Here is a 72,089-nt window from a genome sequence, read left to right as displayed (position 1 = left end):
TCAAAAACAGTCATCTCTGTTTTTTGATCAGGGCGCAGCGTGCGCCGAAATGTTTATAAGCATGGTGCCCATAGTGCAGGAAGCACTTCACATCATGGTTCTGCCTCTGGGCTACTTGTGGAATTGGACTACATGTCCCATTTTTCATTCTAACATGCTGAGCACGTCATAGACGCAGGAAGCACACCACTGCCTGTTGGTGCAGCACTTTGGTGGCAGGACAAATCTCATCATCCTCAGGACTCCAACTCCCATTATCTGCCTTTAGCTCACTGCATGTCACACCTGGATGATTGAGCACACGGGAATCCACAGTTGGGCTTCGATCACAGCAATAAAAGCACTCCCAGGAGGACATTTCCTCGTATAGAGATTCAGAAAGTGCTGTACCAAGTAGGTACATGGTGGTTTTGGAACCCTTGCAATCGTGAGTATGTGGACTCCGGTCCTAACGGGGGCATGCTGTCATGTTGCAGGGTTTCTTTTCCCTATACGCTGAGAACATATAGCTTCTCAGCCGGTTCTAATCTACATTACAGCTAGATATTGGTTTTAGCTAGACCTTGGCTACCTCTTCCAAACCGCAGTGCTCTTGATCCGCTGCACATAGCGGGTTCCCTAACAGGACATGCATGTTGTTTTTGTCTTTGTTTATTTTATGTATGACATGTTAAATCCTGTGACCTTAGTGCCTGACTACAGGTCCACACTAGCATCCGCACCCCGTGGGGTTGAGTAATATACCAACGTGGGTAAGTCATATATTACTACCGGAGATGTGTGCATGCCCATTTTGTTTTTATGATGCCAGTCACCGTATCACTGAACACAATTTGTGACCACTTATTGTACAGTAACACAATTGTGTGTTTTCACTTAGATCTTTTGTTGGTCTCACAGTCCACATAAGACCAGACATTTGCCTGTTTATTTTAAGCAGACGAGATGTGAACAGTATGTTGGAAATCCTGCATATGGCATACGTCATATACGTCTATCATGTTGTGACTACACTCTAAAGTGTTTGTTTTTGTTCAACGGTGCACTGTTTCGGGTGTACCGGTTCCTGAACAGGCAAGTAGCCTTTCCTGTTGCATGCAATTTTTTGTGCATGCCATTTATGTGTCAGGAACCATGGAATCTCACCAGTGCACTTTTGTACTGACGAATGCCAGGGACCAATTTTGGCTATAAGAATAGGGCAGAAACATGTTGACAAGCTGAGGATCATAGGACCATTGCACTCTTTTTTTGCCCCTCTCCATAATTACAATAACTATATTTTTATACTGACTATCCACCCTATGAATAAAGGGATACTGAGCATGGATGGATGAGTCATTTTTAGTAGTAATACCAATCCCCGGTTTAAAAAAAGGAATATATATACAAAGAGCTCCTGGAATACGGTCGAGCCCATCCTGGCGCTCAGCAGCCAGGGTGAACCCGATGATGAATCATTACACTACTAGAGTGAATGAGGGTTGTATATAAAAAAAGTTGTATATAAAAAAAAGCCGTTCTTGCCTGTATTTCAAGACGCAGCACTATGTTACTTCGGCTCTGTGGGTTTACTTGTGCAAGGGCATTGTTTTAAGTTTCATGTTCCAGGAAAACATACCAGAATCTTCCCTAACTGCTTCTTGGTGGTTTATTTCCTTCGAAAGAAAATCCACCTTATTGTGTCAGTGATAATCTTGGAAGACGCCAAATCCCAGGAGGTATGCATTCCAGATGGCTATGTGAATTCGTACAAATTCAGACTCCTCATGTAGCAATCCATTCCTCAATTCCTGCAAATACCACCTGCTGCCACTAGCTGAGAAATAATTGTTTTTGAACTAGCTACTTATAGATTTAGGAGTATTGGTGGTACATTAAGCTGCAGACATATCACACAGATGTCTTATTAAGCACTGTTCCCCATGGAGAACTCATGATTTTCTACAGTTAACCTAAAAGTGTCAGTCATGGTGCTTTGTTACTGTTTGGTGCAGCTGTCTGGCCTATCAAACATGGCAGTCCAGTCCCATGCTAAAGGAGCTAATCTGAAAGATATATTGTCATTTTCAAATAGACCACACTTGTTTGAGGTGTGTTCAGAAGGTCTCACAGATTTCAATATTTAGCACATAGAAAACAAATTGCAGGAGTCCAGGTAGAAAAATATTGGGGGGGAGATGAAAAAGTGGACATTCCTCAATGTGGAATAATTTGTTTATACACATATTTAGGTCTATTCACAAAGGTAAGTGCACATGCAGATATCGCCTTCCAAGGACTTCCACACCTAGAGCATGGTGCAGGTCAATTCACCATTACTTTGCTTATTATGTTTTCAACGTCTTTTTTTGTCCTCCCATCCACCTCCTTCCATCACATCCACATCTGCTCTATGCACATGGTCTGGCCGCAGACATCAGATGGATGGTAGAGATTGGTAAGTCTACTGCCTGCTCGTTTGTGCTTGCTTTAGCCATAGCCATATCGATGTATGTGAAAATATATTTATTTCTCATAGTAATGGAGCAAAATGTGGACATCGAGGTCCTCATGTTTTAATAAAATGTCTAGTGGACAGGTTTATTGGGCTATTCTTTACTCACTGTCACAGGGGATAACAAATGGTGAAGCACTGCTGAGTTGGTTCACTACTGCTGGTCCCCGAGGAAACCCCTGGGCGGCTTACCCCCTGATGTGCCCAGATCGGAGTATGGTAGAGGAGCAGCATCGCTGGCAAGTAGAGAGAAGGCTGACAGTGAGATTATTTATTAAAGGATACATATAGGATGGCGGCATTCTTGCTCACTCAGCTGTGTCAGGGAGTGGTGATGCGGTAGATCTCGTGAGAGGTGCTGCTGGCTGTTTTGCGTGCTTCAATGCACTGACCATTGATTGCTGGTGTCTGGCGGTGCTGTGTTGGTGTGATGGTGGATCGACGCACTTCAGAATGTGAAGCGGCCCGGTCATGCCGTGCACCGGGTAGGTCAGCGGGGGGGCAGCATGCTAGTGGAGGCCTGCATTGGTCTTGCTAGGCCAGGACTGCCTGTGTGTGCCTGTTGGTGGGCCGTCGGGGCAGGTTGAAGGGAACAAGGTTACTGGGCAGCAAGCAGCATTGGAGAAAGAGGCTGCAGGTTTGCGATGACGGGAGAACCAAAAAAACCCAAAGTCAAGCACAGACAGTGCAAGGAGCTCAAAGCATTGGGGGTAAGCTCTCTGACAGCAGTTATGGTACCAGTGGATGTGACAATGCAGGAAGAAGCAAGCATGGATATGAGGAGAGAAGACACTAATCCATTCGTTTTTGACGCCTTACTGCCAGTGCTGGTACTGACCCTTACGGTTTCATCTCTATCTGTTGCATTGTCCCAGCAGCATTTGCAAGGAGCTTTGAAAGGGGACTCATTTGGGGGGTACTTCCAGCCATGGGCATGACGCCTGGCCTGGGTCTCTGTCCTGGCCATGTGCAAAGAACTTTGACTAACTTTTTTGGCAAACGTTTAGAGGATTCACATAAGGGCATTTAAATCTGCCAGCCTATTGGAAGGCCCACAGGACCACTCACAGGATTATTACTCTACTATGGTGGGAATCTCTGTGCCTGCTTCAAAGCAGAAGCAGGACTTGGCAGACAGAAAAGCAGGCTCTGTCACCGAATTGGCATCTGAGTTGGCACCTCCCGCAATACATTATGATGGACGGGCAACAGATCAGATGATAGAGTTGGTGGCACTGGAGTACAAGTGCTGATTTCTCTGATGCTTCAATGTTGGGGGATGTGGACTACCAGAAAAGGATACCTACACACCTGCTTGTGCCTTTTTTTTCCTATCAAATATGTCGAAGGGGAAAGCCACATGTCTGTAATGGGCACTGATTCAGAATCACAGGAGTCTAAACAAAATGTGTCTAGAGGACATGGCATTATGTGAAGAGCCCACTAAAGTTATATTTGGCAAGGAGGGCATTTGTAAGAAAGGTGAAGAAAAAAGTGCAAGGAGAAGCACCCTTCTGCATCAGCAGCGTGCCCTTGCTTGAACTTAGAGGTAGTTCGGATGATGATGCGTATTTTATCTGGGACTCAGAGGGTACACAATTGATGCCCATGAACACTCTGGTCAAGGAAGATAAGATGGATGAAGTGCACTTTGGTGAGGGCCTAATAGAATTTCCTGGAGCGAGTAAGTGCACTTTGGTGAGGGCCTAATAGAATTTCCTAGAGCCATTGCGTCTTTGGCTATCTCCCCTTCTTTTGGTGTCTGGAGCCTGTCTGATCAGGGATGGATTAGAGGCCTGCCAGAACAGGCTTCAGCTCATATTGTTATTGCTTCACCCTCCCTGTCATCAGTATATAACTTGCTACAAGTGCATAGAGAAGAGTACTGGAAGGATTCACTATCCTTGGAGACAGCACACCTTTAAAAGCAGGTGGTGCTGTGTAAAATGTCTCAAAACACGTATATAATTTATGGTAAATTGAATGAAATTTAGAATCACTCCATGCAGGTACAGGCATCAGTGGAGAAAACCCAGGTCCAGGTGGAGGACCTCAAAACAAGGCTCAAGAATTTCTCCCATAAGATGGACGACATGAAAAATCAAATTTGCTGTACAGTCTGCGGGGCATACCTGAGGCACAGGAGGGTGAAGAGGCTAGAGGATATATTGTACATTTATTAAGACAGGCATTCCCTCAACTTGAAGACTGGGACATTGACTGCCAGGTGAAGCTCGCTCAGCAATTTCCCATTCAGAAGCCATCCAAGGGCAATGCCTTGAAATATCCACGGGTGATTCTGATCTATGTTGGTAATGATATCTTGTGCCAATTAGTGTACCAGTCGGAGCACTCAAAAAGCCCTGTCAAATCTTGCGGGTAGAGTTCTTCGTTAGATTGGATTTCTGCCATGACACAGTTGAGCAGAGATGGCAGATTAGAGAATTTATTCCAGCCTTTTCTAAACTTAGGGCTACTATTTCTGTTCTCAAGCTGGCAAATTTGAGAATACTCCATCTGGGACAGACTTTTTTATCAGTAGCCGGTTAAACTTCAAGAGCTCTTGAAAACCTGAGGACAGGACCAAACAAGCTGACATAGCCTCTTAGACTCTGTTTCTGTGTTCTTTCCTTTTTATTCTTGATTCAATTGCTCTTGTCTCTTTAGGTCTCTTTAGGGGGTTCGGTTCAAGACTACAAGGTTGCCAAACAAAAAAAGTGACCTTGTCTCCTAGGAGAGTCATCAGTAATTTTCCTGGTTTCATGGCTTCACCTATCTTCCCATCTCTTCTCTGTGTAACCTTTTCAGTTTTTCTTGTATGATTGTGTGTTGGGGGGTGGTAGTGGACTAACTGGGGGCTTAGCGCTGGCTCTGATGAGCATTTATCCAAAATCTGAGAATTTCTTTGGTTTTGAGGGGTGGTAGGGTGTTGGGTGGAGAAGATCCTTGTTTCACTTGGGAAACCAGAATAGGTACCGGTGGTAGGGCGAGTGGTGGAGTGGGGTAGGGTGAGGCACTGAGTAAGGCTAAGGTGGTGTTTCAGGAAGGTTTTCACAAGGTTTCTTTTGAGAGGGTGTTGCAGGTAGTAGAAAAAGGGGAAAGTATCAATGAGCTTGTTTAAATACGTTGACATACAGAAGGTAGTGATTTAGATGAGCACTTATGGTGGATAATGCATGGAATGGTGCTCAGCTTACGCAATTACTTAACTCATTGCCTATATTGGGAAGGACAATTTTCATTTGAGTATCTGTGTTCTTTATACATCAAATGAGGATGGCCCTCCAATCTTTAATTTTCTCCTATAAGAACTGAATCAATGGCACCCCCCTATTTTAATCTGTGGGGATTTCAATCTGCTGCTCGTCCAGGGATCTGATTCTACTTCCGGTTCATTGATAGCTGAAAAGCATATTAAAAAGTCCATCTCTGCATAGAGACAGGTTATTAATTCTCATCCCTTATGGATATATGACAGGCATGTTGGGGGTCTGAGCTGGACTATATATGTTATTCTGCATCACATAATATGTTTCCAAGATAGATACGTTGTTAGAGAGTAGTTTTGTTGTTCAAACTCTTTCAATTAAATTGAATCCACAGATCATTCCTGATTTTAATGTACTTTCGGTTTCATTAAATTAACTCATTGTTCTACCATGGTTTCTCCTCTAAGATGGCCATTTGACCACAAATTACTATTGGACTGTACATAAGTTATATGTCTGATTGTCCGAAAGAGTACATTTGTTTTATAAAGATTTGGCTACTCCTATAGTAGTGAGGGATGCACTGAAAGCCATGGTTGGTGGCCAGACTATATACTATACAGTGGGACAAAAGGGAAAAAAATAGAGGGAAAATCTTGGGATGAGCTTCTCCCATCTAGGGATGAAATATTCTAAATGGGTTGGCAACAGCCAGTTCAATCGAGCGGAGGTAGCATTCGAGCAATCAGCTGTTGTCTGCATGATATTACAGAAGAGAATATAGGACAGGGTCGATCAGTGCTGGTGTACTGATCAGTCCTTATGTTTTGTGATCAGAGAAGAGATGGGCAGTTGTTGCCCTTTCAGAATAGAAATAGACATTCTATAAATGCCATAACTAGCCTTCAGACCTCAACCGGTGAAATAATACTAGATCTGGCAGATATTGTAGCTGCATTTCATGAATGTTACGTAGCCCCCTTCACAAGAGGCTATTAATGACTACTTGTAGGATTTAAGCCTACCCTGCATAATCACCACTCAGTGGTCAATAATAACGCACCAATCACCCCAATGGAGATTAGAGAAGCATTGTTTCAGTTAGCTTCTGGCAAAGCATCAGACCTGGATTTAATTCCAAATGAGTTTTATAAAGGTTTTTCAGATATTATTGTATCTAGGTTTTAAGAGCTGGTCAATTCTGTCCCTTTTGTCCTTGATTCCAGCACCATGGTGTGAAGCTTACATTTCAGTTTATTAAAAAACAGATAAAGACCCTCTAAATTGCAACTCAAATCACCCAACTTCTTTGATGAACTCAGACACTGTAGTGAGGTAAGTGGATTGATTTTAGACATGGCTAAAGTTAGCACAATCTTGGCTGCCATGCTGCTGCTGTTGCACACGTTACTACATGGCTTTATTTTCACTAATCTCTGCTTATGCCTGTTCACATGAGAATCATCTACATTTCGCGTTCCTTGCTGTTCTCTGCGGTTTTTGTTTGCACATGATGTGCAAGGTCAAAAAAAAATGTCAGATTTTAAACTGTACCGTGTCTCACTTTGTGGACAAGTATGAATGAGTGAGTGAAAGAGTGTTCTTGCTCCCGTGATTCCTGAGTGAGTCAGATTTACATGTTCTGGGTTGTCTAATCATTGGTAGCTTCACTGTAGTACGGAGAATAAATGAGACACTATAGCTAGTAGGAACGGGATTTTGGGCACTAAGATGGGTAGTTGGTACACCACTATACACCGAGGTCCTGATTTCCTGTGCATAGTTCTGACTATGTGCAGAATCCCTGCAACATGGCACCACCAACGTTTGGTCTGGGTCTCATCTGCGAGACGATTGAATAGTGCTTGTGCTTGTCCACACAGCCCTCACTTCTGTTTCCGGAAACAGCTGTGATGGTGTAACCTACTATGTTGATGTTTTCATAGGTTCTTTCAAGCCTGATATTAATAAAAGGTGTTTTCTCTTACTTTTAACCCTTTATTGCACTGCCACGCATTAGGTTGTTAAACTTTTTTGTCGTCATGGCTGCGGTGGATAATGCAGCACGTAGCCGCGGAGCACTCCATCGACATTTGACCGTATATGGAGAGCCAGACGCGGGTGTAGGTCTTATCTTTGTGGTGGAAGCTGATCCAGCTCAACACTTTGAAGTATTTTTCTCTTGGGTCACTTTTCCAGCAGTGGATGGAGACGATGGTTTGTTCCATCAATACACTGCCTTGGCCCTTCCTAATGTTTATCGACCCTATAGAACTCTTGAAGTTCCGCTAACAGCCTGGCAACACCAAATTTTCTTTAATGGCACCCTCCCGCACCCAGTGACTCCGATCCGTTTAGGTCCTTTATCTATTGATGGGGCCACTTGCTCCGTTTTGGCTAGGTACACCCCACACCCACGTTATCAGAAAGTTAAGAACTCCGTGTGATGCACACCTCTTTGATATGGGTGCACAGAGTTGTTGCACGATACATCATGCACAACGTTCAGGTGGGACCACCTGGAGTTGCTGTGCAACAAGCTGGACCTGGCAGTGTGACTATCAGCCCCGTCATGGTTAATTCGGTAATGGACAAGCATCCTCAGAATAAGGATGCTTTACCTTATTGGCTTGCTGAGAAATTTGAACAGCTTGAGGCGGTGTTTCCGAATACTTCTCCTATGGAGAAACACAGGAATTTGACTATTAGTTTGCAGAAAGACTTAATTCCAGAGTTGACCGATTGTACTGATGGGGGTAAGGTGTTCGGTGCGGTATATGCAAAGTGTTTCGGCACACCCTCAATGTCTTTGCTCACCTCCCTGATTAAGCGTGTTCAAGATGAGCACGGCCCTGAAGCGGCTGTTGAGTTGGGGATGAGGTTAGTGGGAGTGTTCGACGTAGTTGCTGATCTCATCCTTGCAAACGTGAAGGGAGATGCAGTGAACTTTCAAGTTGCTAATGATTTGGCTCTTGTCCCAGATGGTGAGAAGCCAATCGAATTGCCAAAAATTATTGCACAGGCTTGTAAAATGATTGGCCGCAATAGTTTGGGAGTTAAGCCTTTTGCTAAAATACCACCTCAATCACAGACACAACAGAAGTCTCAGTCTGATAAAGACAAGCGTCCAATCTTTTCTAAAAATAATTGGAAAACTAAGAAACAGGGAAAGCAACAACAGAAACAAGGGTCGCGTGCTGCGTCACCGGCACCCGAGTCTTCTGAGCGCACTTATGATTTGCGCGACCGCGAGAGAATTAGGTCTCCTGACAGGTTTCAGGTTCCTGATCAGCGTTTTCCTCGTTCTTTACAGGAAATATCAGGCTCACAAGCCGGTGGAGGGGAACGCCAGGATCGCGGTAGAGGTCGAGATGCACCACAAGGACGTGAGCAGCCTCGTCACACTGAAGGCAAGGGAAAACAAGACGATTTTCCCCGCCAACGCCCTCAGTTTCAGAAAAAGAAAGTTGCAGCTTTAACAGCGGGATATGCCACAGACGGTGAGAACCCGGCTCCTGAATTTCACATGGGCGATGACTCTGCTCGACAGCGTCACTGAAGTTACCAAAGTGCGGCAGTCACTACGTTCATTTCTGGAGGCGACAGCGACTGAGACTTTTATTACAGTTGAAACAGCTGACACTCGAGTGGCTCCCCCTGACAGACTATATGATGTAGTATTTCTAATTGAAGGTGACATACTACGTGTTATTAAAGGGATTTTTGGGAGAATTTAACTTCTTCTTATGACATTTTGTTGGCGGAGACAGATTGGCCCCCACCTTTTGTTCTGGTCGCTCTGAAAGGGGAGGAGGTGATACTTCTGAGTTTTTCACGTAACGTCCCGAAGGAACATGCAGAGTCTTTTGCAGAAGAATGGTCTTTGTACCATACTCATGTGGGCTGGGATAAAGAATCTCCACCCCATGAGATACCATTGCGGTCCATGTCGCAGCCTCAACCCCAATATCCCCTCCAGCAGGAAGCAAAAGCTCCTGTTTCTGAGATTCTAACACAGTTAAAGTATCAAGGAGGGATTGAGACATGTGTGTCACCGATGAATAACCCTCTTTTTACGGTTACCAAACCCGATGGGTCGTACTGCATTTTTTTGGAATACCAGCATTTGAATTCTCATTGTTGCACTTTTGCGGTACAAAATACCCATAGTTCTGCTCTTGTAGAGAGTCATGTTCATAAAAAGTATAAGACAACACTAGACATTTCCCATGGCTTCTTCAACCACAATCTGTCCCCTGCATGCAGTCAATGGACAGCATTCCCTGCCGGCGAAAAATAAAAACAATTCCGCCGATTGGGCTACAAAAACAGCCCTGGGGTTTTCGCCGCCCGTGTTGTCTCTTTGCTAGACAACATTGATCCAGATGCGTACTCGTACGTTGATGATATTTATCTCACGGACAACAAGTTATGGCCGCATCTTTGCTGAGTTGACCGCATCATTATTTTGCTTGCGGACTACGGCTACAAATTTAACTTTGCTAAATCACACATTGCAGAGTATGCAGTGTTGTTTTTGGGCTATGAGTTCAATAAGGAAGGTAGAGGCTTGGCGCCCTACTTCCCTGAGAAATGTGCACATTTGCGGCCTCCTGCAACTCTGAAAAAACGTCAATCATAGCTGGGATTCTTGAACTTAGGGCATTCTTACATTCCCGAATACACCCAGCGTATCAAGCCGCTTTATGCCTTGATACAACATACATTTTCGAAAGCCAGTTGGTTACCGCAACATTCTGCGATTTTACTATCTTTACAATTTGATTTTCTAATACTTGTTAACACGTGATAACCACACAAACATGGTGATATGAATCATGCCAGGCGCAGTGGGTTTTACTTACTTAACGTTTAATGAAGGTGACACAGTACCTATTGCTTACAAATCACATTTGTACACTTCTGCCGAGTTGTGGTTTTCCACTGTTGAAAAGTCTTAGCAGCTGTACAGATGGCGATCCTGAAGGAATGCGCAATGGCACAGGGGAAACGCATTTTGGTGGTAACACCATACCCTGCGCTTGAGGCAGTGACATATGCAAGTGTGTCAAACTCTAAGGGTTTGCATCCCAGTTAGATACAATGGTCTACTTATTTGATGTCTCCGGATGTCACGTTTATCTTTGACTCCTCTCTTCAGACTCAGGAGTTCTTGCAGCATGAATTTGTTCATCCTCCTCCTCTGTCTATGCACCCACTTGGGGAGTACGATTGTATTATTTACACCGATGGTTTGGCGCAATCAGCCACCGGGTCTAAGCATGCTTATTCAGTGGCCTGTGCCTTTGTGGCATGTACGATGGTGAACGGTGAGTTCAAGTCCAGAGTTGTTCATTCGCAGGCGCTAGGTGACTGTACCACCCAATTGGCCGAGTTGCGTGCTTTGGTGCTTGCTCTCGAGTTTGTGATCTTAATGTGACCACTCTCATTGTCAGTGATTGTTATTACTGTGTTCAGTCTTTCAATGACAACTTATTCTTTTGGTCTCAGAATGACTATCGCTGTTTCAAAGGCAGCGCAATTAAGCATAAAATGCTTTGGGTTAGAATGGCAGATCTTAAACAACGTCTGCCCCTCACACATGTTATACATACTCTTGGCCTCTAGCGTGTGGGAGCACACGCTGTCGGTAACGCAAATCAGCAGTAGCCACGTGCTCAGTTGCAGCCGTTACAAGATCCATGACTAAGATAGATAATGAAATGTTGGCAGCTATTGCTGCCACTGAGAAGGGCGGTAATTACACGCAAGGGTTCCCTTCAAAGTACTCTTATCATTTAAGTACCGACAAAGCTCCCTATGTACGAATTAATGACGTTGGAGATCGGCTGAATCCCAACACAGACCTCAGACTTTTTTTGATAACAGCGGCAAAAAAAGGCTTCGCCTCGGCCCATGCTGGCGTGTCTGCGACTGCTTCTATCTTGCAGCAATGTTACTGGTGGCGTGGTTTCTATAAACAGACTCGTAATTATGTACTGTCTTGTGACATTTGTCAGCATATTAAACCATCCACGGTTACACGTTCACCTCAAACACAGCTATGCATTTCCAATAAGCCTTTTGGCTGTGTATATCGTGATCACTGTGGTCCTATTCTTCAGATACTGCTTATAAATAAATTTTAGTTGCAGATGGTTCATGCACACGTTTTATTTGGGTTTGGCCACAACGCAGTGCTGGCGCTCGAAATGTCATCAGGGATTTGCCTGTCTTTGTGGGAATTTTTGCCTGTGGTACCTTCCATTCTGACCAAGGTCCGGCGCTCCCCTCTAACGCGTACAAGGATGCAATGAAGTCTTTGGGGGTGCTTGTGCAGTTTTCGTCTCCATACAGGCCTGAGGGCAACTCAATTGTGGAGGGAATAAACTGTGACTTAAAGCAATCCTTGACAGCTTGAGTCTTAGGTGCTGGCAGGAACTGGTTGGCCCACTTGTATGGCGTGCAACGTGCACTTAATAATCTCCCTAGAAGATCTCTGGGTGGGCGGACCCCATACGAAATGGTCTTTGGCATAAAAATGTTTGTATCAAACAATAGGAGAGCGAGGAAAGGAGGGGGAACCATCCCTATCCCCTGTATGAATCAAGTAAACAATGTGGACGTCCCCAGACCTGTGTAGGGATTGGACTCACTGTAGTTGATTTACAGTGCCAAGGAATCCTTAGATTCTTTTAAAAGACCCCTCACACACCAACCTAGTTCGTGTCATGCTTCATCATCGGGGTCCCAACCGGGTGGCCGAATGCCGCCCGATTGTGCTATGACACCTGATTACAGCAGAGCAGGTGTGGTGCAGTGGTGTGATGAAGTGAAGTGTGAGTTTAAAATATCTCTGGGAATCCTGACCATGGGAATTTTATTTGTGGTGGCCCAGGGTATGTTAAATATGACAAAAGACAACTAGTGGAGTGATTAGTCTCTTCGTTATCAACTTGGGTCAACATGTTTCAGCCCACTATTAAAGGTATGAGGGGTTTTCATCAGGACCAGGTGAAAAGTGTGAAAAAGTGGATGGCAAAATTACACCATGTGTGTAGAATGGCCACAACACACTTGCTAAGGTGTGTTGGGAGAAATAGGAGTGTTTGGACGGCGCCAAACAACCGAAATTGAGGTACACTAAATTGTAGTGTTAGGTAGCCGATGGGAGGCCCGGGAGAGGATCTGCCTCTGGTCCCACTTTGGGTCTGTTGGAGGTTCCCACTTTAAACCTACTGCGGCTCCCTGGGTCCCGGCCCAACGGTTTGCTGGCTGGCATACCGTACATTGTGACAGTTTCACAGCAAATAGTTTGCTGTAAAGATGTGCTTTTCCTGCTCCCACATAGGAAACTCGATAACTCGATTTGGCCCGCCTACCAACCTTGAAAACAGACTTCAATAAGTGGAGCAGAATAAGAGCGCTATTATTCCAACAGGAAGTCCCCCTTACTTCTGCACGTGAGACATTCGTGCTGCAGGTGGCTAGCACCCATACTGACATTCAGGCCCTTCTGAATACCAACCTCCCACTACATTTTGGTGAATTGATTCATCGCATTTTCAATGCGCCTGATACACACGGCCTGGCACATTGTTTTAAGGTTGTTGGCTCTGGCCTTGTGACATTGTTTCAGACTATATTTTGTGTAATACCAGCCTTTATTCTTTCTATTTTTTTCCAATGTCGTCGGTGGTTTGCCCTTAATAGCTGCTGGAATCCTGCTATTGATTTGCCTGCTACGCAATGGCTGCACTTCTTATGGTCCTGCACAGCCCGGAGTGGCTGCAAATTCTCCGTAACCATGTGCTTGAATGCTTTGGCACACTGCCCCTGGCTACACTCAGTGTGGCTTATGGATTATCTTTCCGCTTTGCGTACTACACTTGCGTGCAACCCGTCTTCACATGTCTACAATGCTCCTTCTCATGTGAGTTGGATATCTCCCTCTCCAATACATCATGTTCGGACCCGGATTACGACCTGTTGATGGGTCAATTAGTGGCCCATGAGGCAGAATGTTCCGGAGTTGCCCTGATAGCGCGTACGGCTGCACTTCAAGTGTTGGCACGCGGAGCTTGCGAAGTTTAGGTAACTTCGCGATTCGCGTAGAGCGCGAAGTTGCAGATTGCTACGCAATCTAGCGCGTAGCGTAGTAGTTTTGCTTCCTCACGCGCTCAATATTCATTCTCTTGCTTTTCTGTCCGTTCGCGTGCGCCACGAGATTTGTAATATGGCTGCCCAAGCCCGCGAGAGTGTGCGAACGCGAACACGTCATTCGGGCGCGCGAGCTGACTTCCGGTGGCTGTCTTGGTAAGATCGCAATCCCGAACATGCAAAAACTACAATCTGGCGAAGAATATCTCTTGAGCTTCATAAAACCTTCTCTAAAATAATCATTTTGCTCAAAAAAACTCCTCAGATTGTGATTTTGCTGTAGTCTTTTGTGTAAGGAGGAGTCCTTTAATTTTTTTAACTCATTTTTTCAAGAGGAAGGAAGTGCCCCTGAGTCTACAACTTCCTGTTCCTGTCCAGCAGGCTCCTCCCAGTGCTTTGTGCATGCGCTGTTCACTTTCATTTGGCTTTGGAGCTGGAAGGATCACTTTTTGTGTCTGTCTGCTGCATCATACCATTGGATTGGATTTATTTGAGGACTTTTTGATTTGAGATTTAATTTACTACAAGTAAGTTGGAGAATTGGTGTGTTTGTTTCATTGGGGCTTGTTTGTACCTACATTTTTCTGGGATTTTCATTGTTTTTAAAAATTATTGTTGTGGGGGGTGGCCTGTACTTTCAATAGGGGCCTAGTTGTTTTTCTCTGCAATTTCAGCCAGTAGGGTACCCTTGGGTCCATGTTTCGTGGTGTCTGTAGAATTTCAACATCATGTAGGGCATGGATGGCATAGGATTGAAATGCTAAATGTGGCTGTGGTGTATTTCACTGTTGGTGTGTGTGTGTGTGTGAAATAACTTTGTTGGATGTGTGTGCTTGATGTGTAACTTCTTTCCAATCCTTTCGTAGCCCTGTTGATTTTCATTTTTGTATTAAAGCTGTGTTGTTTAGCAGGCCTCCTTTGTCCGGTCATATATTATAGGCCTGCTTCAATTTATTGTTTTCCATGGCCAGTTGTGACTGTGAGCGCCCATGTGGCTTGTGGTAATTTTGTGGTGGTAGTTTAGTAGTGTGTGCTTCTTTTTCCATAAAGGCCTGCATTTCTTTTCTTTGTTCCCCTTGGCTTATGCTTGTTGTTGTTGTGTCCTCCTTGCCATGTGTGTGGCGGCCATTTTGTGAAGGCAGGCATTGTGCTTTTGCCATAGGCTTACATTGACTGTTCCAAGCTTGTGGCCTAGTCTGCCAGTAGGCCCAGAGGTAGTCAGCCTCAAATCTTTGGTGCGTTATTTAAATTTACAGTTTGTGTTGTCTGTTGATTTTTTTTTACACCATGGATGGTTTTGGATTTTATTGTGAAAGGTGTTTTTTGGGGTGGAATAGCAGTTTTTGGGTGTGTGTTACATAAATAGGGCTTTTCAGCCAGTAGGTAACCCTTGGGATTCAGCTCGCGTACTTTCGGTAACTCTGCACAGCGCGACAACGCGGACTTACAGTTTTCGTCATTTTCACGCTCTCAATATACGTGTTCACACACGCGATAAAGCCTTTTTGTACAGTTCGCGATCCCGAACATGCAGCATTTGCAATCTGGCAAACAATATCTCGCGAGCAACATAAATCCTTCTCGAAAATGCTGATTTTGTGCATTTGGCTAAAAAAACTCCTCAGGTTGTCATTCAGCTGTAGTTTTGGAGCACGGAGTCACTTTTATTTTTTTAAAAATATTTTTATGAGAGGAAGTAAGTTCCACAGACACTACAACTTCCTGTTCCTGTCCTTTGTAATCACTTTTTGGTTATTATTGTGGTGGGTGGCCTGAGCATGTGTGTGGCGGCCATTTTAGGAAGGCAGGCATTGTGCTTTTGCCATAGGCGTATATTGACTGTCTTCCATTTCTTGTTGTTGTGGGTGTGTGGCGGCCATTTTGTGGAGCCATCCAAGCAGTGTGCTTGCTTTTGCCAATCTATTCCAAGCTTGTGGCCTAGTCTGCCAGTAGGCCCAGAGGTAGTCATCCTCAAATCTTTGGTGCATTATGTAAATTTACAGTTTGTGTTGTCTGTTGATTTTTTTTTTACACCATGGATGGCTTTGGATTTCATTGCAAAAGGTGTTTTTTGGGGTGGGATAGCAGTTTTTGGGTGTGTGTTAAATAAATAGGGCTTTTCAGCCAGTAGGAAACCCTAGGGATTCAGCTCGCGTACTTTTGGTAACTCTGCACAGCACGACAACGCAGACTTACAGTTTTTGTCATTTTCGCACTCTCAATATGCGTGTTTGCGCACGCGGTAAAGCCTTTTTGTACAGTTTGCGATCCCGAGCACGCAGCATTTGCAATCTGGCAAACAATATCTCGTGAGCAACATAAATCCTTCTCGAAAACGCTGATTTTGTGCATTTTGCAAAAAAAACTCCTCAGGTTGTCATTCTGCTGTAGTTTTGGAGCACGGAGAAGCTTTTATTTAAAAAAAATATTTTTAGGAGAGGAAGTAAGTCCCACAGAGACTACAACTTCCTGTTCCTGTCCTTTGTAATCACTTTTTTGTTATTAATATTGTGGTGGGTGGCCTGAGCATGTGTGTGGCGGCCATTTTGTGAAGGCAGGCATTGTGCTTTTGCCATAGGCTTACATTGACTGTCTTCCATTTCTTGTTGTTGTGGGTGTGTAGCGGCCATTTTGTTGAGCCATGCAAGCAGTGTGCTTGCTTTTGCCATTCTGTTCCAAGCTTGTGGCCTAGTTTGCCAGTACGCCCAGAGGTAGTCATCCTCAAATCTTTGGTGCAGCATTTAAATTTACATTTTGTGTTGTCTGTTGAATTATTTTTTTACACCATGGATGGCTTTGGATTTCATTGCAAAAGGTGTTTTTTGGGGTGGAATAGCAGTTTTTGGGTGTGTGTTAAATAAATAGGGCTTTCCAGCCAGTAGGTAACCCTAGGGATTCAGCTCGCGTACTTTCAGTAACTCTGCACAGCGCAACAACGCAGACTTACAGTTTTCATCATTTTCGCGCTCTCAATATGCGTGTTCGCGCACGCGATAAAGCCTTTTTGTACAGTTCGCGATCCCGAACACGCAGCATTTGCAATCTGGCAAACAATATCTCGTGAGCAACATAAATCGTTCTCGAAAACGCTGATTTTGTGCATTTTGCAAAACAAACTCCTCAGGTTGTCATTCTGCTGTAGTTTTGGAGCACGGAAAAGCTTTTATTTTAAAAAAAATATTTTTAGGAGAGGAAGTAAGTCCCACAGAGACTACAACTTCCTGTTCCTGTCCTTTGTAATCACTTTTTTGTTATTATTGTGGTGGGTGGCCTGAGCATGTGTGGCAGCCATTTTGTGGAGGCAGGCATTGTGCTTTTGCAATAGGCCTGCATTGTCTGTCTCGTATTCCTGACCTTTTCTTGTTTTTGTGAGTGGCCTGGCCATGTGGTGGCGGCCATTTTGTGGTACCAGCCACTGTGCTTTTTCCATAGGCCTCCAAGCGTGTGGCCTAGTCGTACAGTAGGCCCAGGGGTACTACTCATCAATCATCACGGGTGCATGGAATTTAAACAACTGTGTTTGTGTTGTGCGTTAAATTTCAACATCATGTATGGCTTTGGATTGAATTGTAAAATGTGGGCTTTACTTTTTTTCGGGGGTACATTTCACTTTTTGGGTGTTGTAAATAAATGCCTTTAGTTTTTATGTGTATATGTTCATTGTTGTTGCTCCCTGATGCTGCATCCATCCCATAAGATGCACACATTTTTATTTAGGGCAAACAAGCTACACTACATTTATGTTTTTATTCTTTGCTATTCTTCTTCCTGAGTGTACACAGTACAAGTACACCAGGAGCCCTGGCCTTGTCAGTCTCTTAAATGGCTATACTGTTGTTGTTCACTGACTTCATATAATTTAATAATTGTGACCACCCGCCAGACCCTAAGAAGTTATATATTATATTATTGATCTTTTGACTGATGTTCTTCTGGCTTTTTTGCTTTTAGGTGCACAAAAGACAGAGGAGGTCTGTCATCATCATCGATCGTTGTGGTGCCAGACCGACGTCCTGCTGCTGTACACGATGTGACGTGTGAGTGACCTGACCAGGCACCTCTGCAACTTGTGCAACTGAGTGCTGTTTTGACATCTGTGGAAGATGCCCCCAAAGAAAGCAGGTAGCAGGTCCTCCGGTACCAAGAAAGTTGCCAATGAGAAGAAGGAACAGAAGAAGAAGGAAGTGTTACTTAAGTCTGGTGTGCCTCCCAAAACCTTTTTTGGGACACCAAAAATTACGCCTGCAGTAGCGGTGTCGGGGGGCCAAGCTGGGGGCAGCACCTCCACATCAGTGGGCCCAACAGACCAACCCAGGCCCAAGCAGATGAGTGTGGAAGAGGTAGCCAGCCTTATGGTGGAAAGCAGTGATGCTGAGCCTGAACTAAACTTATCGCTATCTCAAAGTAGTACACAATCAACGCAGGAGGGAACACAGCAGATAAGTGGTCAACAGCCACAACCACCGCCCGCAATAGTAGCAGTAGTTCCTCCCGAAGTAGGCGCAGTTCAGGAAATTGAGCCTCATGCAGAGGAAGAAGAGGAAGCCACTCCTTTAGAAGTTCCATTGGCTTCCAAATCCCCAGCAAAGAAAAGGAGGGTTAGTACATCAAGTTCTTCACCAAGCCCCCTTCTGATGATCTAGATGCCACTTGGAAGCCACAAACTGAATCTGAGAGGGAAACACGTCACAAGAGCAGGCATGGGAAAAGGAAGGTTCCAGAAAGCCTTACACTTATGGAGGTTGATGTAGAAGAGCAGGATGATGATGATGATGATGATGATGATGAGCCAGTCATCACGAACATCACACCCGGGCCTGAGGAGATGGAGACCAACATTTTTACACTATCCAAAATGGCTGCGAGGGATGTAGCACGCATACCTCCAACACAGGTAACACCAACACGACCTCCAGCTTCCATATTTACATTAGCAAAGGGCCGGCAACGTCCTACATCCAGCACAAGCACCACCTCAGCAGAAGTAGGTAGTGGTACTCCACAGAGTCAAATTCAACACACACCCTCCAGTTCATCCGGCATTGGAAGTGGGAGTGGCACCTCCAGCAGGAGACAAAAGTTAAGCTCCCCAGTGTGGGACTTCTTTACGGTTAGCGGAAAGGAGGAAAACATTGCTATATGCTCCGTTTGTCATACCTCTGTTAGTCGTGGTAAGCTTGGTACAAACTATGGTACCGGAGGCCAAATGACCCATCTGAAAAAACACCACGCAATCCAGTGGGAGGAGCACCTTAGTCGCATGAAAACTGGAACCATTGCTGTTGGGCATAAACGAGTAGAAAGTCCGCTCACGGTGGAACAGGAAGAAGAGGGAGACATTCTCTGTGGTAGTGGTACACAAAGTAGCCCTGTCCCCAGCACTGCAGTGGTAACGCCCACATCCTCAGTCACATCTCATTGGCACAAGAGTAAGAGTCAGCCTGAGACACCAAGGAGTACTGCTGGCCCAAAAAGTGCGACGTTGACCACAGGAAGGAATACCATGCAGCCTACCATTCTTAGCATGTTTACTAGGCCGGAGGGGCAGTACGAACGCAACCACCCAATAGCACATTTGTACAATGCGAAGCTGGCTAAAATGTTAGCACTGGACCTTCTCCCTTTTTCTTTTGTTGAAGGGGTGGGTTTTCTTGAATTTGTGACCACCATCTGCCCAAAATGGAAAGTTCCCAGCCGCTACTATTTCGCAAGAGTTGTTGTTCCAGCACTACATCACGACATGCTGGAATTGCTTGGAAAAGCCTTAAAACAGAGTGCTGTTCAGAGTATACACCTGACAACAGACATGTGGACCAGTTGCCAAGCCACTGATTACATGCGCATCACTGCACACTGGGTCTCTTTTTCAGGTGTTAAAGATAAGATATCTGACGGTGTTGTTGACACCACTGAGATTTTTAAAGACACTCGCAAACATGCAACTGTAGCCATGTTTGCTATGGAGAAATCTCATACTGCTGCAAACATTTTGGATGAGTTTAACAGCAAGGTGTTTGAGTGGCTGCGACCAAGAGGGCTTACCATTGGTTTTGTTGCCACGGACAATGGCAGTAATATAGTTAGGGGATGTATGATGTTACAACGCGATTGTTTACAACGCGTGCCGTTATATCGCATTTGTTACAACGAACGGATGTAACCACGCTATGCCATTACAACGCAAGTCTTTACCTCGACTTGCACTAGATGGCGTGCTAACATTAGAAAAGTGTAATTTACTATTCCAACTCCAGTCCACTTAACAGTAGGGAAGGTGTTGGGATAGTAAACTACACTATTTCTAATGTTAGCACGCCATCTAGCGCAAGTCGATGTAAAGACTTGCGTTGTAATGGCATAGCGTGGTTACATCGCGTTCGTTGTAACGAATGCGATGTAACGGCACGCGTTGTACTAACCGCGTTGTAAAGGTTGTTCCCCATAGTTAGGGCCATGAAAGATGGTGGCTATTTCAGGGTCCCATGTTTGGCACACTGCATTAACATTGTTGTTCAAGACTTTCTGAAAAATGAAAGCAAAGTCAGCAGCTTACTGACCACCTGCAGAAGAATATGCACACATTTCAACCATTCTTTTAAAGCCCGGAAGCAGCTGAGGGTCATTCAACGTGAGCATAAAATGCCAGTCAAAGCACTCATCCAGAAGGTGCCAACACGTTGGAACTCAACGTATTACATGCTTGAGCGTCTGTTTGAGCAGTATATACCACTTAATGCTTATGTCATGAAAAGGTCAGGAGATTCAACTGTGAAAGGCATGACCGTTGAGATGGCCAAATGGGACCACGTCAAATGCCTGACAGAGATGCTACTTCCTTTTGAGGTCTTCACACGTGAAGTGAGCAGGGAGGACTGTACTATGGGCCAAGCTATCCCATTGTTGTACATGCTAGAGCAAGAGCTGAAGGAGGTGTCAGAAATGTACGCAGGTGTGGATGACAAAGTAGACGCATATTATTTGGCAGACACCTTAGTCGCTCGCTTATCTGACAATACAAGGATTCAAAATAACATTGTGTCACATCCACATTATTACTGCCTCAATTTTGGATCCACGTTACAAATTATTGCTGCGCAGTAATGAAGTAATTCCTTTTTCGGAAGTGGATGTTGCCAAGTACAAAACTTTGATAGCTGAGGAAGCCACTGACTTTGAAAACGAACGGATCTTAATTAGAGGCCCGCCCCCAGGGCAGAAAAAGTACTGCAGGGCACCCAGATTCAAGTTCTACTTCAGAGGCCGAGAGCAGTGCGTTTGCCTCCCAGCAGTCAACAACACTGCCAGCAATAACATCAACAACACCAACAGGATCATCAGGCACATTTAAAAAAACGGCAGGTGATTGGTTTCTACGGAAAGGGTTTTGTACGTCCATGACTGATGCAAAGGCAAAAGAGGCAAAGCAAATCGGAGCACCCCTGAACATTGAGCGGATGGTTCAGGCCTATCTAGATGACACAACAGAGGTCTTCATGGAGCAAAGCCCATTGGTGTATTGGTATGGGAAAAGAAGCCAATGGCCAGTGCTCAGCAGGCTGACGATAAAGTATGTGGCTTGGCCTGTTGCAAGTTTCTCTTCAGAGCGTGTTTTCAGTGCGGCTGGTGCCATTGTTACTGTCAAAAGGACCAGTCTCTCGCCCAAAAGCGTTGAGAGGTTAACCATGATCAAAATGAATCAACACGTTATACCACCGGAGTACAAAATACGTGAATCACAGCAGGAAGAGAAGAGCGACTTCGATGACATAAGTAGTGGTTTGTTGGACGTACTTCTGTCCGAACCACCAGAGTTTGAGGACGAGCTCCTCTTCCCTGACAACTAGGCTTTCAAATTGTTCTCCCTTCCTTTATTTGTGTGTGACTGTGTATCTGTTTTTCTGGTTCAAAACTAATCACAACAAATCCATCAACAGTCTCCTCTTTTTATTTCCCTATTGGAGTTGCACGTCTGTGCATAACTGTCCACTCCACTCCTCAGGGTCATGCTCCATCTTCCTTACTCTCCCTAAATACATTTCAAGCAAGCCAGACATTGGCTGGAGATGGAGAATAGTACAATACATGTTGCCTCTAACAGTCCCTCCATAAGAAGTGAAACGGGACACCAGCTTTATTTCGTTTTGTTTCCAAGCCGAAAGAAACTCATCACTGACTGTCAGGAGGCTAGGCAGGCATCAGATCTGACAGCCAAAGAGAACAGCAAGACAGGTAATGAGTGATTATTGTGAATGATGGCATACATTGCATTGGATGCTGGCTGACTACGAATGAATGTGCATGAAGTAGAACTATACTAGTTTATCGGCAAAGTAAAAGTGACTCAGGTGAGGTGACAGTTAATGTTTCCTTGTTGTTTAATAACCACATTGTACTCCTACCACTGCAGGTGCTGGCCAATATCCGTTGCAATTTTGTAATATGGAATATATTATAAACTTAATCAGTCACTACAGACTGAGTTGGTGTTGGAGAACATGTACCACACGGTCATCATCATGATCCTGCCGAGCATACTATCTTTGCACACAGTCAGTCAGTTGGATCGGGGATAATTGATGGAATAACTGCGTTTCATGGGCTGACTTAAACGGTAAACTGTTTGAACAAGAACCACAGCAGACCTAGGCTAGATGTCCGTGTAGTGGTGTGGACTGGAGTAGAGTGTAGTGGTATGAGGGACAGTGGAACATTATTTTAGTCACTTAATTTAGAAAATGCTAGGTTGCTGCAGTGCATATGACATTTGTCTGGCTCGGTCCAAATGTAAGTAAGGGGTTGGGTGCCTGGCCTGTGCCGCGGTTCTCCTGTTCTGTGGCTCTGCTGGCTCCTGAGTCCTGTCCCGTTGTTGTTGTAGCTTAATGCTGTAGAGTAGACTCTATGTATCCTATCCAAGCTGCCTCAGTCTGAAAGTGTTCTCTCCAGAGTCTTGTCTTCTCTTCTTGCATTCCACTGTAATTGAGTTTATTGTTTTAAATGCAGTAATTTTTCAATACCCCGTTTGTTTTTCCATCTACACTTACAGGCCGGCCTTTAACCTGTGCTATAGTGGGAGAAACATCTCACACTTACCTTACCAATCTGCATCAGGCAGGCAGTGGTACCCAAGATTGATGTGCTGAGTGTCCATGGAAGGGAGGACCAAGAGGAATGACGAGAATGATGCAACTCCACATTTGGACCAGGATAATACAGTAACTTTAGTATCATTCATCATTCGTCTTTAAATTTATTTGATTCCTTTTTACTCTTCAATCATTACGACTGTGTGTTGTGGTTTGTTTGGTAATTGATCCCTACAACTATTTTTTCATTTCCTTTGCTAGCTTGAAAAATAAAAATAAACCCGGTACAGCATGTAATTTGGTTCGGTCTGAGCTCTGAGGGCGGCAGACAGGCAAGGCAAATTTCATATTAATAATTTCTTCCCTGTACTGTCTCATTGGGTAATAGTAGTTAGTAAGTACACCTCATTATCATTAACCATCAAGTTCTCTTCTTCAGCATGCATGCATTTGCTTTTTCTCACTTTATACTTTGATTTCTTTGATAATGGATCATGGACGTCTTACAAGATTGTGTTTTACTTTTGTTGTGTCCATGCACTTCCCATCCATTCATCAATCCCTAACCCTCTTCCTCCGGGCTGTGTGATTTATATTGAGGTGTGATGTGACTACATTAAATGTACACCAACAATTGATCACACGCTTGCTGGGGCAGATGTGGTGAAAGCAATACTAATTGAATTTCAACTAAGGCAGGGCAAGGATCTTCTTCTGCTTGCCCACCCATGCTGTAGTTTACTTTGTTCTACTACTCTTCCCACAGTCTCTCAGTCAAGTGACTTTCTCTTTATTTTTTCAAATGCAATTGCCAGTGTCTACTACTACCACCACAATAATGGCATCTTCTCCGTTCATTTTGGAAACCAACCTTGCAGCCATCAGTGTGCTGAACTTCATCATCAATCACAGGTAAGATAAGTTTGGTGGGAGGTATGGACTAGGAAGAGAGACTGACAGTACTATTATGACAATGAAAAATAACTCAGTGAGGGGTACTGCATCTATCGGTTTGTGTGTTACAAAATCTGCAGATCTTTTAAATCAAACACTGGCTGTGGGCATGCAGCAGCACGGAAACAAAGTAACAAACCATGTAACTTAGATTGAATTCGGAAAACAGTAACCCACCACAAAACATTAACATCGTATAAGTAAATAGTATAAAATGTAATATCCGCTAACAAAAATAAACTATCCCACTCTGACCTAACCCACCCCCTCCCTAACCCCTACCAATGTCCACAACGAAACGAAACGAAAGTCCAAGAGTCCCAATGTTCGAACGAATCCCAAAAACCCACCCACCAACAAAAGGAATTAAAAAAGGGGCAAATGACAAGGTGCTCTATAGTCGGCGGGCCTTCATGTGTTTGCCCACCATGATTTTTACCCGCTCCTCTAGGTTCTCAGCCGGCCATCCGGCGGAGCAGCTGGCGGCGAAATGCCCTGCAGTTACATGCAGGGTGGGGGGCAGCAGTGGTTGAGATGGAGGCGCGGCGGCGGGCGGCTGCCGGACCACGGTGCCGTGAAACTGGAGGCAGGGCCTGACTGGGGCCCGGGGCATTGGAGGAGGCTGCAGCTGCAGCCGCCTCCTCTTCCTCCTCCGCCTGAGCCACCAGCCGGCGATATTCTTCGCAAATGGCCTCCAGTTTACGGCACCGGGCCCTGGCGGCCAACTCCTTCTGAGATGGTTTTGGTGTGGATGTGGAAGGAATATCTATATCAAGAAAGAAAAAGAACATGTTGTATCCAATACTCTTAGCAAAACAGAAACACTAAAATCATTCAACACATAGTGTCACAGTATCACTAGCAAGCACAGTTCATAACATTTGTGATTTGGTGGTAAGTATCTCTACTCCTACTTCCTTGGACTCTAACATTTGTGGGAGTTTACGACATTATAATCGTACTATGTACTCCGGTACACCAGTCGTGTTGTTCTTATCTGTAGTTTAGCGCAATTACATAACCTTGTTGCAGCCGGCATGCCAGCTCAGTCAGCTAAGCTTGCACCCAAGAGAAACAGATATGAGCCACATGATGCAGACTCACGTTAGTTTTATTTACTACTACTGTCTGCAGGTAAGGAAGCTCATATTTTTGTATGACGCCTTACGGCCGGTGGCACTGGCCATACTCTGTCTGTTACATGAGTGCAAATGAACAATTTCACTTACACCCTGCCCTGGGTACTACAAAAAGGCTGATTATTTATCTGATCCAATGATCATTGCTTATATTCATATTATAGATGGTAATACGACATCAGGTCAGTAGCGGTCGGTGGTGGGAGTGCTGCCGGGCGGTGACGTGGGAAGGTGCAGGGTGGGGATAGTAAACTATGGATTAAGGACAATCACAGGTAATTAAACAATACATTAAAAAAAAAATTGTTGCACGCACTGCATCACATTCGGATGTGCAGAGCGCACAATGAAAATCATTTTATTTATTTTTATGTTGATTTCCTGTATTTGGCCGTAATACACAGTTTACTCGCCAGTGCCACCCACCTCCCCATGTCACCGCCTGCCAGCACTCCCACCACCAACCGCTACTGCAGAGGGTACTTTGCTTTCATTGATTGTGTAACCAATAACCATAAACAACAGATAGGCCACCCTTTGCAGGCTGGCTGACCCAATCGAAAATACATTAATAATAATAGGTAGGGAGGGAGTGGTCCCCAGAGTGGGAAGAAGGGTTTCCGCTTGATAATATATATTTATATATATGACGTGCAAACTACTGCAAGTCTACTGTATTCTGATAATACTACCTATATTCCCCTACACTTTGCTACTGTGGCGCAGTTTCTTTTACATTTTCTTCAAAGTAAGAATCTCCAGTGACACTTTCCACCTATACTGTCTATTGATGATAGTACAACCACCCATGCTTCCGCTCCTTCCTTGCTTGCCTTGGCTTTGAGTTTGAATTTGAACCAAACACCGCTGATTCTTGCTATCTAGCACTATCCACCCATACTGTGTCGCCCACCCAGGCAGGCATTCTCTTTCACCTTCCACCCATCCTTCAACAACCCATGCATCTGATTTGATTACTATCAGCCACCTATGCATGCTTCCAACAACATATCCTTCTCTGCCAGTCAGTCATATTATTTATCTCGCCCGTCCTTCCACCCTTAGTTCTTTCCCTCTTTGTTCAACACATCCATCAAGGTCATCTGATCTGAGTTTGTCTTCTCCATAAAACCTTCACAGCTGATTTTGGAGTCAAATAGAAGAGGCCATTGGTTACTCAACTCACGCTGCTAATGCTGAGTAAAGGGTGTCTTCTTCAACCGTTGTATAATGTTCACTACAACTTAATAAATTGCACAGTACAGTGAAATAGTGAACACACTTCCATCTAGTAGTAATGTCAAGAAGTAATGAATATAACTTACCGCCGCCGGCCACTGCTGCTGGCTCCCCCCGTCTCTCCTGCAGGTGCCGCCAGTTCTCCTGCCCCCTCCGGAATGGCCGCATCGCCGCTGGCCCCGCCGGCACTGGTGGATGGTAGTGTGCCTAGAAAAAAACATCACTAATTTTTAGATGCCTGGAAACCTCCCCCTATTTTATTAGTGTTCACTTGGAACGTTGAAAAAAAAGTTAATCCAACATACATCAGCACTAGACAGTAAGTACAGTCAGTAGACAGACACTAGTAGTGATATGGTTGCTAGGGTCATCTAGTCCTACTCTACTCATTTGAAAGTTAGCCTGAGCCATGTGTAACCCTTTTAGATTCATCATGTCGACTACTACTCTTTTGGCGCATATTTAATTATACCTGCCAGCTTATTGACATGTGCAGTAGACGCCTTTGAGGCCACTTGACTGATGCGTACAAGTGAAGAGGTCGAAAAACAACCCACTTATTGAGTTTGTTTAGTCCATATTGCTTAGCCATCACATACATGTTACACTTTTTGCCATGACTGCAAAATGCTTGCATTCACCAGTATACTATCTAACGGCTAACGCGCAGCATTTTTCTCATATAATAGGCGGAAGATTCCCTTCTACAAACCAGAGATTTACAGAGCTTATTATGATGCAAGATGATGTAACCAGTATTTCTACGTTCTACGGTGAGGGGTCTTCCAGAATTCAAAAGATCTTGGCTCTTGTTCTTGCTGTCATGCACTTGTAAATGTTTACTCTTTTAATCTTAGGCTTTTTGCTGGCTTATTGACTATGGCTGTGGTAAATTAAATTTCATATTAACGATGTACAGAGTTTGTTACTTGTTTCAAATAAACCTTTTGAACTTACACATAGACTCTGTGGTATTTGGTGTGGTGGGGTGGACTTACACATGTGAGTGAGCAAAATGGTGTTATTATGTTCTGGGCTGTCTGTCTCAGTCATCATCAACATTGTGTATCTTCTTCGTGGGGGGCGGGGTTGGGAGTGGGACCCTAATGTGAGACACTATTGCTAGTCGGTCAGGGGATCGTGGGTTCTTTGGACTGAGGTGTGATCAGTAAGGTCCAACCTCCCATCACCAACATCCTATTTTGTTGTGCATAGTTCTGTATGTGGCTCTGCAGAATCCCTAGACAATAGTAGTATCATGTACTATCCGATCAAAAATACTAGTCAAATATCTGGTTGGCCATTTTGTTTGTGGTAATTGTCAAAGCCTCAACATTGAGAAGACTAGAAGAGGACAACCCAAAGGACAGGACACAGTGGCTAGAGCTATTGGTCAATCAGAGTTTTATTATTCCAAAGAAAACCTTCAATAAAGAGTGGGCAACTGTGCAAGCTTCGCTACAGACAAAGTAATAATAGTAATAGTAGTAGTAGTAGTAGTACAGAGAGTCATAGCAGAGGCAGTTAGAATCAACTTAGTTAGAGGCAGGGATAAACAAAATTTGGAAACAGATAGTCAAGGTCAAAGAAGTAAGCTTTTGTAAAAATTAGAATTAGAAAGTGGAACCATAATATATAGTTCGAAAAAAAAAGATGCAGTAATAGTTAGGGAAATATAAATGTCAATATAACCACTGGAGGACTTACTGGGGCCAGCAGCAGGAGCCTCAGTAGAGGAGCGGTCCTGTGGTTCCTCCGCCGACTCCGACCCCGTCTTCTTGCCCCTGGGTGGTGCTGATGATCATGTAAAATATAATAAAGAAAGAGACAAACATTAAGGAGTGCTGTGAAACAAATAATAATAAATATTTTGGAAAAATAAGTCAAACAACATTTTAGGAAACAACAATTGCAATAAAATTGACCTATCTAATCAGATGGATCGACTACTGGCTTCTTCCTGCATTCACGGATCGTCTACTTATTTATGAACACTCCAGTGTTCAATAATCATTCTGATTACAATACGAAGCCTAGTAAGTACCACCTGACCTACACCACCTATTCCAGACGTGCCAATTGTTCACTAAGTCTGCATTTCCATTTTTTTCAGTCATCAAATGCATAGATGAGATGGAGGACACATGCATACATTTGTGCATACATACATACTCAGTGACAGAGGAGGCGTCACGCAGACCGCATAAAACAATTATTAACTAATACTAACAAACTAAACCTAGTATAGAATCCATCCACCACTATTTCACAGTAGGACAATGGAAGGACTAGAGTCCCTCTAGCAAATCGCATTACCTAACTTCAGTTCTGTAAAATAAACTCTTACATAATCAGCACAAGCTAGCGCAAACTAATTTGCAAACAAGTAAGAGTACCACCGAGCACCTGGGTCCTTAAATCAAAGAAGATTTAGATTTTTGGAACATAATTTACCAGCAACGCTTGGCACACAGCAGTAATCTTGTTGTTCGTCAAATTTAATTTATACACAATAAGTTACTCAACAAGCCCGACGACCTCGACATCTAGCAGGTCCAACAGGTCCAGCTCCCGGTCCAGGATGTCAGACCACCGGTGAGCTAGTTGATTGTGGGTGCGCCGGACCCCAGAGCACCGGAACACTGCCCGGCGCACCTTCGCCCACCGACGGTGCCGCTCCTGGGTAGCGTACTCGGAGCCAGCCTGCCGCCTGCTACCAAGGTCAAGGGGAGGTGGCGCTGGATGAAAAAAACAAGGGCGGCCACCTCCTCCTCCCCAAACAGTTGCCAGGACACATTCTGCCGCAAGGCAGGCGGCCCTTGTCTGCTGCTCCTGCAGGTCCCTTGCCCTTGGCACTAGCTGTGCCCGTGGCCATGTTTCTGGGGTGGGTGGGAGGCGGAAAAGAAGAGTTAGAAGGGGAAAAAAAAGTTAGCGGGAAGAAGAAAGAAAGAACTTTATAAAAGTAAAAAAAACACAGTAAAAGTAGAAATAAAATACAAAATATAAACTTAGGCAAAGAGAGAGATAGATGATAACTAAAACAAGTCAGAAAAAAATGCTTTAAAGACAAAGGATTGCAGAGATAAAGGGAGGATAGAAAAGTAGGCCCAGAAACCATAGCATAGAGTGAAAAACAAGATGGCGGCGCCCATTCGCGACCGCGTGGGTAAGTTTGCGTGATATTTCTCCCAAACAGGCACTATTCATCGCGTACAAGTAAAATGCGCTCCCGAACACGTCAATGCACATTGCGAACACGCTATCCGTGACCCGGAACAGGAAATAAGGCATCGCGAGCGGGCAGGACAATTGAAAAACAAGATGGCCGCGCCCATTGGCGACCGCATGGGTAAGATCGCGAGATATATCCCCCGAGCATGCAAACAGCTCCCCGAACACGCTCACCGCGCTCCCGAACAAGAAAAAGTCATCGCGAACGGGCCCCCCAAGCAACTACGCAAGCTCGCGAAGCTACACGTAGCTCGCGTAGTGCAAGTACATCTTCGCGAAGCTTCGTGAAGCTTCGCGAAGCGCGACTACGCGAACTACGCCCAGGGTTACATAGAAGCACCCAATTGTGAAGAACATGAATGCTAATTCAGCTTGCTGAATTGGATGGCATCACTTTTTTCTACCGATGACAATGATTTCCTTCTGGAGGCTGTATGCTTCTGTGCCAGATTTTTTAATTGTTTTTTTTAACAAAAACATTTTTTTTGCCTGGCCCCTATTTACAATTTTTTTTCTATTTTTCAAAATTCAACGAATTATAGACGCTCTTGAACTCTGCTCTTACTTCTTGAACTCTGTGTTCGTCCTATGTCAAGATCGAATAGACTTACCAAGGGAGGGTGTAGTGAGGTTAGTGGATTGATTGTAGACATTGCTAAAGTTAGCACAAGCTTGGCTGCCATGACTTTGTTTTCACTAAGCTCTGCTTGTGGCTGTTCACATGAGAAACGTCTGCCTTTCGTGTTCCTTGCTGTTCTCTGTGGTTTTCATCTGCACATGATGTACAAGGTCGAAAAACAATGTCCCCTTGTTATTCTGCTCTGGTCAGTCCCCCGCACCTAGACATAACACGAAACACAGCTGCACTGCTGAAAATCGAGTGCTTTTAATATTGCATGCATGCATGTTGGACGCACTTGAAGAAAACCTTTCCAGTGAGAAGAGCTGTGCTTGTCCGGAGATGTAAACCTTTGCATCTAGACTTGGAGGTATGGGTCTCCCTGACAAAGCCCAGAGGTCTTCTATTTTTAAATAAACTAGTTCATAGCACGGAGAGGGTGGCAAGGCACAGTAGGCCCTTTTCCTCTCGCTTTATAAAATGATATCCCCTTTCATATTATATGGAATTGTAACAATGCTCACTATATTGTGTTTATGCATTATGCTGATAGTATTGACAAGTGTACTGCATTTTAGAGCATGTTAGTTAAAATAAACATTTTAAAATATACTGTGTCTCTGATTACTCATGTTGTGGATAAGTATGAGTGAGTGAACGAAAGAGTATTCTTGCTCCCGAGATTCCTGAGAGAGTCGGAGTTACATGTTCTGGGTTGTCTAATCATCGGTAGCTTCGCTGTAGTATGGAGAATGAATGAGACACTATAGCTAGTCGGATTGGGATTTTGGGCACTAAGGTGGTTATTTGGTACACCACTATACACCAAGGTCCTGATTTCCTGTACATAGTTCTGAATATGTGCAGAATCCATGCAACAACACAAAGATGTATGCCTCTATCCTTGCAAATCGACTGGCATCGGTTATTTCCAGTTTAGTAGACACTATGCAGCATGGATTTATTCTTTCTTGCTATACAACTGCTCATACCTGTATGTCCATCTCAGCTTTAGAAATGGCAACGTCTTAGGAGCCTGCGGGAATTATCCTGTTGGCTGCAGAGAAAGCGTTTGACAGGGTCTTGTGGTGCTCCATGAGGGAAGTTATGACTAAATAGAGAAAAGGAGTTTATTTTATTATCTCTGTTAAATCTGTTTATGCTTCATTGTTGGCTCATGTAGTCAGTATGGATGGACTATTAGACAGAGATGTGCTTAACCGGGGGACTAGACAGGGTAGTCCCCTGCTCCCCCCGTTATTTGCCCTGTATTTGGAACCATTTATTCAGAAGTTAAAATCTCTGGATAATATTTTTCCACTGCAGCTTAACGTCAGAATCTTATACTTAACTGTCTCAGAGCTTGCACAGGAACAGAGACGCTTTTTCCCAACTCCCTCTCAAAGATAAACCGGAGATCAATGAATTGATACCTTGACTCCAATGTTACCCTCAAGGGGGAAGGGGGAGTGGATAAAATAATAAATCAAGAAGAGACTGGTCCTGAAAACTTGGGTTCCCTCTCGCTCGTCTACTTCGTCTTCAATTCTTCAGACTTCTTCTATGAGAACCTTGAACAAGTAACACATCAACGTGAGTACCTACTCTACTCTAATCTTCTACTCTCTCTATATTATCTGTTGTCTTACCCACCCTAGGTTTTCAAGTACTGCGCCTCTCCTCTGTATGTACTTGGCATTTAATCACTTCTTTCTTTCTTGGGAAGCCCCCTCACTGTGTCATCACCTAGAAAATGAATCTTAGTCACTACTACTGCCTAATTAGCCTGAATGGTATATATTATGTTTAATTGCTATTACTTCACTTACTTTCTGAGGTAGCTTCGGTGTTGGGGATTATATCACTCTAGGCTGTCCATGAATCTTTAATTCTTAACTGTCCTACGAGATTATTTCTTTCTTCAAATACATTGTTCGAGAGTTCTAATATCTTCCTACTGGGTACTGATTACTACTCTCTGGTAAATGTTGTTATCTTCCTGCTCCTGCTCTTCGGTAAGTAGTTTTTTCCTTATCTACGTATATTTTTTGATGATCACCTTGCCCTTGTAAGTTACTCTCTTTTGTTCCTTTCCTTTAGGTTCTGCTTCTAGTTCTAGTCTGGTAAGTATACTTATAATATACTAATACACTCTTTTGAATTCATTAGTTTACTCACGACCTTTAATAATTAATTATACTTAGCTTCGGACTTCTGTTCTTCGGTTCATAGGTGAAGTTGAGATGACTTCGTACAGGCTGCAGACTGGATACTGAAAATTATACTGGAGACTGGAAACGAGAAGTTCATCTTCTCGGAATTTATTCTGTGTAGCTTCACAAACTATACTCAAGAATCTAACTCTACTCAATCCTACTCCCGACAGAAAGTGGAACGTTACCGGGCGAACACCCGACGAAATACTCTGGAACTCTAATTCTTGCTGCGCACTCGAAAATTACTTCAGTGAAGTGCGCTCTCCTTACGGAGCGCGCGCTTCACCTGGCCTCTGGACATCAGTGGAGAGAAAGACTAGACCGCTGTCGCACCTTCAGCAGCGGCGGCCATCTTAGAATTCCGTTGTCTACTTAACTCTGTCCAACGATTCTTTTCAGTCAGTCTTTTCGTTTTTGGGCTACCAGCCTTAGTTAGTGTTGCCCCCACAGTTGTTACTTGACATTCCGGAGGCCTGACACTTAATCAGTTTATGGCTTACACAGATGATTTTACCATTTCATCATCTTTTCCTGCTTCAGCACTTATTGATATCGAGGAGGCAGCTGAGCAATTTGGTGAGGTATCGAGACATCAGCTAAACACAGGTTAATCCCAGATTGTCACAAGTCTATCCATGAGTTCCCTAGATTGTCAGTATGTCAGAGATGCTACATATCTAAGGGTTTAGATTTCTTCCTGCATGAGGGATATCATAGATCTTAATTATGAGGCGCTCCGTCATGATTCTTTGACTTTCTTTTGCAAATGAGATAAGCTTCATTTGGGGTTGATCGTGAAATATAAACTTATTAAAATGGTCATCTTGCCATGATTCATTTATCTTTTCAGAGCAACACTTTTATATCTTCCCAAACTAGTTTTCAAAAAGGTTGAGGTCAGCTGACAGAAGTTTTCTGTGGGGTAAAAAAAACATGTTGTTCTATCTGGCATTTACAGCTAGCGTGTGATATGGGGGTATGCCCCTCCCTTTATTATTGTTACATTGTATTTATTCATTTGACTGGAGATTTTCAGCCGTTATGGGTATACATTATTGCCAATTGTTGAGTCTCTGTGCAGAGTATGGGATTTTCAGTTATATTCAGTTGCCTTTGCAAGGTCTGATTGATACTATTTACTTTAAACTTACAAGGTTTAAGACACTTTTTCGGTTTATCACCAGATCTGGGTTTCAATTAGACAACATTGTAACATCTCAAATGATAACTTATACATGCCCCTTGGACACAACCCTAATATGCCTATGCTATTGCATGAGGATTTCATACAGTTTTGGCGCCATATTTGATGTTAGGTCTTGGGGGAACTCATGCAACTTCACTCTAAAGAATTCCGCAGAGCTACTAAAAAACTCCACAAGATTCTGCGTAATTCCGTTAATGGAAGGAAAAGTGCAAAGCCACTGCCCATCGCATTTCAAGTGCGATGTCATCAGTGATGTCATCAATGATGTCACTAACAGTGCCATGAGTGATGTAATATGTGAGATCATAAGCAGTGCATTGTGTGGGTGCAATTTAAGGTTAGCTCTGATAACTATAACTGCTGAATTTCTATGGTTTTCTGCATGTAAAATGTGAACCTAACTATAACATCCCTCTGACCTTTGTTTTTTTCAGTGAATTTCTAAGGTTTTTTAAATTCTATAACTTTCCTGTAACCTCTGTTTTTTCAGTTAATTCCTAAGGTTTTTTTTCAATTCGATTTCCTAACTATAAAGGCCCTGTAACCTTCAGTTTTTTGTGTGAATTTTAAAGGTTTTTTGTAATTTTATTTTTGTAACTGTAACCTTAAAGGATGGCTGTGTGAGTGGCTGTATGTGCTGTTGAGTGGGTGTCATTGGCTGTATTAGTATGTACGTAGGTGTGTGATTGGGTGTATGGGTCTATGAGTGGGTGAGTTGTGGTTTTGTGGGCGTGTGACTGGGTGTGTGAGAGACTCTATTGGTGAGTGTAAATGGATTTGTATGTGGATGTATGGGTTAGTGAGTGGGTTTACAAGTGGTTTTGGTAGTATCTCAGTGAGTGATCATTTGGGTGTATTAGTGGGTGTCTGAGTGCTTGTTTGTGGAGCTTGTAAGTTGATTTGTGCATTTGTTGGCGTATAGTATTTTTTAATAAAGGACCATATACACTAATGTCCCAAGGAGAGAAGAATGAATATCCTATAGGGCAAAGTGAATACAGAAAAGATTGTGCTCTGATAGATGTAGAATGCATTCATCTGCTTTAAGGATGTCAGTTTGCTTTTTTAGTTGAAAATCCCTCAAAAACACACTTGCTTTGCCTTTGCCCAGCCCTAGAAGAATGGTCATTGATCTTTACATAACTTCTAATTTAACTAGGGCATCTGCTATGTTAAGTTCATTAGAAAACATTTTTTTTTGGGGGGATTCACAAACCTGTTGTGACCTACAGAGATATTTATATTCCGGCTTCATGGGAGGTTCACAAAACCGTCATGTTTTTAGCAACACTTAAAAACATATATAGACAGTATAAATGTAATGTTTGAGTTAAGTGGTTTACTTAAATAGTAAAGAATCTTCTATTCTAATAAGCAAACATAGTTTAGAACTTTCTTTTGATACCTATTCCTGATTTGCGATGATGTTACGATGTCATTGCGACATCATCATGAATCAAATGTGACACAGTAACAAGGGATTTCATTGGTTAGAACAACTGTCATGCATCTGTAGAGGAAGTTCCCTCCCAAAATCTTTCTCTATAGGGTGTAACTATGATCTTTCACACCCTCTCATTGAACTGCCAGGTTTGTTTTTACTTTGATGTTTTTTCCCATAGTTTTAAAATGGTGATTACAAATCCAGAAGAGCCACACCAGCAGGGTGACCAGAAGTCATCTTCCGAAGAAGAAGTACCCAAGAAAAAATAATCAATTGCCTGGAAGTTTTTCAAAATACCTTCTGGAGAGAAGAAAGATATTGCCAAGCAAGTGAAGTGCACACTCTGCAATAAAATCCTCTCAAAAAAGTATAGTTAAGGCACCCTCACTATTCTGAAACACTTCAAAACAATCCACCTGTGTCATCTCATGTGAGCTCAAAGAGAAGAAAATGTGTTGCGTACATCATAATCTAGGGGAGAACAGATAGCACCAGGAGATGCACTACCAGCACAAGTTGGTGAACACCTAAGAATCAGTGCACCTGAGTTAGCTAGCATTGGGACATTTTTCTTAAAATGCATGTAGATTTTGACGGTCAGAGAGCAGTCTATCCCTGCTATACTTGACACAGTCAATCTGCACAAATGTTATTTTTTTTTACAACCTTTGTGCATTTTTTTATATAGTTTATTTTTTTCAGTTACCATTTTAAAAAGATACACACAAAAAACATCCAAAACAATTGTTAGAAACACCCCAAAAAATTGGTTAGAAAATTAAAAAAAGAACCATCTTTTCTGGTTTTATAGAAAGAAAAAAGTGTATGTTACATGTTTGTATGTGTTTTGGTGTTTGTATGGGTCTGTAAGTGACATATCAGTGACTGTGTTAGTGTATGGCTGGGTGTGTGAATGGCTGCATGAGTGCATGAGTGACTGTGTGTGTGAGTGAGTAAGTGAGTAAGTGGATGTGTGAGTGGCTGTATGGGTGAGTGACTGGGAGTGTAAATGGGTGTATGGGCGAGTGAGTGGCTGTTTGATTTGGTGTATGGGCAATCGAGTGGGTATACAAGTGACTGTATTGCACATTCAGTGTCTGTGTGAGTGGCTGTATTGGTGAGTGAGTGGGCATGTGAGTGGTTGCATGGATGAGTGAATGCATATGTAAGTGGTTGTGTGGGTGGAGGATCTGTCACTGGGTGTGTGAGTGGGTATGTTAGTGTCTGTGTTGGTCTGTGAATGGGTGTGTGAGTGGGTATGTGCATATCTGAGTAGATATGTGATTGGGTGTTATGGTGTTTGAGTAGTTCTGTGAGAGAGTGTCTGAGTGGGTCTGTGAGTGGGTTTATGAATTGGTCTATTATTGACTAGAGAGTGAGTACATGGGTGTGTGAGTGGTTGTATGAGTGAGTGGGTGAGTAAGTGTGTGAGTTGTATGGGTGACTAAGTGGGTGTGTGAGTGGTTGTATGGGTATGTGAGTTGCTGTATGGGTGAGTGCATGGCTGTATATATAGCTGTGTGGGTGTGAGCATCTCTGTGTGAGTGGCTGTATGGGTATTTGAGTGGCTACATGAGGGAGTGGGTATCTGAGTGCCTGTATGAGTGAGTGGATTTGTGAGCAGCTGTATCGGTAAATATTTGGTGTGTGAGTGAATGAGTGGGTGTTTTAGGGTTGTATAATTGTGTGAGTGGGTAAGTGGGTATATGAGTTGGTATATGGGTAAGTGAATGAGTTTGTGAGTGTCTGTATCAGTGAGTGGGTGTGTGAGCATCTATATGGGTGACTCAGTTGGTATATAAGTGGTTGCATGAGGCAGTGAGTAAGTGTGTGAGTGGCTGTATGGGGTTGAGTGTGAGTAGATGTGCGAGTGGCTTTATGGGTGACTCAATGGGTGTGTGACTGTGTCCATAGGTGAGTGACTGGCTGTCTGAGTCACTATATGAGTGAGTGTTCCAGAGGCTGTACGAGTGGTTGTATAGGTGATGGAGTGGGTGTGTGAATGGTTGCATGGGTGTAAGTGGGTGTGTTTGTGGCTGTATGGTTGAGTGCATACCTGTGTAAGTAGCTATGTGGGTAAGTGCATGTCTGTGTGAGTGGCTGTATGGGTGAGTGGGTATGTGAATTGCCATATGAGTATGTGTGTGACTATATGAGTGAGTGAGTGGGTGTGTGAGTGATTGTATGAATGTGTGAATGGATATGTGAGTGGCTGTGTTAGTAGGTGTGTGAGTTGCTGTATACGTGAGTTATTGCATATTAGTAGTGCCTGTATTAGTGTTTGCCTTGGTGTGTCAGTGTTTGTATAGATGTCTGCCTGGGTGTGTAACTGTCTGCATCAGTGTGTGCATGAGGTTTTTACTGTCTGTATCGGTATGTGCCTGGATGTGTTAATGTCTGCATCAGTGAGTGCCTTGGTGTGTCGGTGGCTGTATAGGTGTGTGCCTCTGTGTCTTAGTGGGTATATCAGTGTGTGCCTGGCTGTGTAAGTGTCTGTATAGGAAAAAAACTACAGGAGGATACCCATAAACCCAGTTGAGACTGGGTGATTAGTATACATAGCAAACAACAATATCTCAGCAGGCAATATTTAAAGACCATTACATTAGAAATTCATGTAAATTGCAGAAAGAACGAGACGGGGAGGCATTTATGATAGTAAAACCTATGTGAGGAGTGGTCTGTATTGAGACAAGGTAGGAAGGAGGCAATGATAGCACTCTATTACATTAAATGTATGTGTAATATGTACAGTCTTGTGCATAGTAGTGCTTGTGCAAAACAAGGTGAACGGCGCAAGTGACAAGTCCAAAACAGCGAAAAACAGAGCAAAAAGGACAAGATTGTCAATATATACAAGAAACTGTTTTGTGGTTGCAATTTATTACCAGTGAATCTACAGAGGGTAAATGATTTTGGTGAACCACAAAAGTTGTTTCAAAAATTGCGCTGTAAAGTCAACAGCATTTTGACCTGTATACATTTCAGGTCATCTTCAGGACCAGGTTACAATTTAGAGAGTGGTAGTTGCCAGAATTCAAGCCCAGTGGGTGAAATGAGAAGCACCTCGTTATAAGTGTGCTGGGGTAAGGGCTGGTAGATTAGGAGGAAGAAGTAACCGGTAGGTTAGGAAATCATGGGGAACATCAAAGGAGCATGACTCATGGGAAGCGCGTTGCCCGGTTCCGGCTTCTGGGAGTGAAATACAACAAGTTTAAAGGGGCCGGCATCCTAGATGAGACAATTGAAGTCACTGACTGTTGTCGTGGATGACAGGGCAGATTGGCATGGGCCAGAGGTCTGCCAGAAGTGGCACGGTCCTCTGTATGTAACAGCTACTACAGCATTAGTATGGAGCGTGTCTGTATAGATGTATGCCTGAGTGTGTCAGTGGCTGTATCAGTGTGTGTCTTGGTATGTCAGTGGCTGGTTGAGTGTGTGCATGGGTATGTCAGTGGCTGTATTGGTTTGTCCCTGGACTTGCCAGTGACTGTATCAGCGTTTCCCTGGGTGTCAGTGGCTGTATGAGTGTGTGCCTGTGTGTCTCAGTGGCTGTATCTGTGTGTGAGTGGTGGTATTGTTGTGTACCTGGGTGTCTCAGTAGCTGTATCAATGTGTGTCTAGGTGTATACCCTAAAACATTATGAGACAACACTGGAAGAACTAACTGGTAAAGTACACTACTCCAAAGATGGTGACATTGATCTGTAAGAAGAAAAAAAAAAGAAATATTAATTAGTATTATAATTTATAGAATTACAAAATAAACTTACAATTACGGCAATGCACAAAGACATAATTCAGAGAACTCACTAGACATTTGTCATGCTGTACAGGTATGCCATAATATAAATAGCTATTTCCTTTTCACTTTTTTACTGTTCTCAGTTTCTATACTAAATGATGTACTATTGAAGGAATTATTATTGAAAAGTGGGGAAAAACAATAATAAAGATTGTGGAAAACATAATTGCACATTATGTCTGTGAGAAGTTGGCCTAGCATATGCTGGTCACTAGTTATAGTGGCCACCTTGCACCAGTCCAATTCGACTCTTAAGGGGATAGGTTTAAAAGACAACCTTTAAAGAAAGCTATCCTAGTGGTAGCTGTGGAGAGCAGCCTTCAGGCTAAGTCTTGAAGGAGTGTTAAGTTTATTGTTTTACCATAGATAACCTCTTGAATGACCAAATGAAAGAGTAGTCCACACAGGTATATATATAAAATATATGTATTTATTCTAAACAGAATCCCACAAGTCTCTTTATGAGGCTAGAGGTAAAGTTACAATTCAAACAAGCATTTATCGATACAATAAATAGCACTGGAATCACAGGGCCCCAGGGGGGGACCAAACCATATATTAAAAAAGTGGTATAAGAACCACGACTATTCTACAGACAATGCCTAGGGCATTTAGGATTGCTGGCCCCTTGAGAATCCAACCCAGGAAGGCGACCCACGGGAGGAGCGTGCAGTGGAAATAGCTGCTATCGGGATCTCTATTAAAGCCTATGGAGAATGTCGCGGTTTGTTTTAAACAGATTAAAGACACTTCTAGCAGGAGTTCAAAGTTAAAAACTTAGAGTTAAGCTTTTGAGGAGCCCACTACCACGGAAGTACCGAGGTACCACTGTTACCTGCCCCAGGGAAGCCGGGTGCATAGGTCGTTTTCGATGTCGGGTCGCGGGCTGATTTTCAATGGGAAAATGTACAAAACTGCTGCTAGCCAAAAGCGTTGATGATGCCGTGAAGAATGAAGTTGTAGATCTTGTAGAGAAGAACCTGAAAGCAGAGGGGACAGAGTCTGTGTCACGGCACAGTGACCAGGGAGCTCAAGGAAAAGAGCCCTTCAATGTCGGGTGCTTCAAGTGGAAAAGGCATCGCTTGGATCTGCAGCCACGGGCTCCAGGAGGCTTCAAGGATGGCCAGCTTCTGGAGGGTGATTGTCCCACAAAGGATGAGGGTCGCTGCGGTGTTAGTGTCCGTATTGGATCCACTAAGCCTTGGCAACCACAACCCACGCAAGATAAACAAATCAGCTACTGGTGCAGACCCAGGAGGTCTGTGAGAGGTCTCCTTCAAGGAGACTATAGAGCAGGCATGGAGCAACCAGGGGAACTCTTAAAAGTAACGATTGTCCTCTGCCAGGGTCCACAAGTTAAGAGACAAGGGACCACAGAAGGCAGCAATTTGGAGTGCGTAAAAGGGTGCCCACGGGCCACCGGAGTGAGCTAGGGCACTGATCTTTGGCACAGTTGCTGCTGAGAGGTTGGCTCAATATTGGGCCAAAGCACAACTTCCCCACTTGTCAGGGTCATGTGATACGCAAGAGGTGGCTGGTGTCCTGGGGTATCAGGGATCTCGGCACCCACGCGGTCCACGGTGCTCAGACTTGCTGGGTATGCTCACTGGCCTCTGGGATGCTAGGAAACCCACATCAAGGTTGAGAGGAGTCGTCGATGTCCGTAGGAGCAGCAAAGTTCCAACCGGGTCACTTGCAGTGTTTCAGGTGCCTGCCAAGAAAGGGAGATTTCTTCTGTCAGCTGGGCAGCAGCTCATCGAAGGTCAAGTCTGTGAAGTCCAAAATCAATCTGATTCTCTGGGGACACGTTATTCACCTTTATCGACAAGAATAGGGGAGTGTCCAGATCAGTGTCCACCAATGGGAGTTGAGGCGGGAAAGGGTGGCTACACCCTCTCCCCTTTGTGTGTTTCCCGCCTGGGCGAGGGGCAGGATACCCCTGAACTGGTTCCAGGCGGTGTATGCAGAATGTAGGCGCTGTAGCAGCCTACGTGCAACTCTGAAAACATCCTATGGTGCACCCACCCAGTTCCAATCCACATAGCTTGTCTGGGGGAAGGTGCTGGCACCTCCCTGCAACAGGATCCCTATTGTCCAGCTGCCGAGGCTGGGGGTTTGCCCGGAAACAGGCAGCCAGAGTCGTGTGGATGGCGAGTAGCATCCATTTTGTGATACGTGTGCACTTTTAAATTGGTGTCTAAATTCCCATATCACCCCTCTAGCAGGGGAGAATTATGTCCTCATGCCCATGGCTGGACTGGGGGTATGATTCCTACATGTTTGACACCAAACACGATATGGTTCTGTGTAGCCATTCTCAAGTTATCACGCTATCGCGATATACTTATAATGCGGTTAAGAGTATATGGTATGGCTACACTACAAACAACTCAGCAATGATTTTTATGAGGGTTGCAGAGGGGCCCTGCTCAGGTAGGGGTCCCCCCTCACACATATCCCAGCACCCTGCCTTGTAGGATTAGCAAGGCCTGCTTGAGGGGTGACCAATGAGAATACATGTGTTGTACATAGGTGGGATACAGGGCACCCGTATCCCTGTAAGGGGGTGCAAGCACCACCTTACCCAGACTACAGTAGTGGTCTGGTGGTGTCATTTGGTATGGCTGTCCCAGAGTGGCACAATAAGTGCTGCAGCCCTGGTAGGCCTCTGAGGGACCCATGCCCTGGGTACCTAGGGTACCATCTACAAGGGATGACAGGGTATCCTCAGTATCCAATTGGGTTGTACCTAGGGTACTCACATCAGTTTTAGGGAGGACGCAGATAGGCTGGGGTCCTGGATAGCAGGATCCCAGCCAGACTAGTCAAAAACCATTCAAATACCAGGCAAAAAGTTGGGGGCAACCATATAGTCAGATTCCACCTTCCTACAATGTCATTGCAATTAGGCAACACTATGCATTGCATTCACAGCAATGTTTTTTATCAACTATTTTCTGGTGCATGCCCTCTATCAGGCAACACCCTTATCCAAAACTTTTTTCAACTTACTTGTTGTGATGTCACAAAAACAAAGTCCTTAAAATCCAATGGTATACATGCAACAGGAATTGCAGACAAAGAGAGTGATCCCTTTGCCTCAAAATACAAGGAAAAATGACTTTGAGATGGACCAAGCCCTGGGAGGAGCCATCTGGACAGGAAGAGGAAGTTGGGGTCTCTGTGGCACTTCCTTCCTGTTGAAAAAAAAGAAAATTAAAAAAAAATGCATTTCACCCTAAAATATTACCTGAACTGTTCATTCAAGTCAAATATTCAATCAAAAAGGTCTTTTTGAGTTGATTTAGTGCTTCTCGAGTAGAAAATCTACTCGAGAAGCAGCCTAAATGCTCACGACCGCTGCTGTCACAAAATTGTGCCGGAAGGCTCCATGCCAACCCAAAATTGTGCCAGGGGCTCGCAAATCTCACTCACAAGTGTTTGTTGATGAGCTTCGCATTGCTACCAGGCAGATCACGAGGCTCGAACTGCAGAATAATTCCATCAAGTGCGCATTGGCTGAATTTGGAAGGAACTCCGTATTACAAGCGTAATGCGGAGTTACAAAATTCTGCCAATTCTGCGAGTGGAATTATCATTCCGCCAAAGCGTGATTGGCATAGGGTGCCTCAGCAAATTCTTTGATGATGGAGTATTCCTATCTTTCGCAGCATTGCAAACTTCAGGTGTTATACATAGGGTGTTTTTTTAGATACTTGAAGCTTTGAGATTTTATTGCTCGCCTCCCTGCTAATGAGGTCTCAATGGAGAATAATGTGCTTCTGGACAGGTTCTGCCGTTAGCCTAAATGTTGCACTAATGGTACTCTCTAGCAGACTCTCATGCGCTACTGCTCCAATGGACAACATTTTCAGTATTTAGTGAATAAATGGGCTAAGATTTTGGGCCAGCCAGTTTCATCTTATGATATTAGACTTAGTATCCAGCTGGCCCAAACTACCCTATTGTATTTCATCTTAAAACTTATCATTTTAAGATTCATCTGGATTATATATCCTATAGCTTTTTTTTGGTGTTGTAATTCTGTATTAACATTCTTAGAAATGTACATCATGAGAAAAGAAAAACAGCGTCAGCCACACAAATACAATGGCCAGAGAAAGAGACACAATGAGAACTTGGGTGGCATGTGCCTCTCGTGAACAAGAGAAAATGTGTAAAGGTAGGGGTTGGGGGGAGGTAAGGGGGAGTGTGTGCCCATAGCATGGAAAGGTGGGAATATCTCGGGTGGTAATCATCACATGTCCTGATAAGGAGGGGAGTAATACTGAAGTGTGGGCGGGACACCAGTGGGCCCAGAGGGTAATGTTTAGGAGACTGGAGCTGAGGTGGCCCATGGACAAAGGGGAATGTGTGTATGAGATACATGCCAACGTCCACATATGAAATTAAGGTGTGGCAATTGGTAGAAGGGGTTCCTGATCCCTGTGTCTGTTGGTAGCACTAGGCGGGTACGCCATGGTCAGGAGTGGTATAGACTTCAGAGGAGGGGGGAAAGGGTAGGGGGAGGGCAGAGATAATGCAGTGCTGTATGATAATATCATCTATGGACTCTTGTTGGTGCTTGGGTGAGACTCAGGGGTCATTTTCTAGAGGCCCATGGGGCTAGTCGCCTGAGGGGCTGTGGTGCCAGGGGGGAAAGAGGGGGAAGGAGGAAGGGAGGTGGAGAAGGGGCAAGGGGGGCAGGAAAGAGAAGGAGAAGGCCAGGTACAAGGTTATAGGAGAAATGTGGTCGCAGGGGAAGGGGGCATGAGGATAGAGGGGGCATGGGGGAAGGGAGGGGTACACAGAGGTGGGGGAGGCCTTGGCGATAATAGTACATCGGAGGGACAGAGTAGTTGAAGATGGACAGTGGGTGGGGCAAAGTATGTTTTACATGCACAGTTTGTTCTAAATACCCTTAGGAGAGGAGTGTGTGATGTTTTGTACCTTGGTAGGATCGCAGGGAGGAGAGTAGCCCCAGTGCATGGGTGACCTCGCCTGTCATGGTTTACGTGTCATCATCAGCGGTGATTGTAGTTGCCGGGATCTGTTTCTCTATTGTAGTATTTCCCTCGTTCCTACCCTCTGTGTGCAAGAAGAGTGTCCATACCTGTAGGAATTCGTCAGATTGTTCCTGGAGATTGTAAATGGCACCCTCATGGGTGGCAGTGTGCATCATAGCCACTAGCCAGGCCTCCAGTGATGGGGGGGGGGGGGGTTGGCGGCCTCGATTGGCCACAGGATTCAGATTTTAGCTGTGACCAGCGCTGTATCCTATAGACTTTTTTTAGAATGGGTTTTAGTGAAGCCTCTAACTGTATTCGGTGCATGTGGCCACATGCGGATACTTCTAATATCTTTGCAACCTGGCCAATTCTTTGCCATTTTGGGCTGTAGTATTTAATGAATTAAATAACCTGCTACAGCGTAATGTTAATTTTGACTCTAATGCTATTATGCTGGACCATTCCAAGGAATACCCTGTAATTTAGTTAAGATTTACTATTTTGCAATAATGGTGACAAGATTGGGCATCGCAAGAGCATGGCTACAAAGTGAGCCACCAGATCCCAGAGCGTGGTGGCCGGAACTCATTGTTGCCTGCTGTCTGAAAGTTATGATCATACAGAATAATCATAGTAGACGTAAACTGATGAAGCTATGGCCACTTGTTAGGGAGGGGCTTGTGCTGCAGATATCTGACTACCAACAAGATTTTATTAAATTCACTTTTATAAATTTTTCTGTCTGTTTATTTATTTATAACCAATTTTAGTGTTATATTGGTATTACAAATATGTTGCTTACATTGGTAAGATGTTATGAAATTTACAATTGTATTTATGTTGTTGTTATGGTATCTGCTTGGTATCTACTGTTTAACCGTTGATACTTTTCCAATAAAAAAAAAAGAAGTCTAAAGAACAAAGTGATAGGAAAGCTGTCTGTGTATTCGGGGGAACATATGCAACTGTACCTTTTCTAACTACATGTGCAAGAATATGTTTATGTGTCTTGTTACAAATCAGTATATCCACTCATGTCCTTGTACTAAAGCATTGAATGTGTCACTGTATCTAACCCTCTGACATATGATGTCAATGTCAGCACAATAAGGGCATCTTCACACTAGTTGTTAACATGCAGGAGAGGAGACTTTGTTGTTAATGTTTTCTTTAGCCAACATTTCATTGTACCTTCATAATGTTGGCGGCTGGATGTCTCATTACTTTGTATATGCCTCTCATGTCAATTACAGTGAGACAACAGCTCCTGGTATTCACAGTGACCAATACCAAAGAAAACATCAGGTGACATCCTGACAGCATCAATTTTGTTCTCTGTCATTAATTGGTCACCTGCATTTTTTTTGCAAGCTTACATACACTTCTCTATGTATTCATTTCCTTTCTCAGCATTATATACCATTCCCTAACAATGAATGTTGTTTGTCCTTTTAATACTTTCAAATTGGAATATGGTATGTGTTTCATGCACATCCATTCACATTGACATCATTTATGTCAACTATCACTATTCTCACCTGTTCCATAATCATATAATTCAACTTTCATATTGAAAGTTTCTACAGCTGCCGGATCATGCAAAACATTACAACCATGGTTGTCAAAAACACCAGTTCGACAGTTCATCTAAATGGGGTCCATCCACAAAGGAAACATCTGCCCCATTATTGCCGCTTCCACCCCCAGGAAACCATCAACAACGACCACCTTTCTGCTAGTCAGCAGTCTTCCTCCAAGTTCTCTCCTGAGGATTGCTAGCCCCCAGCCACCAGCAGGTCTCCCCTCCACATAGCCCCCATCGTACAGGTTCCTCAGTCAAGTCACTAACACACTCCTGTGCAAGTGCAACTCTGGTCATCTCTGAGGAAGATGACATCTATATTGAAGAAGAGCTTTTCCCTCCATAACTTTGCAAACCAATCCTCACTACAATGGACAACCTTCTGGCATGTCTGATGACAACTAATGATGGGGAGTTTGGCATAGCCAAATCCTGTCATCTGGGAGGATCAGTTCTTCAGACAGCAGTCATCTGTATGGGGGATATTCATGACATGGGTATGACCTTGTATTAAATTGTGTACCACATTAAAGGAATTCCTCAGATGTTTAACAGCAGAAGCATGTCTTGGATGAAGTTGAGACATTTTGCCAAGACATGGTATGGGTGCACCATAAACATCTTAAGGGCAGATTTACAAGCCCCTTGCGGCACTTTTACGCCGCCGTTGCATCACTTTTGTGACATAGCGGTGGCGTAAACCATGCGCCACGCTGCGACTTATTTACAATGTGACGCATCTAGGCAGATGCGTCACGTTGTAAAGCCCTGCGCCACATGAAACCTGTGTCAAGTTTCCTGCGGGCGTTCTGTCGCAGGATGGGCGTTCCCTCACAGGAAAGCCCCGTAAAACTGACGCAGTGAAATCTACAAGATTTCACTGAGTCAGTTTTACGACGCTGCTGTGTCAAATCCTTACACCTGCTACAAGCAGGCATAAGGAGTGACGCACCACGTTAAGTATGGGCGGCCCGTGTGCATTGCAGGAGTTGCGTCGCGCTTGCACCTCCGGTACGACACAAGATACGTCATGCATCTTCCCCCCATGGTGGTGCGACGCATTGTTAATGCGATGCATCCGTGGTGGCACAAGGGGGGGATTACGTGACGCATCTGTTCTGGCGCATCCCTGCTGATTTGCAGAGATGCGCCAGAAGTTGTAAATCTGCCCCTCTGTTTTTTGGGGGAAGAGAGTGCAAGGCAACATGCCTTGGTCATGCTGATGTTAAAGGCAATAACAAACAAGTGGCAATAACAATCTGCATTGCGAATACATGCACAGGACTCGCCTGAAGTACCACCTGTCAGGCACACACCACCCTCAAACCCTGAAGGTAATCCACTTGCAGCAACCACAAACCCACCACATCTGCTCCAAAGCCCTATTCCAGAATCACCATGCTTTTCTAACTACTCACTGTAAGCACCATTAACAATACGTTTATTCTAATACTCTTACCTGGTAGCCCATTTGTAAATAACACTTGATTGTACCAAACGTCCACTTCTGTGTGCTTTAATGTATATGTTGCTATATAGGCTCTATTGTAAGTTACATCTATTGCTTTACCATGTTGAAGAATCTACATATCTTGCAATTTAACACAAGTACTCAAAAATTGCATAAAAGTACACATACATTCACTTAATAAGAATAGAAAATATACATATTAAAGATAGGATTTTTTGTATAAGATTTTTTTATTCAAAGTGTAAAACATTTGGGAGGCAGTCCGTGGCATTGGATACAATTAATTAAAATAATATATGTCTTCAGAATGGAAAGTGATTGAAAATCATTAAACGTCTTGAGAACTTAGGGCCTGATTTAGAGTGCCCTTGCTCCTTCAGGGTGATTGCGTATTTTACTCCATCACCCTGAGGGAGTACCTCAGATTTAGAGATATCCCCGGCCCCAGCAGACAGCTCTTTCATTGGCAAGATCCACAGTTACAGCCATTTCTATCAATGCATTTAGAGTGTGCCGTATGGTCCAGTCAACATAATGGAAACGTACAGCATGCTTTTGATTACTTATTTAATTTTCGAAAAGCCCATAACAGGAATTTATTTTTGAAAATGAAAAAAAAAGAATGACCCTCTCACCATGGTACCGAAATGTTTTTAGATGCAATTACTGCCACGTTTTGGATGGTGGTAAGTGAAAGTAAAAATTTTCCATTTGTCTGCATACTCTTGGCGGACAAATGACAAAACCTCCAACAGCCCAATGGAATAAGGGCCGTCAAAGGAGTATGTCACCAGCAGAGCTGAAGTAGACTCCACCGTTGACATACAGAAGGTACGCTAAATAAGGCAGAGACTTACAGTATGGCAGAAATAACCCTTTCCTCATCAGTTCTACCCGGCCCTGGACGCTCAAAGACCCTTACCTCTCTTTACCTCTACCCACCACAAAACCCTAACACCTTATCTTCCTTTACCTCTACCCTTCATTACCCTGGCACGTCCCTTAACTAGTAACCAGTGCTTAACCCTTTAATTCCTAATATGTTAAAAGACATATTTATGTCATTTAAAAAAAAAACCTGCTTGGTAAAATGCCAAAAAGGGGCCTGCATAGTACTTACTTGCATGGTAACGTCCTGTAGAGTTCAGAAAGCAGGTAAAGACTACATATCAATTATATTGCATTGAAAAACACTGACAAAGGAAAGAGTTCAAACACAACATCCTCTATGACAAGACATGTAATATTTGTTTTTGCTTTGGAACTATTGTATATGTAGTACATCATCTATTTATATACATTGGATCCCTGTTAGGAATATGTGTCTGTTATTATGTGGTGAGATATTGAGTGACTATGTTTGAGATGTCCTCCTCTATATGCCAATGCCACCCCAGCATGAGGTATTATGATTTTCCTATTAGGCACGTCACTGAAATCTCCAGAACCCATCAGACGGGCAAGAGTTGACTCCTTAAAGATTATGGGCCTCATTTACTACAAAATGGTGCAGCAAGCCATTTTGCTGCACCAAGCTGTGTCATTTTAAAAGCACAGGGATGGGTCATATTAACGACAATACGAAACATCTGTGTCTTTCCCCTACACTGACACACAATTGGCTACCATGTGCCAGTGCAGACACTTTTGTGCCATGTTGCAAGGGTGCCTTGGTTTGCGGGGATGACTGTTTTTGTGCAGGAAGGCACACCTTCCTACACAAAAACAATAATTGATGGTATTTTCCTCTTTCTATGCGTGCTACAGAATGCAGCACACAAAGGCAAAATAAATGTATTTCTCCTTGTTGCGCTACTCCTACGGCTCCATCAGGGAGGCGTAGGATTCAGACCCAATCCCAGCTTTACAAAACATTGTAAATCTGGGAAAGGTTCAGGTTCCAGGGATGTTGCATGGGAACGCCCACAGAAACACCCATGGAATGTCCCTTTCATGCAGACTAATGCATGAAAAGGACCCATATTTACAAGGCCATGAAAAGCCACACAGGGTGACTTTACTTGACATTGTAAATATGGGCAAGCCCATTGCGTCGCCGGTGCATCAAAAAATGTGACGCACTGCCGGCGCAATAGGCTTGTAAATGAGGCCCCAAGCTTATACATGTTTCCAGTGAAGGCAGTGCACACGTCAGTGAAGAAGGCCCTGACATTTCAAACAGATTGTATGTTCATAGAGTGCCCACTGTGCCTGTTGCAGAAATGGTATTAGCTGTAGTAGGGTAGCCGAAGTGCCACGTGGGAGCAACCAATGGCATCTATTACATGAGCACGCATGTATGAAATTAACATTCTCATCCCACATAGGCAATGACAGGTCAATGAAGAACTCTCTCTAGCAAAGCTATTCATGCCATTCACACCTGCTTTTCTACTTTGCGGTCAAGCAATAGCAGTCTGGGAAATCTGACATCATTATTGCATGCTCTGAGAAAAACCTTTTTTTAAAAACACTACTGTCCGAAATGTTTCCTTGTTCAGTGTGAACGAAAAATCCTGTTATAGTTTTGGGTTGGCTTCAGTAGGCATGCCAATACCGAATATGGCCTTATACTAATACAACACATCCACTACACAATTCACCATTACAATGGGTTGATCACAATGCATTTACCTCTTCAACTAGGTAAGTTACATACACTACATTTACAACGCATAGGTATCAAGGGTTTAAAGTACATAAGGATGTGTGGTGAATAGGATTTGTAAGGTGTTGTGGTTTTTAGGGTTCCTGGCAGTATAGAGAAAAGGGGTCATAAGAGGCTTTTAGGGTTCAGTGATGGGTAGCATTAAGGAGTAGTAAAGGCTTTTTAGGGTTCAAGGAAGGCTAGCTTTGAGGGTTAGTAAGGGGTTTTTAGAGTTCAGGAATGGTAACATTAAGTGGTAGTATGAAGGTTGAAAGGGTCAGGGTAGGGTAGCGTTGATGCGAAATAATGGGGCTTTATTGTTCAGGAAGGGGTCAGTAAGGAGTTAACAGGGTTGCGGTAAGGGTAGCATTAAGAGGTAGTGAGGGTTTTTTAGGGTTTAAGGAAGGCTAGCAATAAGGGCTAGTAAAGAGTTTTTAGGGTTTATGGATCGGTATTGCTGACGGGACTTAAAGGATTTTTTTTGCCTATGGAATTGTAGTGTTGAGATGTAGTAAGGATATTTTAGGATATTAGAAAATGTAGTATCAAGGGGTAGTGTGCATTTGTGTTTATGGGTGGGAGCATGTTTAGACCGGATCGGTCCTAATATTGTGAGCAAACCCTGACATAACCAGACAAACACTATCTTTCTGAGGACTGGGGCGCTATGATAACCGGTCCCCAGAGTGTGTTTAGGCACTTTCGAGCGAGTGTATCAAATAAGTAAAAGTGCAGTTATATTTGCCTCGGTCTGCTTTATAACGAACCTCAGTATCACAGCGTGCGTGACGTTAGTGCGTGTTTACGTGTGTGTGATGTAATGCGTTGTAATGTAATTAACGTTTGTTGCTTGTGTTTCAATGGAAAATGTCAGAGTGGAGAATGAAAATGATGCGTTGCAGCAATGGTCATTGTTGTGTATGCATGATGTGTGATGTGTGGTGTTGGTGCTAGTTGTTGTGTCCTATATTCTCTGATACAGGCAAATGAGTTTGTAGAGTCTACTCGGGTCAAAGAATTGTTTTTCTCACTGGCAGTCTATTTAACTTTCATTGCTAAATGGGTACGGTTGACATGCGGTGGCTGGATGTGCAGTACCTTGGAATACACCTAGCATGTGGCCTGCTTGAGTGCAATGTTCTGTGCTGTTTTCTTGCAACCTATAATTTGCAGTACACTTTGTACGGCTTCAAGGATGGAAGCCTGCACTTGTCAGACATTAATCTTTATTTTTCTTGCTTTCTCGTCTTCAGCAAACTACTCAGGTCCGAGAAAATTGCTTAAATTACTCTTGACTGCCGAACATTTGCTCTGCTGATTGATTAGCAGTGCACAATTTGTAGGAAAAACTGTGTGTACTCATTGTGGAAAACTGCAATCTTGATAGCACTTCAATTCCATGCAATATTTGAACTCATTACAGGCTGAAACGGGGGGACACAGCAACTGATTATTTTGTCCATGTGAAAAGCACAGTAAACATCAAATGCAGTTTAATTTAATCTGCAATGGCTATATTTTTCTGTTCCAAGAAAACTTCCACTCAAAGCTGGTTCTCTGTTGCTCCTTTTTTAATCCTGACGAGGTACAGAGGAGAATAAGAGGGCATATTTACAAGCAGGCGATAAAAAATTATCGCCGCTTTTGCGGCCGTTTTCGGCCGAAAAGCAGCGATAGTTTTATCGCCTAATTAGCAAGGCCACGCTAACGTGTGAAACTTTGCTTTAGCGTGGGGATTCTTTACGCCCAGCTTTGCATCTCTAATAAGATGCAAAGTGGGCGTTCCTGACCTAACATGACAGGAGAAATGTCGCTAAGCGACATTTCTCCTATCATCAAGCCCCACGCTATGAAGCATAGCGTCAGGAAAAAAAGCGATAACCCCTGTTATCGCTACTTTCCTTACGCCTGCTTCAGGACTGACTTAGCCATGATATCATGGCTAAGTTTGTGAGTCCCTATCAGCAAGCTAACGCCACACTACGTGAGATTATCACTGGGTTTCCAGCGATAATCTCACGTTAGGCAGTTAGCGTGAGGATTTTTATCGCTGAGGAGATAAGCGTTGCTAATAGCACGCTAGCTCAGCGATAAAAATCCACGTTACCCGCCGATAATTATCCTCACGCTAAGGGCGCTGAGCGATAATTATCGCCGGGTGTTGCTGATATGCCCCAAGGTGTTCTGTGATTTGCATTATGAATAATGGAATCTGTCAACGAGGCACATCCGATCGAACTAAGGACAATGGTGTATTTTCAAGAGCCCCTTTGCGTCTCTCTTTCACCACGCAACATGGTGCAAGAGCAACGCAAATGAAAAATTTAATTTATGAAGCCACCCAAGGCCACCTTGCACGGCCCTGCGTGGCTTCATACATTTTGAGTAAGGTTGCACAGAGCACATCGCTGCATTGCATTACTTTGAGCCAGGGAGGCGTTTCCATGGATGTAGTGTGGGTATACCCAAGCAGTACCCACAGATTTTGATGCATTCCCAGATTTACATAAACAGGTATACCTGGGAATGCACCGAAAAGATGCACCTCCCCAGGAGAGGCGTCACAAGGAGAAAAATATTTATTTCGGCCCGTTTTTTTCTCTTTCTATGTGTGCTGAATTCTGCAGCGCACATAGAAAGAGGAAAAAGCCTCTCAGGATTGTGTTTTTGTGCAAGAAGCTGCTCGTTCCACCACAAAAACAATCCTGCATGCAGCGTGAGCACCTTTGTGATATGGGTCGAAGTGTGCCTGCATTAGCGTTAGAGAGCCCATTGTGTGCCAGCGCTTAGGCAAAATACAGGAATGAGTTATATTGTAATACAAATGGCACGTTCCAGCCCTTTCCATGTAACTAGGCGCAGCAAGGTGACTTGCAGCGCTGTGCTACTTTTTCATAAATATGGCCCCCTATTTATTGAAAAGTAATGCAAAGCAGTACAGAAAGATGCCTTGCTGCACTGCGTTACAGGGAAAGGCCAGTTACGTACAATATTTATTACAATATGGCACATTTCTGTCCTTTCCCAGTGCTGGTGCACAATGGGCTGCCTTGCGCCAATGCATGTGCAATGGTGACTACAAGGCATGTAGGATTGTTTTTGAACAGGAAGCGACCCCTTCCCGCACAAAAACAATCCGCTGAAGCACATTCCTTTACCTGTGCTGCAGAATGCAGTACAAATAGAAAGAGGAAGTAACAAGGAGAAATAGATATTTCTCCTCGTTACGCCTCCCCTGGGAATGCGCATTCCCAGGTCTACCAGCAATGGTAATTCTGGAAATGCGTCAGAATCCATTTCAGTTGCATGGGAACACCCATGCAGAGGCCAAGGAACACCTTCTCAGGGCAGAGTAATGCAACACAGTGATTTGCGCTGCTTTGCGCTAATCCTGATTTATCAAGCCACACATGGCCATGCAAAGTGGCCATGCCTGGCTTGATAAACCACATGTAAGGGGTTGTGTCACGTATGCACCACATTGCGTTGTGCAAAAGCAACTCAACCCCCTTCATAAATAGGGCCCAATGTTTGGCAGTATTGGGCTGAGGTGACATGCATGTGCTGTACCCTGCTCAATTTACCATGCCCAAATACTGAGCCCTCAAGTTTTTAAAAATTCTTTGGAGTGAGACCTAATCAGCAAATATGACGACATCACAGGATGTAATGTCAAACAAACATTGATATTAGTGACAAGACAACAAAGAAACATACGATGCAAACGAAAAAACAATCAAAATGTACGTAAAGTCAACAGAATAACGCTGTAACTTGAAGAAGGTTCATGGTAAAGCTGAAAAACAGCTGTGGAGCAGCACTCAGGTGAGTCCAAAGCATCTCCTTTCAGCACATGAAGGAATCTGTCGGATGACTTCCCCTGAGATGGTGTTGTTCTCTGAAGCTTCTGAAGCTCACAGGAATTGCAGAGGAGACAGCAGACAGGATCGAATGAAGCTAATCTGTGCACCAAGGCTTAGCCCACACAATAGTGAAGACCCACAATACTCATTAAAGAAGAAAAGTAAACGAGGTCAAAACACTGCCATGACTGTGCTGCTAATAATTGGGTCAAACTTCTAGATTCTAAAGTTTAGAGGGAGGACCCTGCAGTTCTGATGAGGACCTTGATACATCATCATCCTTAGAATGGATTGAAACACACAGCATTGAAAGTCTACAGTTACTGATTGGAAAGGCTGAGTACCTGCCTCTTTAGATTCCTCGGAGTCGGAAGTTGCCAAATGAGGCCATCTTGACACTCCCTTTACATCAGGTGATGTGGTTTGGAGGACACAGTATCTTCCAATGGCTACTTCAAGTGGGCATGTTGAAATGTTCAAATTTGCTCTCATTGATTTATCTGCTTTCTCCCTAGTCATGGGTACCTCTTTGGCTTTATTGTCACTACACTTACTGATTTGAAAAGCTGTGCACCTGCCTTCTCAGGTTCCTATGTGCCATGAACTGTTTCCAGTGGAAAGGTTGAATATATAAAATATTTTGTATCACAAAAGAATGGGGATCAAAGCATAAATGCCCGCACCAGTCTTAAGATCCCTATAGTTTAAACACAGAGCAAGGTGCAAAGAGCCTGGGACACAATCCCCTAGGTCCCAATATAGAGAAACCAGGAGAAATCAAACTGGTTCCTCTAGTACCATACAACAAGATAGCTCAGCACACTTGGAAATATTAAATATGGACAATCCACAATAAAATACATCTATAGCACAATTGTTTTCCCAAAAAGGAGTCGATATGTTCTGTTGGTATTGAAATTCATCCTTTATTCACATATTTTTTGCAACCGCCAACGCGTTTCGTCCACAATCGGACTTCTTCAGGGCTCACAGTATAGACTTTCTCTGTTTTCAAGTATCCATTTCCAATGTATTTAACCAATTGATTTGAAAGTAAGTATATCCAGACACTGTACATCTATAGTCTCCAGAGAACGCCCAACTAGAAGTATATCGGTGATTGAGTGCACCCGTCTTAGCGCGGTCGTCAAGTTCGAAGAGAACTCTTTTTCGAAAACAATTGTGCTATAGATGTGTTTTATTGTGGATTGTCCATATTTAATATTTACAGGTGTGGTGCGCTATCTTGTTATATAAAATATTTTGACCTGTCTAGCTACACAAAGATCAAATACTTTACAAAGTCTTACTGAGGTTTATCACAATTTCCTAGATGTCTTCACTAAGAAAAGATGAGGATTTTGCACCTGCGCTGTCCTTTGGATTGGCCATCGATTTGGTTCTGGGAGCATCTCTTCTTCTCGGTCTCATATACTCATTATAAACTAAGGAAGATCAAAGTATTAAAATAATATGTTGAGGATGATTTATGAAAGGTTTCATAATGCACTCTATGTCTTCATCAGGAGCTCCCATTGAGTGTTGTGAATGAAATACAATGATGTCACTGTTTAGAATCAGTACACATCAGCTCCTTATCTCTGTCCTTCTTGATCAGATTAAAGATGTCTGCATTTTCACAAAAGTAGATCTTCATGGGGCTTAAAATCTTGTCTGACTTAGAGCTGGAGGTGAATGGAAGACAACATTTAAGAAACTGAATTGGGAATTTTAATATCGTGTTCTGCCATCTATCATTTTATCAATCACGTGTTCCAAGCTCCGCTCGGATTCTTATTTTGTTATGTATCTTGTGGACATCTTAATCTTCTCCCAGTTCCTGTCTGATCACTGTACACAGTAATGAAGTATTGAAATATTCCAGAAGCAATATTTTATATGATAAACTAGAAAAATACATTTTTGAAGCCATACTGACTTCCATCCTAGGTTTTCAGATCATATATCAAGGAATACAGATGGATGGAGTTGGAAAATGTCCCTCTCTGATGGGTCAACATAAACTTTTTGCCGTCCTCCTCCCTTTTTTTGACCTTGTTTTTGTTGGCTTAGAGCACTTTACCACCGCTGACTAGTGCTAAAGTGTATGTGCTTCTCCCCTAAATATGGTAATATTGGTGTATACACAGTTGGCATAGCCAGCTTACTTGTAAGTCCTTTGTAAGGGCCATATACCCAAGGCCTATAACCTAAATGCTACTAGTGGGCCTGCAGCACTGATTGTGACACCCATATAAGTAGCCTTTCAAACCTGTCTCAGGCATGCCATTGTAGGGCCTGTGTTTGCAGTTTACTGCCACTTCGACTTGGCATTTAAAACCCTTGGCCAAGCCTTTAACTCTCCTTTTATTACACATAAGTCACCACTAAGATAAACCTTAGGTAATGCATAGGACAGGGTCCTGTGTATGTAAAAGGTAGGACATGTACTGGTAAGTTTTGCATGTCCTAGTAGTGACAAACACACACATTTGTTTTTCACTACTGTGAGGCCAACTCCTCTCATAGGTTAGCATTGGGAATTCCTTAATACACCTTTAAGCTGTAATTCCTGATTAGAAAGGAGTAGCTTCCTCATGTTTTACATCTTTGGAATGGTAATGGCAAATCCTTTTAAATGGTAAAAATGGGTTAAACAAAACTATTTTAGAAATGCCACTTTTATAAAGTGGACATTTCTCTGCTCTTACTTCTCTGTGTGTCTGCAGCCTGTCTCCAAGACATGTTTGGGGTGGGTGGGAGGTATACTTTTGCATTCCCTCTAGACAGCCATCAACACAGGATGGGTAGGTGTGACAGAGAACTCATCGGCATTCATCTGCATTCTGAAAGCTCTTTATGGGCATGAAGAGAGAGGGAAGCTGACAATTACCCCTGAGTAGGCAGTGTCTTGTTTCCCACACGAAGGGCTGATTACCCCATAATAATAGTCTGGAGCCAGGGCTGGGAAGAAAGGGCTGGTGTGCACTTCAAAGACTCTTCTTTGAAGTCACCCCCACTTCAAAGGCAGAAATAGGCATAAGTACTGAGGCTCTGACCCTACCAAGACAGTACACTACTGGACCTGTGAAGAACTCTACCAGGAGTAAAGACTGCTGTGTTACAAGGATTGCCACTTTGCTTGACTGCTGCCCTGGAAGAACTGTTTTTCTGCTTTGCTGTGCTGCCTTGCTGCCTACTGATCTCTGCCTTGTTGAGGACAAGGACTGGACCCATCTCACTTGAACCTAGAGTGACTCCAAGGGCTTGCTGGGTTGCCCCATGTTCAGAGGTCTTAGGGCCATCAAACACTTCCTTCAAATCTTCAACAGCACCTGGACTCTGCCATCTGTGAGTCCTTCCCTGCCAATCCAGTCCTGGGTCCTTGAAAGATGATTTCTGTTGTGCTGATCCATCACACATTGGCGACTCTGTGCCAAATGGAAGTGACACATCACCATTCATCGCCGACACAGCTGCTGCTCAACGACATTGCTCCGATAGACTGCATGGCTCAAACATGGCGTACTATGCCGCTTGATGATGACAAATTCATGTGCATTGTAAAGGGGTTCATCGACGAAGCCTTCATCAACTGCGTGAACCGGAACTAAAACATCGCCTGCATCCGCAGGATTGATGATGGCACCTTGTCTCCTCTGCTCCTCGCATCAAGTCTTCGACTTTGACGATTCCTCCCTCCAAAGTACTTTTTCAGCTGGACCTGCATGAGTCTGTTGTCGGCCTGCCATACATCGTGGTCGGCCTGAACTTTGGATTTACCCGGGCTAGCGAACCCAGTTTTCCCCAGTTGGTGCTCTATGACTCTAAACACTATATTTCCATTTAATCTTTAAAAATCCATAACTCATGTTCTAATTTTTTGATTTTTGTCATTTTGGTCTTGATTTACTCATACAATTATTGTCTATTCTTCTAACACTGTGTGGAGTATTTTTGTGTTTTTCATTGTGTTATTGTGTGTGTTTATGTTGCACAAATATCTTACACATTGCCTCTTTAGATAAGCCTGACTGGTCTGTGCCAAGCTACCAGAGGGTGACTACAGGTTATCTTTTAGTGTGTATCTAGCTTCACCTGACTAGAGTGGTGACTCCTGCTTGTACAAGGTGCATACTCTGACAACCAGAATCCCCCTTTCTAACTAATGGTTATACATTCCAAGCAGTTAAGTTCTGCGTGTTCTGACCAATGTGAAGTAAAAGCAGATTTTGTGGGGGGAATTTCAAGTTTTAATACACAATGTTTTCCTGATTTAATATGATTAGTACTTCCTTTAATGTCAAAACAAAGGAAGGCACAGTATTCCTACAGGGGCCAGAACGATAACAAGCATTTGTGACATTAAAGGAAACATTCCCCATGGCTTCTATCCTTTGACATCCTCATTATGATCTCCTTCTCACTGTGAAGATGGATATCTCTACCTATGCAATAGAAGCTAATCTGTTGCAGGTACTGCCTACATCATATGCTTTATAACCAGTGGCCTTTTTTAAAAAACCATGCATTGTGCTGAAAACAACATGCTCTGTAACAGAGAGCATTTGAGACACTGTTGCTAATTGAAGGCATTATTTGAAAGGGTCAACATGTTCCATCACTCTATGGACTGATCATAAGAATCCGATCACAAGAATCAGGGGTATCTCAAGTCAGTGAAGTGCATGATTCCGTGACATGCTATATGATCATTGTTCATGTCACTTGGTGGATGGGTAATCACCATGAATAAGTAAAAGCTTTACCCCTTTCACAGGGGGAAAATGAGGATGACAAAGTTTCTCTTAATATGTTGCCATCACATTCTTCTCAGCACATAGCTTTTAACTTCCTTTAGGAGATTAAATAAGCACAGGGAAGAGTAAATCTGGAAGAACAGTTACGTGAGGATGCCAAAGGCAAAAAAGACTAACACAGATTGCTGTCCTCTTCACAAAGACAGTATATTCACTTAGAGACTTTGCTGCTTACAATTTTAAAGAGTTGTCATTAAAGTCCTCATGTGGGATATACTTAGATAAAGAATACATATGAATTAATTCAAAGGAACTTTTGGTGGCCTCAGCCTTATTCTTAGATAGAGTAATATGTAAAGAGTTCTTCTATTTGTGTCATGCTAAGACTTCACAAAATGACGTCAGTCAATGAGGCTTCTACAACATCACCTAGCCTCAGGACAACCATTGTTGAGTATTTAAATAGACTTACAACAACTCATTTAATAGAGCTTGGGGTTATAAGTAAGATCCTCATATATGTCCTAGCATCACAGATACTTCTGAAGTACCCACTGTCCAAATATTACTTACCTGCATTCAAATGATGCAGAAGTCAGCTATTCAACATCTGATCAAGGCTACATTTACTCATAAAAAGAGGAAAATAGCTGTTCTAACTCATTATCATCTACAAGGCTGACCTTGTCTTTCAACACAGCATCTTGGGGCTCATCTCAAGTTTGCTCCTTTGTTTTCAAGGACCTTTTGCAATGTTACAGTGGGTGGATCAGTAAGTGGTGAAGCTGAGGTTTCCCTCTGCATGGACGGTCCATCAGGTGGTACAAATTTCATGAATTAAAACAGCCAGAGGACATATCCTAGATCCACCTCATCCACTTCTTAGGGGTAGATCTTCACATATGCCGTAGCAACCATACTTGATCTGCACAGGTTTCGGTCTGTTGCAATAACGTTTGCACCATCTTGTGTCTTGGAAGGATTAAGGTTTTTCTGAATACTTGTCAGTGCACAATTTTTTGCATATGCTCTCCAGCTCATCAGTATGTTCCATTCCACTTTTCCCTTCAAATCTGGTGATGGAGGGGAGGATTGCAGATGGAGGGGTACTGTCAGGATCTCAGAAAAGAATCTGCAACAATAGGACTCTCTTCAGAAACAATTTTGTAGCTAAGGTACAGGTAAAATGAATAATCTAATCAGAAAAGATGGCATACAACTTCTGGGTCTGGAAATCAGCGGCCAAAAGTGAATACTCTCTCTGTTCATAAGGAAGGAGTCAGCTGAAAGACTCACTACTGTGACTAATCTGACACCTTTCAACAACTTGCTGATGGGTTCTTCCTGAGCTAGTTAGTCCACTATGTGCTTTTGAGTCGCACACTTTTCTTTTGTTTCTCCCTTCTTTGTGTTACTCTAGGAGTAACACTTTAAGTAGAGATAACTCTGACTTGTACCTGCTCAGAAGATCTTTGTGGACCCTATAGGGTAGCTCTTTTTGTTTACCTGCTGATACCAGAAGGCCAGTAAATGGAATGATACAAGGGAGTTACGGAGAATGATTTATTGCATGTATACAAGACTTAGGACAAGATGCATAAAGCAAAAGAATACTGCTTTGTAAATTACCGAATCACAATTTATGAATCGCTATTGGTATGTACAAATGTGTGCGTCTGACCATTACCAATTCGGTATGAGTTGAATTTGCTATTTAAGAAATCAGGAATTAGTAATTTGGTAAATAGCGAATTGAGCCACAAATACAGAATATTTACCTGGCTGTGAATGAGGAATGAGGACTTCACAAACAGGAAGCAGAGAAGCAGCTGGCCTATAAGACCACTGAAGAGCCCTGAGACAGGTGATAGCCAACACAATCTAATTGGTATCTGCAGGAGTCACAGCCATCCACCCCTAGTAGTTGAAAAAACAGCGGTCTGGGTGAGGCCAAACAGGTCCTCGTGTAGCAGGTCTACTATTATTTAAAGTATAGCTTTCATCTAGGTTTAGTAGTGTAACGAGAGACAACATATTATAAAACTCCGCAAGTATTAAGTAGGGGTGGACGGAATTTGCAAAATTCACTTTCGCAAATTATCGCGAAAATGTTCAAAATCTCCGCAAACACGCGGAAATATCGCGAAGATGCGGAAGTTTTTTTCCCGCCCGTTCGCGGTATTTTCTGCGTGGTCGTGGCTCGCCAGCTTACCCATGCGGTTGCTCACGGGTGCGGCCATCTTGTTTTCACTTGTCTCGCAGTGCATGATCGCGAGAAGAAAGACGTGATCATGCGACGAATGACGTTACTGTGGGCGCAAATTGTCGCGAGACAGCGCAAATGGCTACCAACAATCCAACATCTCGTGGAGAACGCGACCGGATCGGGAAACCTTGTCGGCGAACGCGGGGATTCAGGTAAGGCGATCGCGCGCACGCGAGAATGTATTATTTTACAGCACGAGCAAGCAAAAAATTTCCAGTAAAATGCGGATTGTGCAAATTTTGACATTTTCGCGCTCTCCGCGGAACGCAAACATGTCAAATTATCGCAATTTCCACGAGCGGAACTGACTTTTAGCCCAGGACTAGTATTACATTGTCTTAATGGAGTTTTTCGGTTGTGAGAGGTCGACGGCGTTTCGATCTCCTTAGTTGGAGATCATCACCAGGACAAAAATATATGAGCCAATAGGATCTGCCGGTGTGAAGCTATCAGCGCCGATCTTCGATTGTTCAATTGGGAGGATGGTGCGCTGGAATATCGTCAAGGTAGAGACCAGCGGAGACGATGTGTGGGCTGGAGGACAGTCAGGGTGCGAAAGGTAGCCCGAGGGGGGGTTCAATTGAGGGAAGCTAATGGTGTGAGTTGTCTGCGTGGCTGAGTCAGCGCGACGGGAACCAATCCAAGGAGGGCAGTGCCGGATGCAAACAGCTAGTGTTGTGCGCGTCGGCCGGCGTGGGTAAATCAACGCCCTCCTCGGATCGGTTCCCTTCGCGCTGATCTTGTCAATGAGATGTAAATTTTAAGTCACCATCACTTATACACGCACCGTTCACGTTTTGTGTGAGCACCAGGACTAGCTCCTTAAGGTTGGATGACACTCCAGGCCCAATTCACAGAACTAACTTAAGACAAAATCCTAAACTTACTAATTTTGGTATTCACAGAGGGCATTTAGTAGGATTTTGTCCTAAGTCTGTCTTAAGTCTGTCCTAAGTTTGTCTTAAGTTTGTCTTAAGTCTCTCTTAGGTCTGTCTTAAGTTTGTATTAAGTCTGTCTTAAGTCTGTTGTAAGTTTGTCTTAATCCTGTCTTAAGTCTGTCTTAAATCTGTCCTAAGTTTGCCTTAATTCTGTCTTAAGTTTGTCTTAAGTCTGTCTTAAGTCTGTCTTAAGTCTGTCTTAAGTCTATCTTAAGTCAAACTTAAGACACAATTCTCACTTTACTACTACTAAATAACTTCTGTGAATACCAAAAGTAGTTGGACAGACTTAAGACAGACTTAAGACAGACTTAAGACAAACTTAGGACAGACTTAAGACAGACTTAAGACAAACCTAAGACAGACTTAAGACAGACTTAAGACAAACTTAAGACAAACTTAGGACAGACTTAAGACAGACTTAAGACAGATTTAAGACAAAATCCTAACTTTAATACTACTAAATGCCTTCTGTGAATACCAAAAGTAGTAAGTTTAGGATTTTGTCTTAAGTTAGTTCTGTGGATCGGGCCCTCCGTTTATGATGTTAATAAATGTGATGTCACCCTTGCAACCTTGTGTCCCTCCATACATTGTTTTCCCAGTGTTGCTGGTTCTCTCGTTCCACTACTAAACATAGATGAAAGCTATACTTTAAATGATAGTAGCCCTGCTACACGAGGACCTGTTTGGCCTCACCCAGACAGCTGTTTTTTCAACTACGTATAGCACCCCTGGTTGTACTTCTGGGGTACCCTTGTTCTCTATATATCCACCCCTAGTAAGCATGAAAATGCCCCGTCAGCATCCTGAGAAGGAGAAGGAGCTTGGAGGGAGGAAGAGGATATTAAAAGTCTCTGAAAAAGAATTAGAAATACTAACAGAGAGGTGTGCGGCAATCCATGATGCCTTGTTTGGCAAAACATCCCTTTCTGTGCCAGAGGCTCAGATGAAGAGAATCGGGATGCCAATCCAGGATAGCATCAACTCTGTGGGGCTCACACAGATATTCCTTGAAGAAACGTGCTGAAGGTGGTACAACCTCAGAGCCAGGACCAAAGACAAAATGGCAACCCGTAGAACTGAGGCCCATGCAACACGAGGAGAACCTCCAACCCAGCCACCACCAACTCCTATGGAGGAATTGATGGAGTCCCCCCTGGAGCCAGAAACTGTGTCTGGATTGAGCAACATTGACACCTAAGAGGTTCCTTCAACTTCAAAAGGTATGAGTGGTACATACACTTACAGTGTCACAATAACATGTCTGCAGTAATGTATGAGGTAATATTGTAACCATGTTAGGCTGGAAAATGTTTATCTTTAATAGAATATAAGATAATTACCATTAGAAGTGTTAGGCCTACCCTCGCAGTTCATTGTGGAATATGTAGTATTCCCTTATGAACCCCTTCAGCACAAACCAAACCTATCATAATGTAATTGATCAAAACAAAAGTAAACATAACAACATTTATTTACAAATATTTACACATTGCATCTCTATACAGATGTTCCAGCACCAACAGAACATGAGTCCAAAGGAGAGGTTCAGGAAGATACACAGATGTTCAGTCCAGATGGATATGAGTCTGTAATCCCACATACATCACCCCAAGGCAACACAGCAGTCCTGAACATGGCAGTCAGACACTGCCCATTTAGGTAGTTGAAGATGCAGGGATCAAATTTCCCAGAAAAACCTGCAGTAAGGCACAGACAACTGCACAGGGGTACACATGTACGACATCACAGTGTCCTCAGGCAGCTCAATCACAGGTCATGGTCCACACAAGCTATGGGTTATACCACACAGTGTTTGGTTGTCTTGAAGCCTCAATGTTGAAGGTACAGAACCCTTTAAAGTAAGGTGTCAAGGTCGGGGAACCTATTCACTAGAAGGGTCAGGAGACCTTTATGTGAGGCAAAGGATATGGGGATACATTCTCCTGCGATCATACAATTTAAAACATAGAGTATACCTCTGCCACACAAGAGAAGATGTGGTGAAGTGTGTACCACAACTATACGCCACTTCATAGGAAAGTGGAAAAAAGGACCAAGAGCCAGTTACGAGAGGACATAGTAGGTAAAACGAACGGTTATGGTCCTTTGATGAAAGTGTGACTACAGAGCCAACATCCTTCCTCTCCCCATGGGGTACTCCCCTGGGTACCTCTGATTAGGCAAGCATTCACTGACTCTGCATGCCTAAATAATTTTATAGAGCATGCCTGATTTTTTGTTTTAAGATACACGTCGACAGGAGATCATTAGAAAAGCAATCATGCCCTAACCAATGCCTCGGACCGTGTTCTGGCAGTAGAATAGGCAGAAACATTTTGGCACCATAAGGGTCATTGGACCATTAAAATCCCAAGTGTCTCTTAACATAGTCTTTTTTAACCTTTGCCATCAACCCTACTAATATAGAGAAACTTAGGGAGTGGATGAGGAATTTTGAATGTTCGCTCCCCAACTATTCATATACAAAGAGCTCCCTGGAATATGGTTGAGCCCAACCTGACCTTTAGGAGTTAGGGTGAACTCAATGATAAAGCATGTAATTATAAGAATGAGTGAGGGTTATAAATAAACAAGCATTTGCAATGCAATCACTCTCCTTTGGGACCTTATATGTATTTAGCTATGCAGCACATTAGCCTGGGTGCTGAAACATCTACTGTTCTTTAACATGGAGGGAAAGTAAGCACCAAACTGCGTGACACGCCAAGTGAAGTATTGCCTTTCAGAGGGAAATGGTATAGTCCAAAGCTCTGTTTTTAATATAAAATCAGGGCCTTCGGTAATCATATCACTGAAAATACAAGATTTGATAAAAATATTATTGTCTACGGGTGCTCGTGGAAGACAATTTCTACGGACTGGAATCTAGAGAATGCTAAAGTGATTCCGGTATTTTACTGACCTCTGCTGGTCGTTTTCTATCAAGAAAGTTAAATAGAGGTAGTTGCCAGAAAAATTAAAAAAAGAAAGTCCCTCAGCAGAAAGCAATTCTGGTATTTTACTGACCTCTACTTGTCGTTTGCTATCAAGAAAGTTAAATAGAGGCAGTTGAACAATCAGAAAGCAATTCTGGTATGTTACTGACCTCTACTGGTCGTTTTCTATCAAGTCAGTTAAATAGAGGCAGTTGAACAGAGAAAAAAGATCTAAGCAGAAGCAGACAACTCATAGAGTTGATCTCCAGAGCCCATAAAGTACATACACATATAAGTATATACTAAAGTATATCCAAGATGTCTCAAATGCTTGACCTAAAAAGGATTCTTTTTCCTTTTCCCTTCTTTCCTGTGAAGTGGCCTATAGTCTTGGCTCACACTTCACCCCTTCTTCTCTCATGTGGCAGAGGGATTCTCTATGTTTTGAATTGGAAGGTACAGCACCTACAACACAAGCAAATGTGCATTATTACTGGCAAATTAACTAGAATAGAAAGAAGTATCACAACTGGCTTACAACATGTAGCAACAACCATTGAGGATTTCCACAAGTCTCTGGAGGCAATAGGATACTCAATTACAGAGGCTATGAACAATCTATGTGGCCAAATGCAACACGACAATGCAACACAAAGACATATTCAACAGCATCTATTCTCACGTATGGTCATGTTGAGTCACTCAATAAATCGCCTTGCACAGGCTACATCAATCCTCTCATGCCATACTGCAGGGCTTCAGGTTGAAATGGGACATTATATTGGTGATGTCTCTGTGAATGAGGCAATTAATGTGCATCACAGTAGAAAACAAGGCTGTGTTGTTGCTAGAGAAGGCTCTACTAAACCCATGTGACAAAGAGTTTAGTGCGCAGTCCACACAAACCGTAATACCTCTTATATTTGCCACAACATATTATATTGTATGTTTTTGCTATTTCAGTAATGTGTACTGATCTTGTACTTTAATTTGAACATTCTGAGGAGTGAAATGTATGTAACTACTCCTGTTACAACCTGAGAAATAACGTTTAGTTTAACACTGCATTTCTTGTGTTTAGCTTTGTGCAATATGTAACACACAGCATCATTCACATGCCTTAAAGTAAGTGTTTGCAATCGCCGTACGTCGGGCTCTTCTTTCTGCATCCAATCTACCTTGCTGTGTTGGCTGTGTTGGTGGGTTTTATGGTTCTTCTTTATCAGAATTTGAGTCCGAACTTATCCGAACAATCCTCTCTGCATTGCAACATTATGTAGAATTGCACTGGTAGCAATTATCTTTCAACTTGTCTCTAAGTAATATTGTAGGGCATCCCCACTTTTGTGAAGACACTGAAATCTACCTTTCAGTAGACCAAATGTCCTTTCTATCAAAGACTGGGTCCACTTGTGTGCTGCATTGTAGCGTTCCTCCCATTGGCTTGTTCGATGTACCTATGGTGTTAATATCCATGACATCAGGGCATATGCACTGTCACATGCAAAACAATTGGGGAATGTGGTTACAAAATATACAGTTTGAACATTTTGAACATTGATGTCATATACAGAGTCCATCTTCAATTCCTCCTTTGAGAAGACATGAGTAAATGCCGCTATGCCTGAACATAAGAGTCATATGTACTGCCAGGGTACTTTGCTACAAGATCGGTGATGATGTGTTTAGCATCACACACCACATGTATATATGTGAATGTGTTCTTTTTCTGTTTCTAAATATATATCCATTGTAGGAGGGAGGGCATATGAAAACATGGGTGCCATCAATACAACCAGTTAAATTTGAGAAATTAGCCAGTGCAGTGAAAATTCAATTTTGCTACCTGCAACTCCTGGGCTGTGCTTGGGAGAGTAATATGATGACATATTCTCTCTCCCTAAACAGAAAACAAGATCAACCCATATGTCTTTGCAAACTGGGTATAGCTAAGCAGCCAAAATACAGTTGTTCACAAGGAACTCATTTAAACCAAAAATTAAAATTTTAGCAAGGAATTATATATTGCGCAATTTAAACGAAATTACCATACAGTAGATTCAATATGTACTACATTTGTTGTAAATAAGTAATATCATTTCCTTGATTATAGGGAACACATATGACTCAGGAGAAAACAACCCCACACGAAATAGTTTTTATGCTACACCCACTTCAGCCGAAGGGAGCGTATTTTATTTGCAATTACAATCAGGGAAAATAAAAAATTAGACTTCTGATGCGTATTGTCACTATTTACAAATGTATTAGAATGTGACTTATGTGACCCCGGTGGAGTGGATCAAGAGTAAGGGGGGACTAGGAGCTAGTTATGGTCCAGTACCCATGCTCCATGTAGTAATATAGAACCAAATGGTGGGTAGCTGTTCCTGTGTGGACATTATTTTTGTCCACAGAGAAAGTAAAGAAGAAACAAAGGAGGCTAGGTCTAAACCTCACGGAGTGAAGACAAGCACAAATCTTGTCTCTTGTTGCCCTCACACGTCCCGAGGGATGTCATGCTTCATCAGTGGGCGTTTCTCCTCGTCGGGCCGGCGCTGCAATGCTCTACGGGTCCTCCGAAAGGTCACTTTTGCAGAGATCTTTAGGTAATGCCGCATGATGAGTGAAGGTGTGATATTGAGGGTTTGTAGGAAAGAGTGAGTGAGTAAGTGAATGTTTAAAACTGGCTAGGGGATACCGAAAAAACTAGTTTAATGTGTGGGTTCCCCTGACAGGTTAAAAAATCTGTAGGTTGTGTGTTAGTGACTAGGTGGTAATGTGCCTTAGTAACTCTTCGGTCGACATGATTCGTGCCCTTCAGTGGTCGTAACGATCCCTTGTGCTTCCCCAGTACCAATAAAGTGGATATAAAAAGTGTAAAAAAGTGAATGGGTGAAGAACCCTACTGTAGAGAGTTTAGCGATCCCCCTTGTGAAAACTACAAGGTGGCCTAAGCTTCAATAGTGACTGCTCTTGTTGCAACCTATACAAGGAAAGAAAAATCAAACAGTGAAAATAGCTGCAGTGACAATATTAAAACCAGAGGGTTGGTTATTGGAGTGAAAAGGATGTCCTTTGGATATCAGATTGAATAATTCGTTCTAGTGTATGTTTCTAGTATTCTGGGACTATCCTTTTCTCAATTGTTGATGACGGTTCGACCCTCTCTTGGTGCGGGGTGTCTTCAGGACCTGGATTCTTGGGGCTGCAATGGGAAATAGGATTAGTTTGACTGTAACTAATCAGTGTGGGCTGTAGAGTGGGATAACTTACCCTAGGCACTATAAAAATGCTGTAGGTGAAATTAGATTCAATTGTCTGATAACAATTCGGTAAAAGATCCCATTTGTGGAGGCATGGGATGTCCAGGGTAGCCACCATGGATACGGTAATTCCTTCTGAAACAAGTGTGAATGCATTGTTATACACCAAAATCCAGAATTAGTGTGATCATAATTAATCAGTGTGGGCTATAGAATGAGATAACAATGACATATGCTTACCCTAAGCATTAAAAACGGTAGGAGGCGTAAATTGATTAAATCGTCTAAAAACAGTTTGGTAAAAGATCCAATTTATGTGGGTGTTGAAGGACCAGGGTAACCTCCGTAGCTACAGTCAATTCCTACTGAAACAATGATGAACGCATCAGATTGCACCAGTATTCTAGAGTATTAAATGAAGGAGTAGGGAAGTTCTTTCCGTACCCACCTAATTAAAGACCTGGATAGTGGCACCTGGTGCCGTAAACAGTGTTTCAGCCTCTAGGGGATAAACCAATTAGCCCACACTAGGAATGTGGTCGATACCCCACCAGTAGCAATGACCCCATGGTAACTTACAGAGACTAAAAGATGGTGTGAGAATAGTACCTGCACATGGGTGGGTATGGCATTGCTTCTGAGAGTGTTTCTCTCAAGATGAGGCCTTATTTCTGCAATTAGGTCTAAAATAACTGCGCTACTCAGCCTGTCCTTATAAAAAATTTCCTCCTCTGTTTGTTGAAAGAGTGTCAGCCTCACTCTGAATATCCATTCCAGTCTACTCTGCACTGAGAATTTGTATCCTCCTCACAATCACATACAGTGCTGCCGCTGTAGAACACTCTGACGCACTTTGGGCCTCTTAATATAGGTTGCACCTGGTTACCACCTGATCAGATTTGGTGGTAATTTGCATGCTCTAAATCCACATTTTGCGACTGTTCAGTATGTGTGAATGGTGGATACTATTTGCAACTTGGTATTTAGGAATCAATAACAGCGACCCACAAACTCCTGTCACTAAAATACTGATTCAGTAACTTGTCGCTTACTAAAAATACCAGGTGGACCAGTTATGTAAATTCTGTGGAGGATCTTCAGTTTTACCAGTCTTAGTTGCGGCGGGATAGCAACTGTTTTGGGAGAGGAGACCGCTTCCTGCCAAGTTTCATCATCTAACTCTATTCCGTCCTCAGTCCATTTGTCTCGCAGTTTCAATAGGGGGTTTTCCATATTATTGATGAGTTTTCGATATGTCAGGGAAATGGCCCTGTCAGGCAGGTGGCCATCCAGTAGTCTATCCTCTAGTGGGGAGGCATCTGGTGGAGTAGAGCCTCCGGGAAATGCTGTTTGTAGCGAGTGTCTGATTTGTAAGTATCGATAGAGCTCAGAATCCGCAAGGGCATACTGAGCTTGGAGAGTGTTAAAGGGCTTCACACCCTCTGCGCACCAAAGATCCTTAACTTGGGAGATGCCTATTAGGTCCCATTTATCAAACCCCTTTGAGTTTCCCATGTATCCAAGTTTTTGTGAGACCCACAGAGGCGTTGCGAGAGTTAACTTGTTTTGCCAGCCGAGTGACTTAGTTGCAGAATGCCAAATTTTGACTGTGTGGTCAGTGGGGCCGGTGAGTGGGAATTTGCTTGGTGTTGAGTATAGCGCCCGGGAGAAGGTCCCATTGAATAGAAGCCAACGATCCATAAGAAATCCCGGGTTGTCAGGGCAACCATATGTGCAATGATTGATGGCTGTGAGATGTGCGGCCCAATAATATTTTTTAATATCAGGTAGGCCGATTCCGCCATCGTACCAACTAAGTGTCAGCTTTTTCAGAGCAATGCGTGGTCCTCCTCCCCATAGAAGGTCTCGTAGGAGCCCTTCGAGATCTTTAAAATATGATTTTGGGACCGGGTATGCTGAATTTTGCAGAGCGTACAGGAAAAGGGGCAGCGACATCATTTTAAATAGTGCGGCTTTGCCTAAAAGTGAGAGCGGGAGCAACTTCCAGTTTATTATGTCACTTCTAAGTCTCTGCATTGGGGGGGATCAGATTGCGGGCATATCGGACTGAGGAGTCGAGAGAGATAAATATGCCTAGATATTTGAAGCCTTCTGAGACTACTGGAATCGGGCAGTTGCGGGGTAAAGGGGGGGAGCTCCCCCAGAGAACAAGGAGAAGCGATTTATGACAATTGAGGCGAAACCCGGAATACTTGCCAAAAATATCCAATATGTCAAAGACTACTATCAAGGATCTCTTCGGGAACGTGAGATAAAGAAGAATATCATCTGCGTATAAAGATATACGGTCCGCCCAGTCCACCGACCAACATATGCCGCGGATCATTACATCCTTACGTATCCATGCCGCAAGAAGTTAAAGGGCCAAAGCGAACAGTAAAGGAGAAAGTGGGCACCCCTGACGGGTCCCCCGGCTTAGTGTAAAGGGTTCTGACTTCCTGTTGTTCACGACTATCTGAGCCATCGGCGCACTGTATAGCAGTTGCACCCAACAACAAAAATTAGGCCCAAACCCTAATTTGGCGAGTACTGCAAAAAGATGCGGCCACTCCAGCGTATCAAAGGCCATAGTGGCATCCAGGGAGACTATAATGGCATCCTCGCGTATCATCGGTACTCTGCCCAGGACTCCGTGTAGTCTGCGTAGGTTAAGAGAAGTGTTTCTTTTAGGCATGAATCCCGATTGATCTGGGTGGACGAGATTGCCTATCACCTCGTGGCAAGTACTTTGGCTAGAATTTTGGGTACTGTGTTTAGTAAAGATATAGGTCGATAGGAGGTGCACTCCGTTTTGGGTTTCCCTTCCTTGAGGATTGTGACAATGGTGGCAATCCTCTGATTGTATGGCAGTGAGACCCCTGCTTAAGGCTGTCTTCAAACATGGATTTTAGATAGGGGGCCAATTTATCTGGTTTGTAAAGTTCGATTGGAATGCCGTTTGGGCCTAGGGCCTTTCCCGGATGTAATGCTTGTATAGCTGCCACTATTTCATCAGCAGTGAGGGCACTGTCAATAAATGTTTAGTCCGAGTCAGACAGTTTAGGGAGAGAGATATCTTTAATAAGATCAGAAAAATCTGTCTCAGGATAAGGAGCCACCGAACTATATACTGTTTGGAAGTGAGCTGCAAAGTGGTTAGCTATGTCTTGAGGGTCTGTCACAGGGGACCCGTCAATACCTTTATGTTCTGGCACAAGCTTACTGGCTTTCTCCTTCTTATCCAACCAGGCGAGTAATTTGCAAGGCTTGTCACCCCAGTCATATATTCGGCCCAGCCTTTCCTGTCCCATTTGTTTGGCTCGATCAGTGACCAATGCCCGGTATTCCTCCTGTCGCAGCCGGAGGGAATGAAGGGCTTCAGGTGTGGCATCTGAGTTAACATCCTGTTCTAGACGATAAAGCTCCTGTTCTATGTCGGAGATGTCTTTCACCCCATCCTTCTTGGAGCCCGCAACCAGAGAAAGGGCCTGCCTTCGGACCACCATTTTGAAAGCTTCCCATAATATTTGGGGGGATTCAACTGTGTGTTCTTTCTCAAGAAAGTAGTTGTCAATAGCTTTATTTAGGTCTTTCCTAATTTTGGGATTCTTGAGGTACCAGGGATTTGTTGGGGCAACTCGTCCCACCTGCATGTGGTCTAGTACTATGTGAACCCACAGAGGGGAGTGATCGGAAATACCTCTGGCCAGGTGACGGATTTCGTAAATGTCTGTAATTTGTGGAGCCAGACCAATTATGTAGTCAAGGCGGGATAAGCTATTGTGTGCCCCTGAATGAAAGGTGTGTTGGATCTTGTCTGGATTATATGCTCTCCAACTATCAATCAGCCCCATCGCTTCTAGGAAACCGGAGAAGGTATGTGCTGCTGGAGGGGTTGTGCGAGGTGGGTGCCTGTCTAGTGACCCCGATATTATTGAGTTGAAGTCGCCTCCGAGCACCAGGTGTCCATCAGGCAAAGTCAACAATACAGCGCTTTGGTCAGTGAATGTTATGCCCTGCAGCCCCGGAGGTGCATATATTGACATGAAGGTAATAGTTCAACCCTCCCAAGAGCCCGTGATCCCGACGTATCTTCCCCGATCATCTGCATAGGTGGAGATGAGTGAAAGAGGAAATTACTTTTTTTGCATAATGCCTACAAACCTGGAGCTGGAAGTAAAGCCCGCGTGCGCTACCATTGAGTAACCCCATCTGTGCATTGCTTTGCACGTGTTGCCTATGACGTGGGTTTCCTGGAGCAGCACAATGTCCGGTCATAGTCTCAATATACAGCAATACAACACTTCTCTTGATTTTGTCCCCCAATCCGTTAACATTCCAACTTAAGAATTTAACTTCCTTGTTACACTGTACTCCCATTGGTAGATAGACAGGTCCCCGCAAGCGGGTTTATGTGTATGTATTGTACTGTTGAGGTAATGTGAAAAAACAACAAACAAAATAAACAACAATCCCACCCTGCTTCCCTGCACTCCGGGCTCAGAACTGCCCATGAATATTAAATACAGAGTGCCTGTCGCC

Source organism: Triturus cristatus, chromosome 8, assembly GCF_964204655.1.
Source record: "Triturus cristatus chromosome 8, aTriCri1.1, whole genome shotgun sequence".
In the NCBI taxonomy this organism is placed as follows: Eukaryota; Metazoa; Chordata; class Amphibia; order Caudata; family Salamandridae; genus Triturus; species Triturus cristatus.
Note: the sequence above shows the minus strand (reverse complement) of the source record.